We start from the raw sequence: 72,089 nt of genomic DNA, 5'->3' as shown, positions 1-72,089 counted from the left end.
AGAGGAGGGGCAGAGTTTACCTTGACTTTAGACATCGGGGTTGGGGTCCATTTTAATTAGGTCTACTGTAATTCCAACTCAATAACTGGAAAACTAGAATATATTTTAGACTACTTCTCAATAAATAAAGAGTAATATTTATTTCTAAAGTTTTAAAACATTTTTTTATTTTACATCCAAATCACTTCCTGGTTTTTATTCCACAATGTTTTTATCCATGCGCGGTAAATTTTTTAAAAAAGTATTAAAATTGATGATCACTGTTAGCCCAAACAGTTTATCAATAAGGTAGAAAGAACTAAAGCTAGCTATCTGTATCTACATACGAACCTATTTTACATAGTTGCATCTCTGGTGTGATCCGCAACAATCTCCGTAGCCGATCATTCTCCTCCTGGTACTCCACTACCGTTTTCTCAACTGCCCCGAAAATCTCCACAGCAGCCGCCGTTAAACGCTCATTTAAAAACAAACGCAACAACTGTAGTTTAGACATTTTCAGTCGAATGAGATTCGGGTATCTTATTCAGTTCAGTTAGTGGATATTTTGTTCCTCCACGCAATGAATGCAAAATGAAAACAGAGTCGTTTCCAATCCTACTTCCGTGTTCTAGTCAAGGAAATTTCAGAAAATACCTCGGTTCTAACTGTGGCGGACCCGGAAACTGTGGCGAACCCGGAAACGCACCACAGCGCCGCCAGCTGGATGGGAGTATACAACTGTGCAAGGCAGCCTACACGCCAGTAGGAGAGGGAAACAATGACTACATGTAGACAAACAGTGGTTATCATAAGTAAAGGATGATCTGGGATGGACAATTATTAAGCAGGAGTCGACTGTATATCATTACTTTATACAGGATTCATTCAATATCATGAATGAGGAGCATTAGGTCAACATTTGTATTTAACCTTTATATTAACACAGAGTCATACTGAGACGAAACCCTGTAATTACAAAAAATATAGACATTAATACAATATGAAAAGCAAAGCAGAGATACAAAACAGTCACAGAAAACAAACACATACTACAAAATGTCCTCAATCAGCATCTGAAATGCCCTAGAGGTACCAAATCATCACCTTTGAGAGTTTGAGATTATTCCACAAGTAAGTAGCAAAAAAAAACCTCAAAAGCTGATTTACCTAACTGTAGAGAACCAAGGAATTTACAGAGTTAGCCATTCTTGGTAACTTGTACTTCTAAAAAGTTATTAATGATGTTAGATATAGTGGGAGGTTTTGTAAGAAAAGCAATGCATCGATCTACGAGACTGCAGAGGGCCAACCTACTCTCTGATACAGAATGCAGTGATGTGAACCTGTCGCCCGTAATAAAGTGTAGTGCTCTGTGATAAACTGCATCTAATGGTTTCAGTGTATTTGGCAGCTCCATTAATGTAGATATTGTCACCGTAGTCTATGACCGGTAGGACCGGTGATGATACATACTCATGGACAAATGCAAGGCAAGGTTTTCTTGAAACCATATTTGAAATGTATCAATAACTTGGTGTTTTGTTACAGAACAGGGATAATGGAAATGGATAACTACATGTGGGGAAACAGTTACAATAAAAACAAGTCTAAATTTAAGGACACAAAATTGTTGCGTTTCCCTGATTTGTTATCCTGACTCCCCCTGTGGCTAAATATGGAAGTCAGGTTCACAACAAATTCCTCTCTTGCCCAAAAATTCATTCAGAATTCTAAACCAGATGAACCATGTTTATGAGGTGACCCTCTGTATACACTCCAATATGTTTCAATCCTCCTTTTGTTCCACCTCGGTCTGATAAAGTGTTTGTTGAATGAAGTGAGAATGGGCTGGCCACAACTGAAAACCTAGACATAGAGAAGTCATTTGCATATTTTAACCAGTTAAAGAACACATTTGAACTCTCGAATTCCAAATGGTTCTGCTATTTACAAGTCAGACACTATATCAAAGGGAAAACATTTAAAACTTTGAAATCCTCCCTGTGCAACATTCATTTAAATGACCTGTTACAGCACCCTCCCAACTCAACACACCTAGTCTCCCAGTTACTCAACACACCTAGTCTCCCAGTTACTCAACACACCTAGTCTCCCAGTTACTCAACACACCTAGTCTCCCAGTTACTCAACACACCTAGTCTCCCAGTTACTCAACACACCTAGTCTCCCAGTTTGTATCATTTAATGACCTGTTACAGCTCCCTCACAACAGCTCTATTCAATCAGATCCGACATCCGCATTGGTGTTGGAGGTGCAACTGTTTTTAGCTTAATGTGTTCATATACGAGGTTCGGTTTGCTCCGAGCAGAACTCAACTAGGAGAAAGCGAACATCTGTGCCCTTAACACCTTCTTCGGTTGAAAAACAAAAAGTCAAGCGGCATTATTACAATTTGCCCCTCTTGAGATGCCATAGCAACAAATAGCCAATAAACACTTCCTCAAAATAGATAAATCAAGAAATTTGTAATAAATTGACATTTTTGCCAAGGAGATCTTAGTTGCGCATTTTTAACGTCTTACTAAGCTGTTTGGTGCAGTGTTTCTCAAGTGAAAGATTGGCATGAAAACAAGTATTTTCTCGTTGAATGACAAACACTTTGTTCAAGAATCCCTACTGTTGACCAATTACTGACAAAGGGGCATAGACTTCAGCTACCAAACTATCGACTAAACTCAAGAAAAAAATGTTGTTTCCTCAAACAGCCAAACCCTGTTGAACACCAATGTCACAAAAACACAATATATGCGCAAACTGTTTCTAATGGGAAGCATACGGTAAGCTTTAACGGATAGGGTTTCGTGACAATGATCAAGAGAAGATGATCACTGCTTCGACAGCCCCAACACAGTTACACCTTCGACACCGGCAAAACTTCAGCTTTGCAGGTTTTGCCTATCGCTGGTTAAAGCTCGATCTGATTGAATCTAGGCCTTAGCCTTTCAGTTTGTATCCTTTTTCTTTGTCCATACTAGTCTTCTCAGGGAGACCTGGGGTGAAGAGTTGAATACTGCAATCTTGGATGATATCTGGGGAGAAGCCCCGTCTAGAATTCACGTTTGTTCCATCAATGCCACCAGGTATCAATTGATACAATGCAGGGTCATGCACAGGCATGGACACTCTTACTGACAGTTGTGGCTGCTTTGTGTGATGTATTGTTGTCTCTTCTTTCTTGCCCTTTGTGCTGTTGTCTGTGCCCAATAATGTTTGTACCATGTTTTGTGCTGCTACCATGTTGTTGTCATGTTTTGTTGCTACCATGCTGTGTTGTTGTCTTAGGTCTCTCTATATGTAGTGTTGTGTTGTCTCTCTTGTCATGATGTGTGTTTTGTCCTATATTTATGTTATATATATATATATATATTTTATAGACCGTCATTGTAAATAAGAATTTCTTCATAACTGACTTGCCTAGTTAAATAAAGGCTAAATAAAAATTACTCCAAAACAAAACTATATAGAATCTACCTCCATGTTTCCTCAATGTGTGACAGGTGTAAACTATATAGAATCTACCTCCATGTTTCTCCAATGTGTGACAGGTGTAAACTATTTAGAATCTACCTCCATGTTTCCTCAATGTGTGACAGGTGTAAACTATATAGAATCTACCTCCATGTTGACAGGTGTAAATCTTCTTCTTCTTCTATGGTTGATTGGCGGTCCACAAACAAACGTTCCATGTGCATGCCACCACCTAATGTTCTGGCCTGTGCGATCAATCATGGTTTGCCTAGTTCTGTACCACTAAAATAAATAAACAAATAAATCCCTACTAACGCACATTTATCAGAGCAAGACTTCTGAATAGGAAACTGTGTCAGGACTAGTAGGGACACCAGTTCGAACAGTAGATCCACATACGACGGAAGACGCCATGATAACGACATCAGTCTGCCTAGTAGTCACACCATTCTGTGGGCTGGCAGGAAGCCTAGCAGTTAAGAATGTTGGGACAGTAACCCAAAAGGTTGCTGGTTCAAATCCCGAGCTGGCAATGTGTAAAAAATCTTCTGTTCTGCCCTTGTGCAAAAGAAAACTAAGAGTCTGAGTTATTCACCACAACCTGCAGTAGGATGGGCTTTGGTCTGATATTCCACCTGGCCGGAGCCAATGGGGCGTCCAGCAAGGCTTATATCTGCAGAGGGATGGGACATTTCACGCCAGGGGATTTGTAATTATCTGTCTTGATCAATTAAATTATCTGCGGCCCCAGAGTCCACCGCTTCTCGGTGGTCGAAGGCTAAAATGGAGCTGCAGGATGGTGGCTGCTGATTCCACACCGCCGTTGCCCAAGCCAGGGCCTTGCCCGAGAGTTGAAAGATACTGTAGGTGATCATAGCCTGATCGGCGTGGAACGAGGAGGACTGTAGCACGAGCACTGAGTGAGGAACCCGTTGCATCCTCTCGGGTGGCAGTCATACCGCTCGGGGGCTGGAATCTTGGGTTCCCGGTGCAGGTTCCCTGGAGGAACTACGACGACGCCTGTAGCACTAGGTGATGCCTGTAGCACTGGGTGATGAGACTTGGGTATTGGCTCCTCCTGGGTTGAGGTTGGACTGTGGTTGGAGGGAGTCGGTAAGTGCCCGGAGGGTCTCTGATATTTGGGAAAGTTGTTCTTGCTGCCGCCCCAGCAGTGCTCCTTGGTGGGTTACAACCTTCTTGATCTGGGTGAACTCTACTGGGTGCTTGAGGCAGAAGCTTGCTGTGACGTGGTGAGGTTGGACCCAGGTACAGAGAAAATACCAGATGAGGAATCCCGTGTTATATAAGTGATGAAGTGAAGAACGCGTAACTTTCACGTGGAAACACTTGCAACACTTCTCATTTTCATCACTTATATAAACACAGGATAGGATCTTTTCCACACCTTGGACATCTCGGTTTCTCCCTTCTGCAAACACTTGAAAACACCATCAAAAGCTTTTAGAGTGATAACACTGCATTGATCTTGGGATGTAAATATGCCCCGACTCTGTAGTTTACAGTACCTTCGGAAAGTATTCAGACTCGTTGACTTTTTCCACATTTTGTTACGTTACAGCATTTCTTCTAAAATTGATTCAATTGTTTTTCCCCGCCGCATCAATCTACAAATAATGACAAATATATATGTTTTAATTTATTAAAACTACAAAACAAAAATATCACACTTACATAAGTATTCAGACCCTTTATTCAGTACTTTGTTGAAGCACCTTTGGCAGCGATTACAGCCTCGGGTCTTCCTGGGTATGAAGCTACAAGCTTGGCACACCTGTATTTAGGGAATTTCTCCCATTCTTCTCTGCAGATCCTCTCAAGCTCTGTCAGGTTGGATGAGGAGCGTCGCTGCACAGCTATTTTCAGGCCTCTCCAGATATGTTAGATTGGGTTCAAGTCTGGGCCACACAAGGACAACTCCTGCATTGTCTTGACTGTGTGCTTATGATATTGTCCTGTTGGAAGGTGAAACTTCGCCCCGATTCCAGGCTGTGTCGCAGCCGGCCGTGACCGGGACACCCATGAGGCAGTCCAGGCGGCGTCCTGGACGACGTTAGGAGAGGGTTTGGCTGGCCGGGATGTCCTTGTACCATCGCACTCCAGTAACTCCTGTGGCGGGCCGGGCGCATGCACGCTGACACGGTTGCCAGGTGTCTCCGACACATTGGTGCGGCTGGCGGGGTCGTGTTTCGGAGGACACGCGGCTTTCGATCCTTTCCAGGATGCTCAATGGAGACAGGAAGCACCTGAGCTCAATTTTGAGTCTCATAGCAATGTGTGTGCACATAATAAGGCATTTCATTTTTTTGTAAACCTTTTTTTTATAAATAGATTTGCAAAAATGTTTTTTTTTTTAAACTGTTTTCACTTTGTCATTACGGGGTATTGTGATGTCATTACGGGGTATTGTGATGTCATTACAGGGTATTGTGTGTAGATTGTTGAGGAAAGGCTGTATTATTATAAAGTAACAAAGTGTGGAAAAAGTCAAGCGGTCCGAATACTTCCCAAAGGCAATGTATCATATCCTAACTGCACTTGAGCAGGGAGAGACTCCACATCTGCCACGTATACTCCCTCTCCGGCGCTCGAGGTCACCCGTCCGCTTATTATTACACACACCTGTCACCAGCGTTACGCTGTGGTGGAAATTCTACCTTTATTTACTAATAATGAGGAGAGGCAAAGTCTATAATTAAATCAAGGTGTTACTTTTATTAAAAACGTATTACAATAAGGAAGCTGGTTGTAATCACAAACAGAGTGAACGGAGTGAGAGCCCCCGCAAAAAAGAGTTCAAGCATCTGCAAAACACGTGACCTTATGTATGTGGAGAGACACGAAACCAGGTTACAGACTATAATAGAGAGGTTGTCTCAGTCCGTCACAACTGAGTGAGGACAATAGGCACCCAAAGTGACAGGAAGTCACTCCAGACATACTTCCTCTAACAGTAGCTCAACGGTTCCCCAAAGTTGGGCAAGCAAGCGGCTTTGACCATGAACCCAGATGATGTATGGTCCTATTGGTCACACACACAAAAACACACACACACACACACACACACACACACACACACACACACACACACACACACACACACACACACACACACACACACACACACACACACACACACACACACACACACACACACACACACACACACACACACACACACACACACACACACACACACACACACACACGCATACATTTTGCCCGGAAACAGGCTCCAAACAGAACAACAGAACAACAGCTTTATCACTGGTGAGTAAGATATAACCTTTACTCTGTCTCAAGTTAAGCTAAGAGGAACAAGTCAGTTTCCCCAGACATCATGGAGTCATTCTACACACCCACAGAACAGTTAGAACAGAACCTCAACTTAGTACACAAGCATTAGTAAGGTTAAACAGAAAATGCCCTCACAGCCTACGCAATAAATAACGTATAATATTGGTACTGGGAGCAATACTGGCATTTCTCGCACGTCATGTTGTATTCTAACATCTATAAGTGACTTTTGTTGAGCTTCAAAATCAATTTTATATACTTTCAGATGATTTGGACATGATGTGCGAAAAATGCCAATATCGGTCCCATGAATTGAATTGGGATTTGTGCCAAAAATGCTAAAACATTAGCATGTGGAAACGGTCCCAGGGAAAATAAACCAAAGCATGGTTTGTTGTCATACCCTTGTCCATAGACAAGTTACAAGGAAACCAATTTGTTATTTGGGTGAACTATCCCTTTAACCACACTGCTAACCTTATGCCTAACCCTAAATTAAGACCAAAAAACTAATTTTGACTTTGTGGCTGTGGAATCTGACTTTATGCCTAGAGAAGCTAGTAGAAAGAAAAACAAAGGTTGTCACTCATTAGTTACCACCGCCACAAAGTTAACCACACCTGTTTCTACAATTTCTCTTCTTAAATTCCAATTTTTAAACATAACCCTAACCCCACCGTTAATTTATTGCCTAATCCTAATTTTAAATTGAGACCAAAAAAGACATTTTGGTTCTCGTTTATTTTTACGATATAGCCCATTTTGACTTTGTGATTGTTGTAACTAGTGACAACGCAAAACAAAACTGCATTTCCTTCTTCCGCTTGTGTCATGTTAATCTATATTTTTTTAAACACAGTGCCCCTGGTGGACGGAGTTCTACTACAAGCTACATACCAGTGGTAATATTTTTATTTGATTTAACTAGGCAAGGCATTTAAGAACAAATTCTTATGAAAGCCTAGGAACAGTGGGTTAACTGCCTGTTCAGGGGCAGAACGACAGATTTGTACCTTGTCAGCTCGGGGATTTGAACTAGCAACCTTTCGGTTACCGGCCCAGCCGGTATGATAGAAGACAAACTATGAAATGACTCATATGGAATCATGTCGTAACCTAAGAAGTGTTAAATAAATCTAAATATGTTTTATATTTGAGATTCTTCAAAGTAGCCACCCTTTTCCTTTGATGACACTCACTCAGGCATTCGCCTGTCATCACCCTGGGAGACATTCCAAAACAAACGATCAAGAATTCCTCTTATAATGACGTCAAAATATCAACACTGAACAGCAGAGCTGCGATTTTCCTACAGTAGTGTTTGATCATTACCTCATCATTCAAGACATTCCAAATACTGTTCTGGTTCTTAACATACTTTTAAAATAAATTGGATTCTGAAGTATTATTTAGAGTATTGAAATCTAAAACCTCAAGACCTCCGTGTTCTTGGGTATTAGTGAGAATATATTTTCGTAAATAGTGAGGCTTGTTCCTCCAAATAAAATTATACAGAATCTTATCTAAGTCCTTTACAATTTTAGGGCATAATTCAAGTGATAACGAGACATAAACCGATATGGATAATCCTTCAGCTTCGGACAATAAAACTCGACCGTATAACAAAATATCTCTCAGCAACTAGAGGTTCAATTTCTTCTTTGTTTTCTCAATAATGGGGTTAAAGTTTAATTCACTCCTTTGTTTTTAATCCTTGCATATAACAATTCCAAGATAAGTTACCTTATCTTTAACTGGCAAACCATATACTTCCTGTAAAACACAATCTTTCAGTGGAAATAAGACTGACTTATTGATATTCCTTTTCAAACCTGAAATGAAGGAAAAGTCTTCAATACAGGAAACTGCTTTAGAAACCTCATTCCTGTCTCTTAAAAATATGGTGGTATCATCAGCCAGTTGACGTAGTTTAAATGCATTGCCAAGTGCTGAAACACATTGAAAATTCCCTTTCTTGATATGAAGAGACATAATTTGAGTAACCAATAAAAATGGACTAATTGGGCAGCCCTGCCTAATGCCACGGCCAATATTAAATCTTTGGGGTGTCCCGTGAGCTAACCAAACCCTCCAAAAGCGTATTGCTTTGAACATAAAGCTTTCAACACTGTAGAACATGAGTTTATAAAAACCAACAAACATAAGAAAACTATCATCAAGGATGAGGTCAGTATAGTCAATCATATCTAAGATCAACCTGATGTTATTACTAATGTGTTGAACGTGCATAAAACCAGATTGCTCTTCATATGTTGCAAGCCTTGTTTCAACCTCTTAGCAAACACAAGGGCAAATCATTTCCCATCATTATTCAACAGGCTAATGGGTCTCCAGTTGTCTACACAAAAAGTATCCTTATTAGGTTTGGGAATCAAAGTAATTACAACTTGCTTTAAGGAAGCCAGTAAATCCCCTTTTTCTATTGATTCTTGAAACATAGCAAGAAGGAAATTAATCAATTTATCGTTGAATGCTTTAAAACTTTTTCTCTCCCAACCATTTGTCTTGATCTTACAAACACTCCCCGGGCCTTTTCCTCGTAGATACAGTCTAACTGCATTTGCAATGATGACAGCTCCAGTAATTCTTGATTAGTTAGTTCAGTTTTTAAGTTGATCCACTATTCCCTTTATGATGTCATATAATATAATAATATATGCCATTTAGCAGACGCTTTTATCCAAAGCGACTTACAGTCATGTGTGCATACATTCTCTTTCTCTCTTGGCACGAGCAATTTCTTTCCCCATTGAAATAGCCAAAAGCCTTATATCAAATGTCATTAGATCCCAATCCACAGGCACAATTCCAGTATTTATCAATAATTCCTGCTACTTCCTTCTTAAATACTTAATTCTCTAGTAAAGTCTCATTCATTTTCCAGTAACCTTTACTAACTTTTTTTTGTTGACAAACCTTTATTGATATCCCTTTGTGGTCTGTTAAAATCGATGGTTCAATCGAGACTGTATCAACCCTGTCAGCCATATCTTCAGATATCAGTCAGAAATCATTACGGGATTGTATAGATAAGATTATGTTTACATGGAGTACCAAAGATTTATCTGTGTTTTTACGTCTCCAAATATCTAGACCACATATATTCCTTATCTTACAAACAGAATTGCTATCCTTAGGAGGCCATCTATCTAGATGATCATGTAATCATGTAATGCTGTATTTAAATCTCCACCCCATATTACTTTGGCCAATGGAAATTTAGACATAATTTAACTTATTTTCCTCTCAATTTATTTTTACCTTTATTTAACCAGGCAAGTCAGTTAAGAACAAATTCTTATTTTCAATGACGGCCTAGGAACAGTGGGTTAACTGCCTGTTCAGGGGCAGAACGACAGATTTGTACCTTGTCTGTTCAGGGGCAGAACGACAGATTTGTACCTTGTCAGCTCGGGCATTTGAACTTGCAACCTTCCGGTCACTAGTCCAACGCTCTAACCACTCGGCTACCCTGCTGCCCCATTACTTGACTTGTTATTGGAAGCACAAGTATTTACAACAATGAATTGAACGTGGTTGACATCTAACAATAGCGTAATCCATCTCCCTGTATTATCTGCTTCATGACTCAATATATGACCCTTAAAGTTGCCTTTTAAAATAGCAACATATTTTCAACATCCATTATCTCAGCAACAGTTTGGTCATGTTCTGATTCCATCCTACTAGCTATGAAGACGTTAGCAGGCTTGTTCGCTGGAAATAGTCAAAATTATATTTCAATGGTTTGATTAATTACAAAATTATTTAAAACAGCTACATTGTATGGTTATCTATTTTTATTTTTTTGCAAAAAAATATTTAAAACAGCTACATTGTATGTATATGTATTTGTGAGGTTTTTTTTTTTTTTGCACCTGCAGTCTAAAACTATAAACTTTGTGAGAAAACCCTAAAATTGTTCCTCAGCTAGAAATATTAACCTCTCATACCGCCATCTTGAGCCCTTTAAAAAGTTACATTCAAATCATTTCCTGGTTTCTATGACGCAATGTTTTTATCCATGCGCGGTAAATTTAAAAAACAACTTCTTAAAATGGATCAAATTGTGGTCAGTTAAATGTATCAATAAATTATAACTATAGCTAGCTATCAGTAGAGCTACATACGTACCTATTCCACGTAGTTTGGTGTCCTCCGCAGCAGTCTCCGTAGCCGATCATTCTCCTCCTGGTACTCAACTACCGTTTTCTCAACTGCACCGAAAATCTCCGCAGCAGCCGCCGTTAAACGATCATTTAAAAACACACGCAACGACTGTAGTTTAGACATATTTCAGTCGAATGAGAGTTGGGTAGTCTATTTCGTTCAGTCGGTATGTCTTTCTTTACTCCACACAATGAATGCAAACTCTTTTCCAATCCTACTTCCGTGTTCTAGTCAAGGAATATCTTAATTTTTAGTTTATCCGTCGTTCTAGTTGTTGACGAACCCAGAAACACACAACAGCGCCACCAGCTGGATGTGAGTTTACTACTGTGCAAGGGGGGAACCTCCTTTTCAGAGACGGCGAGGGGGAGCTGCAAGGAGAGTCTGGAGAGAAGGAGAGGAGTGTAGAGGTTATACAGCCTTTAGAGTCGCTGAGAAAACTCAACTCCACCGTCTATACAGTAGCAGTTAAAAGTTTGGACACACCAACTCATTCAAGTTTATTTTTTACTATTTTCTACATTGAAGAATAATAGTGAAGACATCAAAACTATGAAATAACTACATGGAATAACTACATGGAATAACTACATGTAGTCACCAAAATAGTGTTAAACAAATCTAAATATATTTTAGATTTTAGATTCTTCAAAGTAGCCACCCTTTGCCTTGATGACAACTTTGCAGTCTTGGCATTCTCTCAACCAGCTTCACGAGGAATGCTTTTCCAACAGTCTTGAAGGAATTCCCACATATGCCGAGCACTTGTTGGCTGCTTTTCCTTCACTCTGCGGTCCAACTTATCCCAAACCATCTCAATTGGATTGAGGTCGGTGATTGTGGAGGCCAGGTCATCTGAAGCAGCACTCCATCACTCTCCTTCTTGGTCAAATATCCCTTACACAGCCTGGAGGTGTGTTGGGTCATTGTCCTATTGAAAAAGACAAGATAATCCCACTAGGTGCAAACCAGATAAGATGGCGTATCGCTGCAGAATGCTGTGGGAGCCATGCTGGTTAAGTGTGCCTTGAGATGCTGGTTAAGTGTGCCTTGAGATGCTGGTTAAGTGTGCCTTGAGATGCTGGTTAAGTGTGCATTGAGATGCTGGTTAAGTGTGCCTTGAGATGCTGGTTAAGTGTGCCTTGAATTTTAAATAAATCACTGACAGTGTCACCACCTACATAGTCACACCTCCTCCTCCATGCTTCACGGTGGAAACCACACATGTGGAGATCATCTGTTCACCTACTCTGCGTCTCACAAAGACACGGTGGTTGGAACCAAATCTCAAATTTGGACTCATCAGACCAAAGGACAGATTCCTACCAGTCTAATGTCCATTGCTCGTGTTTCTTGGCCCAAGCAAGTATCTTCTTCTTATTGGTGTCCTTTAGTAGTGGTTTCTTTGCAGCAATTCGACCATGAAGGCTTGATTCACGCAGTCTCCTCTGAACAGTTGATGTTGAGATATGAACTCTGTGAAGCATTTATAATGAGGCTGGTAAGATATAATCTGCAGCAGAGGTAACTCTGGCTCTTCCTTTCCTGTGGCGGTCCTCATGAGAGCCAGTTTCATCATAGCGCTTGATGGTTTTTACGACTGCACTTGAAGAAACATTCACATTTCTTGACATTTTCTGGATTGCCTGACCTTTGGGGCGGCAGGGTAGCCTAGTGGTTAGAGCGTTGGACTAGGAACCGCAAGGTTCCCAAGTATCACCACGTAAAGGTTGGTTAATAGTTGTTGTACAATATTGTCAATAGATCCTTTGTCAATGGACCCTCTGCCTGACCTCAGGCACAAGCTTTATCTATGGTGCTGGAGATTCAAGACAACTTGGCTCTGTAGATCATAGAGATCTATCATTTACATGTATAATTGAAGTGTTCTATTTAATTATGTGGTATATAGGTAACCTCTGCTCCTCCTCTCCCCTCCAGACTCCCTGCAGCTCTCTGTCTCTGAAAAGGAGGTTCCCCCTGAGCAGCAGCACTGTGAGCAGCAGTGGAGCCCCAGTCTGGGGCAGGAGGACCCATAGCCCACACAGATTAAAGAGGAAGAGGAGGAAGTCAGGACCAGTCAGGAGGAAGAGCAGCTTTCAGGGCTGGAGGCTGATATCAGAGCTTATATTCACTCCTTCCTGTGTGAAAAATGAATGTGATCTGGAGAATCCACTTTAGTCCTTGACTCTTCCCCAAACCCAGACTGTGGAGAACAGAGAGTGACTCTAAACCAGCAGATCTCAAACCTTTTGGCACTGTGACCCACCTAAGAGGTTTTTGAAATTCCCTCTGACTCTCCAGACAATCAAAACAATGCCTACAGCCACAGCTCAGCCGTATAAGTAGTAACACAGTTGGACTTGACAGCTGCCCACCATTGGATTCAAACACACCAATGGGGGAACCCTGCACTTGCACCTCTTGTGACAAACAAAAAGGAAATCTGTCCAGGCACATGAGGATTCACACAGGAGGGAACATATTTAAATGTGGTGAATGTGAGAAAAGCTTCAAACTCAAGGAGCAACTAACCAGACATACTGCATATGCATTCACAGAGGACAGAAAACCTTCAGCTGTAATTTTTGCTTTTAAAAGCTTCAATCAGAACGGGGACGTAAGGAGGTACATACTGACTCACACATGAGAGAAACCATTTAGCTGTGGTGACTGCGCTAAAAACTTCATTTGCAAGGAGCACCTAATTGCACATATAAAGACTGACACAGGATACGTTTCAGACTCAAGCAGAATCTTACCATGCATGAACTGGTAAATAGATCTATGATGGATTTACTGTCATAAAACATTGTATGTAAATAAAGTTTGATTTGAATGATGTGGTAATAATTAAGCAGCATAGAGTATTGTAGGGAATTCACAGTTCTGCTGTACAAAGTCTGTAGAATTTTTCCCTTCATTAGAAACAGGAATATCTGGTTGTTGGATTTGGAATGTATTTAAGGTGATGACATAATGGCCAGGATGCAGTAATTTATACATTATATTAAATACAATTCCAGAAAAGGACTCCTTTCATTTGTCAAAGAGCATTTCTCATCCATTCTGAGCTAATGCTGCTCATTCATGATTATTGATTTGATATTGTATAGAGTAGTAATGATATACTGTCGACTCCTGATTAATAATTTATGATAACCTCTGTTTGTCTACATGTCGTTATTGTTTCCCTTTCCTACTGGTCTGTAGGCTGCCTTGCACAGTAAACTCCCATCCAGCTGGCGGCGCTGTTGTGTGTTTCTGGGCTCGTCACCAACTTGAACAAAGGACTTTATCAAATTCCTTGACTAGAACATGGAAGTTGGATTAGATACGAGTTTGTTTTGATTTAGCATTCCTTGTGTGGAGTTAACAAATGCATACTGACTGAACTAAATAGGCTACCAAACTCTAATTCGACTGAAAATGTCTAAACTACAGTTGTTACGTTTGTTTTTAAATGAGCGTTTAACGGCGGCTGCTGTGGATATTTTCGGTGCAGTTGAGAAAACGGTAGTGGAGTACCAGGAGGAGAATGATCGGCTACGGAGACTGCTGGGGATCACACCAGAGATACAACTATGTGGAATAGGTTCGTATGTAGAGCTACTGATAGCTAACTATAGCTATGTTTTATCAGTTGTGGAAAAAGTAGCCAATTGTCATACTTGAGTAAAAGTAAAGATACCTTAATTCATAGAAAATTACTCAAGTAAAAGTCACCCAGTAAAATACTACTTGAGTTAAAGTCTAAAAGTATTTGGTTTTAAATACACTTGTCTTAAGTATCTTTACGGATAGCCCGGGCCACACTCCCAACATCATTTACAAACAAAGCATGTGTGTTTAGTGAGTCCTCCAGATCAGATGTTGTTGGGATGACCAGGGATTTACTCTGTTTAGTGAGTCCTCCAGATCAGATGTTGTTGGGATGACCAGGGATTTACTCTGTTTAGTGAGTCCTCCAGATCAGATGTTGTTGGGATGACCAGGGATTTACTCTGTTTAGTGAGTCCGCCAGATCAGATGTTGTTGGGATGACCAGGGATTTACTCTGTTTAGTGAGTCCTCCAGATCAGATGTTGTTGGGATGACCAGGGATTTACTCTGTTTAGTGAGTTCCAGATCAGATGTTGTTGGGATGACCAGGATTTACCAGTGAGTCCTCCAGATCAGATGTTGGGATGACCAGGGATTTACTCTGTTTAGTGAGTCCTCCAGATCAGATGTTGTTGGGATGACCAGGGATTTACTCTGTTTAGTGAGTCAGATCAGATGTTGTTGGGATGACCAGATCAGAGTCCTCCAGATCAGATGTTGGGATGACCAGGGATTTACTCTGTTTAGTGAGTCCTCCAGATCAGATGTTGTTGGGATGACCAGGGATTTACTCTGTTTAGTGAGTCCTCCAGATCAGATGTTGGGATGACCAGGGATTTACTCTGTTTAGTGAGTCCTCCAGATCAGATGTTGTTGGGATGACCAGGGATTTACTCTGTTTAGTGAGTCCTCCAGATCAGATGTTGTTGGGATGACCAGGGATTTACTCTGTTTAGTGAGTCCGCCAGATCAGATGTTGTTGGGATGACCAGGGATTTACTCTGTTTAGTGAGTCCTCCAGATCAGATGTTGGGATGACCAGGGATTTTATCTTCATGAGCTTTGGACAATTTTCCTGTTCTGCTAAACATTCCAGATGTAACGAGTCATTTTGGGTGTCGGGGGAAATGTTTGCAGTAGAAATAACATTATTTTCTTTAGGGATGTAAAAAGTAAAAGTTGTCAGAAATATAAATACTTACCCCCAAAAATTACTTAAGTAGTATTTTACAGTATTTTACTAAAGTACTTTACACTAGAGGTCGACCGATTATGATTTTTCAATGCCGATTATTGGAGGACCAGAAAACGCAGATACCGATTAATTGGACGATTATTTATTTTTAAATGTATTTATTTATTTGTAATAATGACAATTAAAACAATACTGAATTAACACTGAATTAACACTTATTATACATCAATATAATCAATATAATACATCAATAAAATCAATTTAGCCTCAAATAAATAATGAAACATGTTCAATTTGGTTTAAATAATGAAAAAACAAAGTGTTGGAGAAGAAAGCAATATGTGCCATGTAAGAAAGCTAACGTTTCAGTTCCTTGCTCAGAACATGAGAACATATGAAAGCTGGTGGTTCCTTTTAGCAGGAGTCTTCAATATTACCAGGTAAGAAGTTTTAGGTTGAGGTTATTATAGGAATTATAGGACTAGTTCTCTCTATAGCATTTGCATTTCATATACATTTGACTATTAGATGTTCTTATAGGCACTTTAGTATTGCCAGTGTAACAGTATAGCTTCCGTCCCTCTCCTCGCCCCTACCCGGGCTCGAACCAGGAACACATCGACAACAGCCACCCTCGAAGCAGCGTTACCCATCACTCCACAAAAGCCGTGACCCTTGCAGTGCAAGGGGAACAACTACTCCAAGTCTCAGAGCGAGTGACGTTTGAAACGCTATTAGCGCGCACCCCGCTAACTAGCTAGCCATTTCACATCGGTTACATCAGCCTAATCTTGGGAGTTGATAGGCTTGAAGTCATAAACAGCGCAATGCTTGAAGCATTGCAAAGAGCTGCTGGCAAACGCACGAAAGCTAAGGTAACTGAGGTCCACAGACCACGCAATCGCAACCACACTGCACACTGCCCTAACCCATCTGGACAAGAGGAATACCTATGTGAGAATACTGTTCATCGACTACAGCTCGGCATTTAACACCATAGTACCCTCCAAACTCGTCATCAAGCTCGAGACCCTGGGCCTTGACCCCGCCCTGTGCAACTGGGTACTGGACTTCCTGACGGGCCGCCCCCAGGAGGTGAGGGTAGGTAACAACATCTCCACCCTGCTGATTCTCAACGCTGGGGCCCCACAACTCAATCATCAAGTTTGCGGACGACACTACAGTGGTAGGCTTGATTACCAACAACGAAGAGACGGCCTACAGGTGAGGGCCCTCGGAGTGTGGTGTCAGGAAAATAACCTCACACTCAACGTCAACAAAACAAAGGAGATGATTGTGGACTTCAGGAAACAGCAGAGGGAGCACCCCCCTATCCATATCGACGGGACAGTAGTGGAGAGGGTAGTAAGTTTTAAGTTCCTCGGCGTACACATCACGGACAAACTGAATTAGTCCACCCACACAGACAGCGCTGTGAAGAAGGCGCAGCAGCGCCTCTTCAACCTCAGGAGGCTGAAGAAATTTGGCTTGTCACCAAAAGCACTCACAAACTTTTACAGATGCACAATCGAGAGCATCCTGTCGGGCTGTATCACCACCTGGTACAGCAACAGCTCCGCCCACAACCATAAGGCTCTCCAGAGGGTAGTGAGGTCTGCATAACGCATCACCGGGGCCAGACTACCTGCCCTCCAGGACACCTACACCACCCGATGTCACAGGAAGGCCATAAAGATCATCAAGGACAACAACCACCCGAGCCACTGCCTATTCACCCCGCTATCATCCAGAAGGCGAGGTCAGTACAGGTGATTCAAAGCAGGGACCGAGAGACTGAAAAACAGCTTCTATCTCAAGGCCATCAGACTGTTACACAGCCACCACTAACATTGAGTGGCTGCTGCCAACATAATGACTCAACTCCAGACACTTTAATAATAGAAATGGATGGAAATTGATGTCAAAATGTATCACTAGCCACTTTAAACAATGCCACTTAATATAATGTTTACATACCCTACATGACTCATCTCATCTCATATGTATATGTATATACTGTACTCTATATCATCGACTGCATCTTGCCATCTTTATGTAATACATGTATCACTAGTCACTTTGTTTATATACCCTACATTACTCATCTCATATGTATATACTGTACTCTATACCATCTACTGCATCTTGCCTATGCCGTTCTGTACCATCACTCATTCATATATCTTTATGTGCATATTCTTTATCCCTTTACACTTGTGTGTATAAGGTAGTAGTTGTGGAATTGTTAGGTTAGATTACTCGTTGGTTATTACTGCATTGTTGGAACTAGAAGCACAAGCATTTCGCTACACTCGCATTAACATCTGCTAACCATGTGTATGTGACAAATACAATTTGATTTGATGTGAATGAATGCTTACAAGCCTGCTGCTGCCTACCATAGCTCAGTTAGACTACTATATCAAATATCAAATCATAGACTTAATTATAACATAATAACACACAGAAATACAAGCCTTTGGTCATTGATATGGTCGAATCTGGAAACTATCATTTCGAGAGAAAAAAAACGTTATTCTTTCAGTGAAATACTGAACCGTTACGTATTTTATCAAATGGGTGGCATCCCTAAGTCTAAATATTGCTGTTACATTGTACAACCTTCAATGTTATGTCATAATTATGTACAATTCTGGGAAATTAATTACGGCCTTTGTTAGGAATAAATGGTCTTCACACAGTTCTCAACGAGCCAGGCGGCCCAAACTGCTGCATATACCCTGACTGCTTGCACGGAACGCAAGAGAAGTGACAATTTCCCTAGTTATAAGAAATTCATGTTAGCAGGCAATATTAACTAAATATGCAGGTTTAAAAAATATATACTTGTGTATTGATTTTAAAGAAATGCATTGATGTTTATGGTTAGGTACATTGGTGCAACAACTGTTTTTTTTCCGCAAATGCGCTTGTTAAAACTTGTTAGGGACTAGCTCCCTCAGAGGGGATCAAATAAGCGGAAATTTGAAGAGTATAGTTTTTGATAAAACTCAAACTTTCATTAAAACACACATTCAAGGTACTGAATTAAAGCTACACTCGTTGTGAATCTATCCACCAAGTCAGATTTGTAAAATGCTTTTCGGCGAAAGCATGAGAAGCTATTATCTGATAGCATGCACCCCCAAATTACTGGAACGTCACCTAAAACGACAGATTTTGCGGTAGCCGGCGCTACCCAAAACGCAGAAATAAAATATAAAACATTCATTACCTTTGACAAGCTTCTTTCTTGGCACTCCTAGATGTCCCATAAACATCACTATTGGGTCTTTTTTTCCGATTAAATCGGTCCATATATAGCCTAGATATCGATCTATGAAGACTGTGTAATCAAGGAAAAAAATGAGTTTTATAACGCGACGTAATTTTTTAAAATTAAAAAAGTCGACGATAAACTTTCACAAAACACTTCGAAATACTTTTGTAATGCAACTTTAGGTATTAGTACACGTTAATAATCTATCAAAATGATCACGGGGCGATGTATATTCAATAGCTCCACGTCATGATATCATGTCCAAATATTTCTCAACCAAAACATCCTGTCGGAGACCGGAAGAAATGGGCTGTCTCTTGTTCGTTTGACCAAGAAACAAAGCCTAGGCAAATGACAAGACTGTTGACATCGTGTGGAAGCTGTAGGTATTGCAACCTCAGCTTCATGTAATTTGGTTTACCATCAGCAATACATGCAACTGGCGCATTGATATATTTTTCAGTGATCAGATTTTCCTGCGCTTTTCGATGAAACGCACGTTCTGTTATAGTCACAGCCGTGATTTAACCAGTTTTGGAAACGTCAGAGTGTTTTCTATCCACACATACTAATCATATGCATATACTATATTCCTGGCATGAGTAGCAGGACACTGAAATGTTGCGTGATTTTTAACAAAAAGCTGCGAAATTGCGCATGATCCATAAATCATCACCCATTTGTCGAAGTAGGCTGTGATTCAATGACAAATTAACAGGCACCGCATCGATTATATGCAACGCAGGACACAATAGATAAACTAGTAATATCATCAACCATGTGTAGTTAACTAGTGATTTATGTTAAGATTGATTGTTTTTTTATACGATAAGTTTAATGCTAGCTAGCAACTTACCCTGGCTTCTTGCTGCCGTCACGTAACAGGTAATTAGCCTGCCATGCAGGCCACTTGTGGAGTGCAATGTAAGGCAGGTGGTTAGAGCGTTGGACTAGTAACCGGAAGGTTGCAAAAACGAATCCCCGAGCTGACAAGGTAAAAATCTGTCGTTCTGCCCCTGAACAAGGCAGTTAACCCACCGTTCCAAGGCCGTCATTGAAAATAAGAATGTTTTTTTTTTAACTGACTTGCCTAGTTAAATAAAGGTGTACTTTTTAAAAATAACAATACTTTTTTAATTCTGCAAATCGGTGTCCAAAAATACCGATTACCGATTGTAATGAAAACTTGAAATCGTCCCTAATTAATCAGAGATTCCGATTAATCGGTCGACCTCTACTTTACACCACTGTATTTTATTGATAAACTGTTAACTAACTGATCATCATTTCATTAATTAAGTTGTTTTTAATATTTAGGAGAAAAACATTGTCATGAAAACCAAGAAGTGATTTTAATTTAATTCAAAAAAGATTATAAAAAAATAAGTATCTTATTCTCTTTAATTTTATTGAGAAATTTAAAAATAGATTCTAGGTTTCAAATATTGATTTAGAATTATAGTTCACGTAGTCCTGATTTAACTGGCTTAAAGGTTCAAATTGACTCTAAAGTTTGTATAGGCAGAGATACTGAGAATGGTGCAATTTGGGGCATTGTTGCACATGGGCATTATCTTTTGGTATATTTAAAATGTTTAAGCTAAGACAGGCGGGGCCGCTCCAGTACAGTAGGTGGCGATGATGCTGGAAAAGATCTGGAAAGATCTGGAAAAGATCCTGCAGCCACTCAGTAATAATTAATGATCTGCTTAACGTGGAAAGATTTTGTGCGGAGTAAACACTCTCGCTTCTCTTCTTCCTCTCTGGTATAGGTAACCTCTGCTCCTTCCCTCCAGACTCCCTGCAGCTCTCTGTCTCTGAAGAGGAGGTTCCCCCTGAGCAGCAGCACTGTGAGGAGGAGTGGAGCCCCAGTCTGGAGCAGGAGGACCCAGAGACCAAACAGATTAAAGAGGAACAGGAGGAAGTCAGGACCAGTCAGAAGGAAGAGCAGCTTCAAGGGGTGGAGCCTGATATCATAGATTTAGATTTCACTCCTCCCTGTGTGAAAAGTGAATGTGATCTGGAGGACCCACTTTGGTCCTTGACTCTTCCTCAAACCAAGAATGAGGAAAACAGAGAGAGTGACTCTAAACCAGTGGATCTCAAACCTTTTGGCACTGTGACCCACATTAAGGGTCTCTACATTCCCTGTGACCCTCCAGATAATCAAAACAATGCCTCCAGTCACAGCTCAGCCGTAATCAGCAACCCAGTAGGACTTGACAGCAGGTCACCATTGGGTCCCAGCCCACCATTGGATCCCAGTCCACCATTGGATCCCAGTCCACCATTGGATCCCAGTCCACCATTGGATCCCAGTCCACCATTGGATCCCAGTCCACCATTGGATCCCAGTCCACCATTGGATCCCAGTCCACCATTGGATCCCAGTCCACCATTGGATCCCAGTCCACCATTGGATCCCAGTCCACCATTGGATCCCAGCCCATTATTTGATCCCAGTCAACCATTGGATCTCAACTCACCATTGGAAGAACACTGTTCCAAACTTAGCACCACGTCTAGAAGAACTCACCACTGCCATGACTGTGGTAAAACATTTGCTCTGAAAGCTGACCTGCAGAGGCATGTGACTCTCACCAAGAAGAGACTCAGTGAATGCCGCTTCTGCAAGAAACGCTACAACTCCACCTGTAAACTGAAGGCCCATGTCCGACTCTGTCATGGTGGTAAACCCTGCACCTGCCCTGTTTGTGGCAAGATCTTCAAATACAAAGGAGTTCTGCCCAAGCACATGAGGATTCACCAAGGAGAGAAATCTTTAAGCCGTGGTGACTGTGAGAAAAGCTTCAGTCACAAGGGCGCCCTAAATCTATATGAACTGACTCACACTGGGGAGAAACCATTTAGCTGTGGTGACTGTGAGAAAAGCTTCAGTCACAAGGGCGCCCTAAATCTATATGAACTGACTCACACTGGGGAGAAACCATTTAGCTGTGGTGACTGTGAGAAAAGCTTCAATCTCAAGAATAATCTAACCAGGCATAAACTGATTCACACAGGAGAGAAACCATTTAGCTGTGGTGACTGTGGGAAAAGCTTCAGTCTCAAGAATAACCTAACCAGGCATAAACTGATTCACACAAGAGAGAAACCATTTAGCTGTGGTGTCTGTGGAAAAAGCTTTAGTCAGAAAGGGGACCTAGGAAGGCACAAACTGACTCACACAGATGATAAACCATTTAGCTGTGGTGACTGCGGGAAAAACTTCAGACAGAAAGGGGACCTAAGGAGACACATACTGACTCACACAGGAGAGAAACCATTTAGCTGTGGTGACTGTGGGAAAAGCTTCAGACAGAAAGGGGACCTAAGGAGACACATACTGACTCACACAGGAGAGAAACAACATGGCTGCTCCGTCTGTGGTAAAAGATTCATTCGTAAGGCTCATCTGCTGAAGCACGTCAATAACGTCCACAAAGAAAGAAAACTGGATGGAAACTAGAACAACGAAAATTAGGATTAAAATCTAGTTAGGACAAAGAGGATATGCGGGTTAGCAGATGGGAATTTAAAAGGCAGGATGTGGCACTTAGAAAAACAAAGCAACTCTGGATTATTGACGCTGTGGTTTTTCAAATAAATGAATGTGTGATGGATTTACCTTTTGTGAAACGTTTTATACGAATAAAGTTTCATTTGAACGATGAGGTTCTAAGAGTAGCATCCCAGTATTATGGGAATCTCACAGATCTGAGGGATGTACTACAAAGCAGGAGTTCACCAGCTAACATGCCTAAATATTCTATCATTTAAAAATATATATATATTTTTAGACAGATCTTGAAATGGGCATGGTCTAATTGATTCAACAAACAAAAAAAACACATTTAGATTTTTTCTAAAATGAACCAGAATTTCTGTGAACCATGAACCAGTTATTTCTGGTTGCTTATCAAAGATCAATAGCTAAATCCTTGATTCTGCTTTGTAGTAGACCCCTCTGCTATTACATGTTAGTCATTTAGCAGACGCTCTTATGCAGAATGACTTACAGGAGCAATTAGGGTTAAGTGCCTTGCTCAAAGGGCATTTCAACAGATTTTTCACCTTGTTGGCTCTGGGATTTGAACCAGCGACCTTTCGGTTACTGGTCCAACCCCCTTAACAGCTAGGCTACCTGCCGATCCTGTCTAAAGTCTGTGGATGTTTTCATTAAAAATATATATATATATTTGATCTGTTTGTTTTGGAATGTCTCTCAGGGTGGAGAGAATTATCTGACTGATGTTATTGATACCAAAAAAAAAATGTATGTCAAAAAATCTTCATCCATTTGTCCTAGTGTATTTATAATAAATGTTGAACTAATGCATCTTATTAATGGTATTGATTTGATCTTGTATTGAATAATGATATAAAGTCGACTCCTGATGAAGAATGTATTATCCCAGATCATCCTGTATTTATGATAACCATTGTTCAGGGTTGGGTAGTAACGGATTACATGTAACGGGGAATAGTTCATCCAAATTACAAAAATAAAGTAACTAATCAACCCGGATTACTTAAATTAATAATATATTTTTGGATTACTTGTCTTCATCTAATATCAATAGGCAGTGGTGACTCAATGTACCTTTTTAAAGGAAATTCTGATGCTTTGTGCCGGAACGCTACCTGTTCCAGAATGTCCCTACCCTACTCATCTGCCATGACCTTCAACAGTCCAATCAAAAGATGGGGCAGGCAAGGTTCTCCCTTACTGCTTTTGTCTCCCATTGTGAAACTCCGCTATAAACACATTCACACTCAGACACACAAAATAACATTGTTTAATTAGGAACGGCTTCATTTCTTATAATTCAAAATATATATATATTTTTTTATAAAGAGAAAATGGGGAAAAAATAACAAATATATTCTTAATTATTATATGTAATTTACCCACATGGTAGTTTCTCCTATGTAAATTTCTGTGTAGGGTTTACATTTATAGCTTAATAATAATAATGAGCGGAGTTAACCTCGGTCTCCCCGGGAACAATCAGCAAGTGGAGTTAACCTCGGTCTCCCCGGGAACAATCAGCAAGTGGAGTTAACCTCGGTCTCCCCGGGAACAATCAGCAAGTGGAGTTAACCTCGGTGTCCCCGGGAACAATCAGCAAGCGGAGTTAACCTCGGTCTCCCCGGGAACAATCAGCAAGCGGAGTTAACCTCGGTCTCCCCGGGAACAATCAGCAAGTGGAGTTAACCTCGGTCTCCCCGGGAACAATCAGCAAGCGGAGTTAACCTCGGTCTCCCCGGGAACAATCAGCAAGCGGAGTTAACCTCGGTCTCCCCGGGAACAATCAGCAAGCGGAGTTAACCTCTGTCTCCCCGGGAACAATCAGCAAGCGGAGTTAACCTCGGTCTCCCCGGGAACAATCAGCAAGCGGAGTTAACCTCGGTCTCCCCGGGAACAATCAGCAAGCGGAGTTAACCTCGGTCTCCCCGGGAACAATCAGCAAGCGGAGTTAACCTCGGTCTCCCTGGGAACAATCAGCAAGCGGAGTTAACCTCAGTCTCCCCGGGAACAATCAGCAAGCGGAGTTAACCTCGGTCTCCCCGGGAACAATCAGCAAGCGGAGTTAACCTCGGTGTCCCCGGGAACAATCAGCAAGTGGAGTTAACCTCGGTGTCCCCGGGAACAATCAGCAAGTGGAGTTAACCTCTGTCTCCCCGGGAACAATCAGCAAGTGGAGTTAACCTCGGTCTCCCCGGGAACAATCAGCAAGTGGAGTTAACCTCGGTCTCCCCGGGAACAATCAGCAAGTGGAGTTAACCTCGGTGTCCCCGGGAACAAGCGGAGTTAACCTCTGTCTCCCCGGGAACAATCAGCAAGTGGAGTTAACCTCGGTGTCCCCGGGAACAAGCGGAGTTAACCTCTGTCTCCCCGGGAACAATCAGCAAGCGGAGTTAACCTCTGTCTCCCCGGGAACAATCAGCAAGCGGAGTTAACCTCTGTCTCCCCGGGAACAATCAGCAAGCGGAGTTAACCTCGGTCTCCCTGGGAACAATCAGCAAGCGGAGTTAACCTCTGTCTCCCCGGGAACAATCAGCAAGTGGAGTTAACCTCTGTCTCCCCGGGAACAATCAGTAAGCGGAGTTAACCTCTGTCTCCCCGGGAACAATCAGCAAGTGGAGTTAACCTCGGTCTCCCCGGGAACAATCAGCAAGCGGAGTTAACCTCTGTCTCCCTGGGAACAATCAGTAAGCGGAGTTAACCTCTGTCTCCCCGGGAACAATCAGCAAGCGGAGTTAACCTCTGTCTCCCCGGGAACAATCAGCAAGTGGAGTTAACCTCGGTCTCCCCGGGAACAATCAGTAAGCGGAGTTAACCTCTGTCTCCCCGGGAACAATCAGCAAGCGGAGTTAACCTCGGTCTCCTTGGGTGTATTGATACACCATCCAAAGTGTAATGAATACCTTTCACCATGCTCAAAGGGACTTTCATTGTCTGTTTTTTATTTTTTTACCCATCTACCAATAGATGCCCTTCTTTGCGAGGCATTGGAAAACCTTCCTGGTCTTTGTGGTCAAATTTGTGTTTGAAATTCACTGCTCGACTGAGGGACGTTACAGATAATTGTATGTGTGAGGTACAGAGATGAGGTAGCCATTCAAACATCATGTTAAAACACTATTATTGCACACAGAGTGAGTCCATGTTACTTATCATGTAACTTTTTCGCGCATTTTTACTCCTGGTCTTACAGTATTTAGTAATATAATAATAATAATAATAAAAACATGTTGTATACTTATTGACTAAAGACATTTCAGTAATAAAAAAAAAATTAAATGTATGTAAATTACATTTCGAAAAACATAATTCCACTTTGACTTTATGGGGTAGTGTGTGTAGGGAAAGCATTGAACCCATTTCAATTCAGGCTGTAACATCAAATCAAACTTATTTATAAAGCCCTTCGTACATCAGCTGACATCTCAAAGTGCTGTACAGAAACCCAGCCTAAAACCCCAAACAGCAAGCAATGCAGGTGTAGAAGCACGGTGGTGCTTATTAACATAACTAAAGTTTTTTTTTTTTTAAGTCAAGGGGTGTGAATACTTTCTGAAGGCACTGTAGATTAAAAAATAATAATAATCATATAACCTGACCTCGCAACAACATTTGGGTGCAACCAAATCATAGGCTTCTGCTACCAACTGAAAACGTTAGGAAGTAGCCTGTGTATGCTATCACACACAGAATATGGAACATGTAAACTGTATGCTTTAACGCTACTCCCTAAATAGGAAATAGTCATGTTACTAAATGAAATAATCAGTGGCTTTTAATGCCTCGGTGTTAGAAGTGAAAGTATTCCTAAAGTAATTGGATTACGTTACTCATTTTGAGGAAGCCAAAGGATTGTTACTGATTACTTTGTTTTTCATACAACTGTAATCAACAACAGATTCAATTGTTAAAGTAATCCGCTCAACCCTGCCACTGTTTTCTCTACACACAGTCATCGTTTCCCTTTACTACTGGTCTGTAGGCTGCCTTATACAATAGAAACCCTCAACCCGCTGTTGTGCGTTTCCAGGTTCATCACCCATTAGAAACAGTTTTGAAAAATTATTTGACCAGAACATGGAAGTAGGATCGGAGAGGATTTTGATAGATTTTTACAGAAGAGTTTTAGGGCCAAGTGAAGAAGAAAAAGAAAAGAACTGCAAGGAGTGGTGGTACTTGGATTATTATTTTTTGCATGCTAGTACTTTAAAAAAAAGGGGCAATATGTCGAGAAAAGTTGCAGTTCAATTTTAAGAAGGGATGTGGTTAAATGCATGTCTGCCCGGCTCCCTATTGCTGGGCACGCCACCGTTGAAATGCCTGAGTACATGACTTGGTGAAACTATACTTTAGAATTTAGTAACAATTTAGGCACTCTTTTAGCACCTAATAACCATAATATTATAAGTATTAGGACCTGGAAAATGTGCCACCGATTATTTTGAGGAGGAACCGTGGTTACATACATAGGTAGAGACGGGCGCTTTGGATTTGTATGCGTGCTTGTGTGTGTGTGTGTGTGTGTGTGTGCGCGTGTGTGTGTGTGTGTGTGTGTGTGTGTGTGTGTGTGCGTGTGTGTGTGTGTGCGTGTGCGTGTGTGTGTGCACTCACATGTATCAATCTAATGATCTGTTCAGTTGTAAATAAAGAGTAAAAACTCACAGACGATTATTAAAACTCAAACCAAGTTTATTCACCCACTGGGTCGCAGAGCTGCATAAGACCAAGACATATTCACACAAGTACTGGTATTTAACCCTTTCTCCTCTGCTGAGTCTCCTCCTTACACATCTGACGCTAGACAGAACTTTAGTGGCATCTGTTCTTCCTCACTTCATCTGACCTGACCTCAGGCCCCAAATTCCTCACCCCTTCCCAACTCACGGCTGTCCTGTTGACTTGTACCAGACTGTGGCCCTTCTCCTTCCCATAGGATCCCTGATGTCTAACAATAACATATTCTGACAGAATGTAACATGAATAAGGATATTTCATATTTTCAAGTTTAGAAGTCAGAACCCATCAGATCTAATAACTTGTAATTTCACACTCTTCTAACGGGCACAGTGCGTTATGAGCAGAAAACAAAACAAAATGTATTGGCACTGTCACTGAACACAAAGAGAACTGGGGTTGAGTCCCATATACCCGTGGTATATGGTCTGATATACCAAGGCTGTCAGCCAATCAGCATTCAGGGCTCGAACCACCATAAATTGACCAAAAAAAAAAAAGTAAACGTTTTACTGTTCTAATTATGTTGGTAACCAGTTTATAATAGCATTACGCACCCCCGGTGTTTGTGGTATATGGACAATATACCATGGCTAAGTGGTGTATCCAGGCACTCCGTGTTACGTCATGCATGAGAACAGCCCTTAGCCGTGGAATATTGACCATATACCACACCTCCTAGGGCCTTATTGCTTTATCAGAACAGTCAGAACAAGTTAAGTCGACATCCATTGATGGAAAATGATCTGACGAGTTTAATAAGGGCGATTTATCCTTTCTCTTGCCACATTCAAATTCCTTTGTTACGTCATGACATAGCTCCCAATAATTATTTTGAGGAAAGCTAGCTATCAGTATCTACATACGAACCTATTCTACATAGTTGTATCACCGGTGTCCTCCGCAGCAGTCTCCGTAGCCGATCATTCTCCTCCTGGTACTCCACTACCGTTTTCTCAACTGCCCCGAAAATCTCCACAGCAGCCGCCGATAAACTCTCATTTAATAAACACACGCAACAATTGTAGGCTTAGCCATTTTTCGTCGAATGAGAGTTGGGTTGCCTACTAGTTAGTCAGTGGGTCTTTATTTACTCCACACAAGCCGTGTTTTGGTCAATGAATTATAGAAAACTTCTTGGTTCAAGTCGGTGGGTGACGAACCCGGAAATACAAAATAGCGCCACCAGCTGGATGGGAGTTTACTACTGTGCAAAGCAGCCAACATGCCAGTAGGAAAGGGAAACAATGACTACATGTTGACCAACATTGTTTATCATAACTATAGGATGATCTGCGATAATCAATTATTTTATGAATTTATGAGAAATACTCTTGGACAAATTGAATGTATTTAATATAATGTATAAATGACTGCATCCTGGCCATTATGTCATCACCTTAAATACATTCCAAAATCCAACAACCAGATATTCCTGTTTCTAATGAAGGGAAAAATTCTACAGACTTTGTACAGCAGAACTGTGAATTTTCTACAGTTTGATGTAGGGATGCACGATATATCGGAACCGGACAATATGAGCTAAAAAGGCCAACATCGGCCCGATGTCTAGTTTATCGCCGATGTGTAAAACCGATGTCAAAGACGATGTGAATACCTAATATAACATAGCGAGCTGATATGACACCACGACAAAATACAGTGCTACACAGAACAAACGCAGAAAAATACTAAGCGCTACACTTCCAACAACGAAACAAGTTCAAGTCCAGCAGTCATTTGAAAGAGTAAGAACATTTCAGCGAGACGACTCAAAAGGTGAAATCCATTAACGCCAAGATAATGGAATTCATTGCCCTTTCAATCAATCGTTCTCTGTCGTGGATGATGTTGGCTTTTCCCCGACTGGTCGAGCCCCGGTACTCTCCACCTTTCAGATGTTGCCCTACCGGAGTTACACAGTTTTGTGAAACGTACATCTATGAGCTACTTGCTATGGGCGTCACTGCTATTAGCTTCACGACTGACACATGGACCAGCGATCTCAGTCCCATGAGCGTGCTGAGTCTGACAGCACAGTGAGTCGATGAGGATTTCGTACTGAGGAAAAGTCGTATTGCTTAAAGAATGTGCTGGTTGTCACACTGCTGCTGCCATCTCAATGGCATTTGAGAAACATGTTTAAAAACATGAACACACTCCTGGCTCCATTCGAAACAACTGACTGGAGAAATAAGCTCATTCAACTGCGTCTGCAGCAGACGTGATGCCCCTCTGTCATGGTATTGAAATGCCGGCTCAACAAAACTGCCGACACAGACCGTGGGGTTGAAATTTGGAAAAGTACTCTACTAGAGGCTGTGAACAAGGGATTCGGTGGCATTCTCTCTGAGCCTCTTTACTGTGTTGCCACCATGCTTGATGTGTAGGTACAAGGACCACTACCTCGGTGCAGACAAGAAACAGGGTTTATGTGAAATGTAACATACACAGCTGGACAAGATGGAAACGGACACACAGACAGACAGACAGACAGACAGCTGGACAAGATGGAAACGGACACAGTGACATTGCGCACCGAGGAAGAGAGGCCACGGACAGACAGACAGCTGGACAAGATGGAAACGGACACAGTGACAGTGCGCATCGAGGAAGAGAGGCCACGGACAGACAGACAGACAGCTGGACAAGATGGAAACGGACACAGTGACAGTGCGCACCGAGGAAGAGAGGCCACGGACAGACAGACAGCTGGACAAGATGGAAACGGACACAGTGACATTGCGCACCGAGGAAGAGAGGCCACGGACAGACAGACAGCTGAAACTACACTTCAGTCGTTTCATTCTCGTAATCATGTTTACATGATAATACATAATACACGTATGATGACATTCTGGTTGGGAATGAAACTACTGAACAAATTAACGAATCAGTACAGCAAGTAAGTGAAAGAAATAGGTTTTGATGATGTTTTACTGGTAATGGGGACATATGTAAATGCCAAATAAATATTTTTTTTGTGGTCAGTGTCACCTTTATTTAACTAGGCAAGTCAGTTAAGAACAAATTGTTATTCACAATGACGGCCCGACCCCGGCCAAACCCGGACGACGCTGGGCCAACTGTGCACCGCTCTATGGGACTCCCAATCACGGCCGGATGTGATACAACCTGGATTCGAACCGGGGACTGTAGTGACGCCTCTTGCACAGAGATGCAGTGCCTTTGACCTCTGAGTCCATGTGTATGTGTGTGTGTGTTAACTCTTTAACTGTACTAGAATGCTTAAAAGTCCGCAAAAAAATGTTAATATTGGTTATCGGTATCGGCCAAAAATGTCATATCGGTGCACCCCTAGTTTGATCATTACCTCATCATTCAAATCAAACTTGATTTACATACAATGTTTTTACGACAGTAAATCCATCAGAGATCTATTTGCCAGTTTCTGCATGGTTAGGTTCTGCTTGACACAGACACTTCTCCTGTGTGAGTCCGTATATGTGCAATTAGATGCTCCTTGCGAATGAAGCCTTTACCACAGTCACCACAGCTAAATGGTTTCTCTCCTGTGTGAGTCAGTATGTGTCTCCTTAGGTCCCCTTTCTGATTGAAGCTTTTACAGCAAAAATGGCAGCTGAATGGTTTCTCTCCTCTGTGAATGCGTATATGTCTGGTTAAGTGCTCCTTGCGATTGAAGCGTTTCCCGCAGTCACCACAGCTAAACGGTTTCTCTCCTGTGTGAATCTTCATGTGCATGGACAGATTTCCTTTTTGTTTGAAGGTCTTGCCACAAAAAGGGCAGATGCAGGGTTCCCCCATTGGTGCGTTGGGATCAAATGGTGGTCTGATGTCAAGCCCTACTAGGTTGCTGCTTACGGCTGAGCTGTGGCTGGAGGCATTGTTACGATTATATGGAAGGTCACAGGGAATGTCGAGACCCTTTAAGTGGGTCACAGTGCCAAAAGGTTTGAGATCCACTGGTTTAGATTGACTCTCTCTGTTCTCCACAGTCTGGGTTTGGGGAAGAGTCAAGGACCAAAGTGGGTCCTCCTGATCACATTCACTTTTCACACAGGAAGGAGTGAATATGAACTCTATATCAGGCTCCAGCCCTTGAAACTGCTCTTCCTCCTGACTGGTCCTGACTTCCTCCTCTTCGTCTATAATCAGTGTGGGCTCTGGGTCCTCCTGCCCCAGACTGGGGCTCCACTCCTGCTCACAGTGCTGCTGCTCAGGGGGAACCTCCTCTTCAGAGACAGAGAGCTGCAGGGAGTCTGGAGGGAAGGAGAGGAGGGTCAGAGGTTATCTGAAGTGGCTTCAGAAAGTATTCACACCACTTCTTTTCCCCCAAATTTTGTTGTGTTACAGCCGGAATTTAAATTTGATTTAATTGAGATCTTGTGTGGCCTACACACAATACCCCATAATGTCAAAGTGGATGTTTTTAAACAAATTAATTAGAATTGAAAAGCTGAAATATCTTGAGTCGATAAGTATTCAACCCCTTTGTTACGGCAAAACTAAATAGGTTCAGGAGTAAAGATGTGCTTCACAAGTCACATAATAAGTTGCATGGACTCCCTTTGTGCAGTAGTAATAGTGTTTAACATGATTTTTAATGACTACCTCGTCTCTGTACCCAACACATACAATTATCTGTAAGGTCCCTCAGTCGAGCAGTGAATTTAAAGCACAGATTCAACCACAAAGATCAGGGAGGTTTTCCAAAGTTTAGCAAAGAAGGGTACCTATTGGTAGATGAGTAAAAAACAGATGTTGGATATCCCTTTCCCTTTTTTAAATTTATTAATTACACTTTGGATGGTGTATCAATACACCCAGTCACTACAAAGAAACAGGCGTCCTTCCTAACTCAGTTGCCAGAGAGGAAGGAAACCACTTAGGGATTTAACCATGAGGCTAACGATGACTTTAAAACAGCTACAGATTTTAATGGCTGTGATAGAAAAAAAAACTGAGGATGGATCAACAGCACTGTAGCTTCTCCACAATACTAACCTAGTTGACAAAGTGAAAAGAAGAATGCCCGTAAAGAATACAAATGTTCAGAAACATGCATCCTGTTTGCAATAAGGCACTAAAGTAAAACTGCAAAAAACGAGGCTTAGAAATGAACTTTATGTCCTGAACACAAAGCGTTACGCAACACATCACACTTCATAGTTTCAAGCACGGTGGTGCATCATGTTATGGGTATGCTTGTCATCAGCAAGGACGAGGGAGTTTTTTTAGGATAAAAATAAATGGAATAGAGTTAAGCACTGGCAAAATCCTAGTGGAAAACCTGGTTCAGTCTGCTTTCCACCAGACACTGGGAGACGAATGCACCTTTCAGCAGGACAATAACCTGAAACACTTGCAAATCTGTGGCAAGACTTGAAAATGGCTGTCTAGCAACTATCAACAATCAAATTTATAGAGTTTGAATACTTACAACAACAAAAAAGAATAATGTGCAAATATTGCACAATCCAGGTGTGCAAAGATTTATCCAGAAAGCCTCTCAGCTGTAATCGCCTCCAAAGGTGGCTTCAGAAAGTGCAAACATGTATTGACTCAGGGGTGTGAATACTTATGTAAATGAGATCTGTTTTCATTTTCTAAAAAAATTACAAACATTTCAATTAACATGTTTTCATTGTGTGTAGATGGTTGAAGGCACTGTATATACCACATAATTAAATAGAACACTTGAATCATACATTTGGACTATACATTTATAAGAGCTACATTCTAGACAGACTGTATTCTATACAACCTAGCAGATAGCTAGGGCCACATTTTTTTTAAATTCTACCTTTATTTAACCAGGCAAGTGAGGGCCAGTTAAGAACATATTCTTATTTTCAATGACGGCCTGGGAACAGTGGGTTAACTGCCTGTTCAAGATTTGTACCTTGTCAGCTCGGGGGTTTTGAACTCACAACCTTCCGGTTATTAGTCCAACGCTCTAACCACTAGGCTACGCTGCCGCCCCCACATTCTAGACAGACTGTGTTCTATACAGCCTAGCAGATAGCTAGGGCCACCTTCTAGACAGACTGTATTCTATACAGCCTAGCAGATAGCTAGGGCCACATTCTAGACAGACTGTATTCTATACAGCCTAGCAGATAGCTAGGGCCATCTTCTAGACTGATACTGTATCTCTTTGAGAAATGCCTGAGTGCAGATAGCTAGGGCCACCTTCTAAACAGACTGTATTCTATACAGCCTAGCAGATAGCAAGGGCCACCTTCTAAACAGACTGTATTCTATACAGCCTAGCAGGTAGCTAGGGCCAGCTTCTAGACTGAGACTGTATCTCTTGAGAAATGCCTGAGTGCAGATAGCTAGGGCCACCTACAGACAGACTGTATCTCGGTCTAGCACTATAACACTAGCCCACTGTGGGACGTATTTACCATCTGTTTGGCGAACCCTTTTCCCCCATCGGAGGGTATATCTGTGGTTGATGGACGTTTCTGATAAGGAAAGTGTAGTTTTATTTGCAGAGTGGTGCCCAGGAAATAATAAATTATTAGATGCTAACACACCCCTCTCCCCCTCCTCCAAACCAAAACCAAACATGGATGTTAATGTTTACACTAGGGTTGCAAAGGGTCGGAATCTTTCCGGAAATTTTCCATGGGGAGTTAAGCCCGGGAATTTTGGGAATTTTGCTTAAATTCATTTTAAAAAGTTAGCTTATAACAGTGAACCTTTTTTTCGTGGAATACACAAGGCAATTTTAGATCTTGTGGCATATTTTGGTTAAACTATTCCCAATTCAATGGAATTGCAACCCTCTGCATGCACATGGCATTCTTCCATCACATGTACAACTGATACTCAAGATCTTGCACACTAATGAGATGCTATTGAGCCCACACTACTACACTGTCTGAGCCAAGGACTGCATGTTTTCTGGTAAGTTGATTACAATACTGGGTGGGGTGAATATATTTTATTTTACATACATTATTTTTTGTTAACTAGTAAATAGTAGCCTACAGCAAAGTGTGTGTAAGTCATTTCTAACTTGTTAACAATGTGGGTTTTAGCTAGTTTGAGCCTGCTAACTGATAAGTGTTAATTCACCTGTTTCCATACATGTTTCATTTTAAAACATGTATCTGTATTTATCTATAAATGGACATTTTTTTACTCCTTTTTTCCTAATCTTTATAGGAAAATGGCACCGGCACTATCTAATATGTGGAGACATTTCACTGCAGCTAATGTAGAAGGAAAAGCTGTGTATAATTGCAAATACTGTGCCAAATCATATGTGAAGAATGCAACAAAGATGCAGAATCATCTGACCAAGTGCATAAAGTTCCCTCAGTGCTCACAACAAGCAACCTCTGACAAAAGACCCTATACTTCTATTCGAGGTGAAAATGATGAATCAGACACCTTATCGATAGCAACAGCTCATGGTCCTCCTGGAATCAGAGTTTTTTTTTACTCAATGGAGGAACGTAGTCAGAGAAATGCTGATGAATGTCTTGCTCGAGCTGTGTATGCAACTGGTTCACCTCTGATGCTCACAGGCAATGTGTATTGAAAGAGATTTCTGAATGTTCTTCACCCAGCATACACCCTTCCAACCAGACATGCTTTATCTACTCATTTGCTGGATGCAAAGTTCAGAGTTCAAGTGAAGGTCAAGCAAATCATAGGGAAAGCAGACTGTATTGCAAGCAATCATCTCTGATGGGTGGTTGAATGTTCGTGGACAAGGAATAATTAACTACATCATCTCCACCCCTCAACCAGTATTCTACAAGAGCACAGACACAAGGGACAACAGACACACCGGTCTCTACATTGCAGATGAGCTGAAGGCAGTCATCAATGACCTTGGACCATTGAAGGTATTTGCACTGGTGACAGACAATGCTGCGAACATGAAGGCTGCTTGGTCTAAAGTGGAGGAGTCCTACCCTCACATCCAATTGTTGGCTGTGCTGCTCAAGCATCGAAGAGAGCCAAGGAAATGGTTTGGTATGTGACGGGTCATGAGGTTATAGCAGCAATCTACCTCACCAAGCAAAGTGAGAAGAATAAGAGCACCACATTCACATTGAAGCTTCCCAGCAACACCCGTTGGGATGGTGTTGTCATCATGTTTGACAGTTTCCTGGAGGGGAAGGAGTCTCTCCAAGAAATGGCCACATCACAGTCTGTCAATATGGACAGCCCCATCAAGAGCATCCTCCTGGATGATGTATTTTGGGAGAGAGTGGTAAGCAGTCTGAAACTCCTGAAACCTACAGCAGTAGCCATTGCACGGATTGAGGGAGACAATGCCATCCTGTCTGATGTTCAGACTCTGCTTGCAGATGTAAGAGAAGAAACTGCCCTGCCCACTGCACTGTTGCTCCAAGCAGAGGAAACTGCAGTTCTGAAATACATCAAAAAGCGTGAAGACTTCTGCCTGAAGCCCAAACACGCTGCAGAGTACATGTTGGACCCCAAGTATGCTGGCAAGAGCATCCTGTCTGGTGCAGAGATCAACAAGGCCTATGGTGTCATCACTACCGTGTCTCGCCACCTCGGCCTGGAAGAGGGCAAGGTTCTTGACAGTCTGGTGAAGTACACTTTCAAGCAAGGGCTTTGGGATGGAGATGCAATATGGCAGTCTTGCCAACATATCAGCCACCTGGTGGAAGGGACTTTGTGGATCTGAGGCTCTTTCCCCTGTTGCCTCCATCATCCTCCAAATGCCACCAACATCAGAGTGCAATTGGTCCTTGTGTGGGGACACACACACACCAAAGCATGCAACAGGCTGACCAATACAAGGGTTGAAATTGGTGGCCATTCATGCAAATTTGACTCTTTTTGAGCCTGACAACGAGCCTTCCTCAACAAGGTTGGAAAGTGACAGTGAAGATGAGGCCTCAGAGTCTGATGTTCAAGAGGTGGACATTGAGGAGGTCCAGGGAGAAGACATGGAAGCCTGAGAGGAAGACAACCAAAGCTTTAGTTTCTACACTATCATTTTACAACAAATGTATGTTGAAAATGTTTTTGGGAGACGTGATGTATCATTGTGGATCATTCAATATTCCCTTTCTTTTGTTGTTCTGTGAAATCGTCCCATGTGAAGAGTCAACTCATTTAATTAAAGTTCAAATTGTTTTCTTTTTTTTTCTACTGGAAGGATTTAATCATTTGTAATTATGTCTATTTATGACAAGATAAAATGTTTATTTTTCTGTCTCCATATGATATGATAAATATAAATCGAAAGCAAAAAACATCTAGTGGTTAGAGTGTTGGACTAGTAACCGGAAGCATTGGACGAGTAACCGGAAGGTTGCAAGTTCAAACCCCCGAGCTGACAAGGTACAAATCTGTTGTTCTGCCCCTGAACAGGCAGTTAACCCACTGTTCCTAGGCTGTCATTGAAAATAAGAATTTGTTCTTAACTGACTTGCCTAGTAAAATAAAGGTAAAAAAATATATATATAATAATTAAAAAAATAATAATATTAATTCCCATATATTCCCGTTAATTCCTGTTAATTCCCATATATTCCTGTTAATTCCCATATATTCCCGTTAATTCCCATATATTCCTCTCAATTCCCATATATTCCCGTTAATTCCCATATATTCCTCTCAATTCCCATATATTCCCGTTAATTCCCATATATTCCTCTCAATTCCCATATATTCCCGTTAATTCCCATATATTCCTCTCAATTCCCATATATTCCCGTTAATTCCCATATATTCCCATTAATTCCCATATATTCCCGTTAATTCCCATATATTCCTCTCAATTCCCATATATTCCTGTTAATTCCCATATATTCCTCTCAATTCCCATATATTCCCGTTAATTCCCATATATTCTCGTTAATTCCCATATATTCCCGTTAATTCCCATATATTCCCGTTAATTCCCATATATTCCTCTCAATTCCCATATATTCCTGTTAATTCCCATATATTCCCGTTAATTCCCATATATTCCCGTTAATTCACATATATTCCCGTTAATTCCTGTTAATTCCCATATATTCCTGTTAATTCCCATATATTCCCGTTAATTCCCATATATTCCTCTCAATTCCCATATATTCCCGTTAATTCCCATATATTCCTCTCAATTCCCATATATTCCTGTTAATTCCCATATATTCCTCTCAATTCCCATATATTCCCGTTAATTCCTGTTAATTCCCATATATTCCCGTTAATTCACATATATTCCCGTTAATTCCCATATATTCCTGTCAATTCCCATATATTCCTCTCAATTCCCATATATTCCTGTTAATTCCCATATATTCCCGTTAATTCCCATATATTCCCGTTAATTCCCATATATTCCTCTCAATTCCCATATATTCCTGTTAATTCCCATATATTCCCGTTAATTCCCATATATTCCCGTTAATTCCCATATATTCCTCTCAATTCCCATATATTCCCGTTAATTCCCATATATTCCTCTCAATTCCCATATATTCCTGTTAATTCCCATATATTCCTCTCAATTCCCATATATTCCCGTTAATTCCCATATATTCCCGTTAATTCCCATATATTCCCGTTAATTCCCATATATTCCTCTCAATTCCCATATATTCCTGTTAATTCCCATATATTCCCGTTAATTCCCATATATTCCCGTTAATTCCCATATATTCCCGTTAATTCCCATATATTCCCGTTAATTCACATATATTCCCGTTAATTCCTGTTAATTCCCATATATTCCCGTTAATTCCCATATATTTGTTAATTCCTGTTAATTCCCATATATTCCTCTCAATTCCCTATATATTCCCATTAATTCCTTCATTTATTCCTCTCAATTCCCATATATACCACCAGTTAATTCCCATATATTCCTCTCAATGCCCATATATTCCCAGATAAATTCCTGTTAATTCCAATATATTCCTCTCAATTCCTAATATTCCAGGTTAAATTCCCATTTTTATATTCCCGTTAATTCCCATATATTCCTCTCAATTCAGAGGGTGATATTCCTGTTAATTCCTTTATATTGCCGTTAATTCCCATATATTCCCGTTAATTCCCATATATTCCTCTCACATTCCCATATATTCCTGTTAATTCACCATATATCCAGCCAGTTTAATTCCCATATATTCCCGTTAATTCCCATAGTTGTTCCTATTTCCTCTCAATTCCCATATATTCCCGTTAATTCCCATATATTCCCGTTAATTCCCATATATTCCTCTCAATTCCCATATATTCCCGTTAATTCCCATATATTCCTCTCAATTCCCAGTATATTCCTGTTAATGGTCCACGGACATATTCTGGCCGTTTAATTCCCTTATATTCCGTTAATTCCCAGTATATTCCCGTTAATTCCCATTATTCCTCTCAAATCCCATATATTCCTGTTAATGCCCATATATTCCGTTAATTCCCATATATTCCCGTTAATTCCTATATATTCCTCTCAATTCCCATATATTCCTGTTAATGCCCAGCTGCATATTCCCGTTAATTCCCAATATTCCTCTGGAAACCTGTCCCATATATTCCCGTTAATTCCCATATATTCCTTTTTAATTCAAAACATATATGCTTTTTTAATTCCCATATATTCCTCTCAATTCCCATATATTACAGTCGTCTAATTAACATATATTCCCATTAATTCCCATATATTCCCGTTAATTCACATATATTCCCGTTAATTCACATATATTCCCCGTTAATTCCAAATATATTCCGTTAATTCCCATATATTCCTCTCAATTCCCATATATTCCTGTTAATTCCCATATATTCCTCTCAATTCCCATATATTCCCGTTAATTCCCATATATTCCCGTTAATCTTCACATATATTCCCATTAATTCCCATATATTCCCAGTGTTTCACATATATTCCTGTTAATTCACATATATTCCCGTTTTAATTCCCATATATTCCCGTTAATTCCCATATATTCCTCTCAATCTTTCTATATTCCTGTTAATTACCATATATTCCTCTCAATTCCCATATATTCCAGGCGTTAATTCCCTAGAATTTTAATTCACATATATTCCCGTTAATTCCCATTTTTATATTCTTCTCAATTCCCATGATATTCCCGTTAATTAAGTATATTCCTCTCAGTGGGTCCCATATATTCCCGTTAATTCCCATATATTCCCGTTAATTCCCATATATTCCCCTCAATTCCCATATATTCCCGTTAATTCCAATATATTCCTGTTAATTCCCATATATTCCTGTTAATTCCCATATATTGCTGTTAATTCCCATATATTCCTGTTAATTCCCATAAATTTCCGTTAATTCACATGGAAAGTTTTCTGTATATTCCCCAAAATGTGCAATCCTAGTTTGCGCCCACTCTCTTCGTTCTACTTCCTGTCTGAAGCAAATACAATGTCTGTCGAGAAGCTGGACTAAGTTATGCCCCTGCCTATATCCCATTTCAATCAGCTTTTTGTGACAAAGACAACTATTTAATCATACCCAGTTAAAGTGGTAGTAGTGGCTATTTTTTTTTTTTACCTTGAGGAATATTTTTTAGCATCATTGTCCAAAAGTTTATTCAATTCTTCAAATGTTTCATGACTTTGTCAATCAACTTGTTCTTAATTAATCTTAATCATTGTGTAATGTTTCTGTATCAATATGGACTTTGTAAAAAAAGGTCCGTTGGGGTCATTTTGACCCCAGGCAAAACATCTAATTCCACCTATAGTAATTTGATAAATAGGACCTTCATTTGACTCCAGGTTTCTCTGGAGACATCATTATCAGGTCACTTAATTGCAGTTGCAAATGTTTCCACTAGCTAGCTATGTTTTTAAGAGAGAGCTTTTCGATTGGCATCGCTCCCTGTTTTCAGTAACAGGTGGGGACTGGATTAGGTGTGAGCAGTGCAGGAGATGGGCTCATGAGTTGCTCCAATTGGACTGGGAACAGCTTTATTTGTGACCATGTAAATGTGATATTTCAGTCTCTTATTTTTTTTGTAGAGCACCACTGATTTGAGCAGGGGGAGGGGGGGTAACTAAAACGTTGTAAACTGTAACTGTAGACATGTATTTCCCTTAATAGTTTATTCACCTTTTTTTAAACCTTTATTTAACCAGGCAAGTCAGTTAAGAACAAATTCTTATTTTCAATGACGGCCTAGGAACAGTGGGTTAACTGCCTGTTCAGGGACAGAACGACAGCTCTGGGATTTGAACTTTTCGGTTATTAGTCCAACGCTCTAACCACCAGGCTACCCTGCACCTAAGCGTGAGCTTCCTCCACAATACTATCCCCCCCCAAACATTGCTTTTTTGTGTGTCAGCAATTAGACATTGTTCTTATGGGGTCTAGTTACACCTTAGTACCCTACCATTCTGCCTCGTTGACAACATGTCAGAATGGTGCAGATTACTGTTCGAATTTAAGGTCACTCTTCCCTCCCCGCTTTCGCACGATGACGAGACAGGCCATAGCCCGGTGTACCCCGGGCCAGATTAATCAAACCCCCTCTATATTAGCCCACACAGCTACATGGGTCCACTTTCATGCCAGGTTTAACAGCTCATATTGAAACTCAGAACCCAACCGATGTAATATTACAATCTTCCAATTATCAACTTCGGTTTAGAGACAAGCTTCATGAAACCTCTAAACAAGGGCGGCTCAATTTACCCCACTCTGCCCGGGGTGGTAATATCTCTCTAGAAGCTGACCCGTCGTCCGTATTGTGAAACAATTGGAATATTAAAGTAAGATATGAATAGAGAAAGCTAATCTGAGAGCAGGGCTGTCTTTCTTTCGATCCTATATGTAGTCCCATCGACACCCACTCCAACGACGCACTAGTGAATGTTCTCTCTGCTTGGTGTTTTTGGAAACGTTTGTTATAGGAAGGTTGTCACAAGTTACCACATCCACAAAGTCCTAAACCCCGCCCATTTCTTCAATTTATCTTCTTAAAAACGTTATTTTAAACCTAACATTAACCACAGTGCTAACCTTATGCCTAACCTTAAATGAAGACCAAAAATCAAATGTTGGTTTTCATGAATTTTTACGATATAGACCATTTTTACTTTGTGGCTGTGGTAACTAGTAGAAACCTTATTGGAACGATGCGTTTTAAAAACACTTGGAAGCTTAAATTCCATCGCTTTTGCAAAACCGGGCCTTCAACTAAAACTAGCTATCAGTTGATCTGCATACTAACCTATTCTACATAGTTTTATCTCCGGTGTGATTCGATTCCGCAGCAGTCTCCGTAGCCGATCATTCTCCTCCTGGTACTCCACCACCGTTTTCTCAACTGCCCCGAAAATCTCCACAGCAGCCGCCGTTAAACGCTCATTTAAAAACACACGCAACAATTGTAGTTTAGACATTTTCAGTCGAATGAGAGTTGGGTGGCCTATTTAGTTCAGTCAGTATGTCTTATTTTTACTCCACTAAATTATTGCCAAAACAAACTCGTTTCTAATCCTACTTCCGTGTTCTAGTCAAGGAATCTTATAAAATCGTTTGTTCTAATGGCTGGCGAGACCAGAAAAACACAACAGCGCCGCCAGCTAGGTGGGAGTTGAATCCAGTGCAAAGCATTTTACAGACCAGTTGAAAAGGAAAACGATAACTACACAGTGGCGGTGGGTGGGTAAAATCACATGGGAAGCCAATCCAGGGGGGAAAAAAAGCCATATTTACAACCGTGTGTGGTGATAATGAAGTTGTTTGCTCTATAACCGTATAGTTCCATATGCCTTGCGACAGTGATATATAGGTCTAAAGTCCCAGACAATAAGAAGATACAGTAGCAGAATAAATTCAACCACACCTATGTTTCATAAAAAAATGTAGAGCAACCTCTGTCTGGTAAAGTCCTCAAAGAATATTGAATGTTACAAACAGTTAGCTGACCTTCAGCATGGTCAAGCAAGTTAATGTTTCCGACATTTTTGGACCACTAAACAACGATTGATTTAGAACTACACAGCATTACTGCAAGTTGCAAAGAACACACTGCACTATTCTAGCACCGTTTCAACGACACATACAGCGTGTTATGTTCTGTTAATTACTGATGTCCCCTTTAAGGCGGGAGCACCCTTGGTCATGCGCAGTGTTGTTCTATGTTATTCTGGAACTAACTCGTTTGAGTAAATGTGAATCCAAATCCCTACCTCCATCAATGGCAAATTTAGGAAAGGGACAAATTTAGCTAGCCAATAGAGGACAACAACACAAGGAGATGCAACAATTCAAGTTTTTTTTCTGTCAATAATGACGTTTCGCTTGTGATGTGATTGGTCTGAAGCCAAATCCAAACTGGCTTCCCTTTACACTTTTTATTTGGTGCGCCAGGACCAATCAGAGCTGAGCTCACTCAGTTTAGATCATCGCTGATGAGCTATTATTTTTTAAGAAGGGAGGTCAAATGCTCGCTGGCTTCCCTTGCATTCATTGCTACGGGCAGCAACAATGTCATACTCTTTCTGACCAAACAGCATCAGATAGATACGCTTCACATACTGAGACAGAGGGGCGCTGTTTTGTTCGCTCGGATGCTTTCTCCGGTGAGTCACATTAAGCCACTTGCAAATCAAAGGAAATGTATTATTTATTTATTTTTTATTTCACCTTTATTTAACCAGGTGGGCTAGTTGAGAACACCTTTATTTAACCAGGTAGGCTAGTTGAGAACACCTTTATTTAACCAGGTAGGCTAGTTGAGAACACCTTTATTTAACCAGGTAGGCTAGTTGAGAACACCTTTATTTAACCAGGTAGGCTAGTTGAGAACACCTTTATTTAACCAGGTAGGTAAAAAAATATTTTGTATGTATTTTTCTCTTGGTCAATTTTTTGGGGGAAGCCTGGCTACCCTTGGCATCCACGAATACACATCACTGTAACTACATGTACACACACAGTGGTTATCATAAGCATAGAATGATCTGAGATAATCAATTTCTTCATCGGGGGTCAACTCTACAGCATTACTCTATACAAGATCAAAGGTAAGATGTCATGAATGAGCAGAATTTGGTCAGAATTGATGGCAAACACTCTTGGACAAACACTTGTTGTGTTATTGACTGTATGTTTGGTTATCCCATGTCTAACTCTGTGTTGTTGTTTTTGTCGCACTGCTTTGCTTTATCTCTGCCAGGTCGCAGTTGTAAATGAGAACTTGTTTTCTACTGACCTACCTGTACAAATAAAAGGTGAAATAAAAATCCATTTTTAAAAAATGCAAGGAGACATTTTCTCAAAATTACATTTGACATTTTAACAATTTAGCAGACACTCATATCCAGAGCGACTTACAATTAGTGCATTCATCTTAAGATAGCTAGGTGGGTCAACCACATATCTGTCTTAGTACATTTTGAAGTGCGAATGTTAGTTCAACAAAAGTTAAACACATTTTAGGGGGGCGAGGTGCTGTGGGACAATTTAAGATACTCTTTGAAGAGGTTTCAGACGTTTTCGGAAGATGGGCAGGGACTCTGCTGTCCTAGCTTCAGGCCAGGGGGAAGCTGGTTCCACTATTGGGGTGCCAGGACAGAGAAGAGCTTGGAGTTGTGCTGAGCGGTAGCTGCCCTCCCATTGAGGTGGGAGGGCCAAAAGAAGAACTTGGGTTGGATTTTTTAAGAATGTTTAAATAACATCAGTCCGACCATTCTCTCATCGCCCTGAGAGACATTCCGAATCAAACGACTAGATATTTCTGTTTCTAATTACATTCTTTACAGTAGAAATGTGAGCTTCCTAAAATACTCTGTACTGTTTGATCAGAACCTAATTGAAATCAAACTTTATTTACATGTAAAACATTCTAAAATTTAAATCCATAATATATTATGTATCATTTCTATTCATATCTATTTATCGGAAACACACAGTATGCATTTCAGATAAAGGGCTCCCGAGTGGCGCAGCGGTCTAAGGCACTGCTTTTCAGTACTAGAGGTGTCACTACAGACCCTGGTTTGATCCTGGGCTGTATCACAACTGGCCATGATCGGGAGACACATGGGGCAGCGCACAATTGGTTAAGGGAAGGTTTGGCTGGGGTAGGCTATCATTGCAAAATAAGAATTTGTTCTTTATTAACTAGGCAAGTCAGTTAAAGTTAAACAAAAACATTAAAAAATGTGTGTTTTTCCTTTCATAAGAGTGTTGTCCACACCACACAGGACTATTTTTGTCCTCTCATACACGAGTAATAAAGCCCTAGTTGACACAGGAGTAATATAATTGTGATTTTTTAAAAATGTATATATATTTTTTAAGAACCCTCAGCACCCCTACATCGCGAGGATACGTCTGTGCCATTATTCAGAATTGAAATTGTGTGCCCTCAATTTGCTCGAATGAAATTTGGACAGCCAAGCTATAGGCTTCTGTAGTTTCAAGTTTTAATGTCACGTGCACATGGTCTCTTTCGCATAGAGTTAATCAGGCTGATGATTGTGTCGGGAACTGGAACATTCTGTTCTACACGTCAACCCAGAGCATCCCAAACATGCTCAATGGGAGACATGTCTGGTGAGTATGCAGGCCATGGAAGAACTGGGACATTTTCAGCTTCCAGGAATTGTTTACAGATCCTTGCGACATGGATTATCATGCTGAAACATGAGGTGATGGTGGGGGGTGAATGGTAATGGCTCTAAGGATCTCATCACAGTATATCTGTGCATTCAAATTGCCATAGATAAAATGCAATTATGTTCATTGTCAATAGCTTATGCCTGCCCATACCATAAACCCACTGCCACCATGGGGCAGTCTGTTCACAACATTGACATCAGCAAACCACTCTCCCACACGACTCTATACAGGTGGTCTGCGGTTGTGAGGCCGGTTGGACGTACTGCCAAATTCTCTAAAATGAAAAAGGTGGTTTGTGGTAGAGATTAAAGAGAAATTAACATTAAATTCTCTGGAAAGAGCTCTGGTGGACATTCTTGCAGTCAGCATGCCAATGGCACACTCCCTCAAAACTTGAGACATCTGTTGCATTGTGTTGTGTGACAGAACTACACATTTTAGAGTGTCTTTTTATTGTCCCCAGCATAAGGTGTAATGATCATACTGTTTAATTAAATCAGCTTCTTGATATGCCATATCTGTCATAGGGACGGATTATCTTGGCAAAGTAGAAATGCTCACTAACCGGGTTGGAAACAAATACAATTTGCGCACAACATTTTTTAAATAAGCTTTTTGTGCTTATGGAAACATTTTGGGATCTTTTATTTCAGCTCGTGAAACATGGGACCAACGCTTGAGTTGTTGCGTTCATATTGTTGTTCAGTATATGTCATACATTGCCATAACTGTGCCTGCACATTGCTGTTGTAAATTACGCTTGGTCTCCAAAGCAAATAAACTGTCTTGAATACAAGTCATGTCTACTTATTTGCTATTTTGACAGACTAATCTACCGTTTTATTAAAACACGATTACTTGCCAACAAATTAAAGTTGATACGATAAACCAACTCCATGCATCATTTGTTTTAGCAGTAACACTGAAGCTAGCTAATCCAAACATTTCATGAATATCACAATGAATTTATCAAGGAGTTTAAGTCAACACTGTTGGTGTCTGATGCAACTGGAATCATTTAATCACTTGTCAGAACACTTGTAAAAAATATGACATAAGACACCATTATATACCTAAACTCAGAAAAAAAAGAAACGTCCCTTTTTCAGGGCCCTGTCTTTCAAAGATAATTTGTAAAAATCCAAATAACTTCACAGATCTTCATTGTAAAGGGTTTAAACACTGTTTCCCAGGGTTGTTCAATGACCCATAAACAATTAATGAACATGCGTCTGTGGAACGGTTGTTAGTGTCTTAACAGCTTACAGACGCTAGGCAATTAAGGTCACAGTTATGAAAACTTAGGACACTAAAGAGGCTTTTCTACTGACTCTGAAAAACACCAAAAGAAAGATGCCCAGGGTCCATGCTCATCTGCGTGAATGTGCCTTAGGCATGCTGCAAGGAGGCATTAGGACTGCAGATGTGGCCAGGGCAATAAATTGCAATGTCCATACTGTGAGATGCCTAAAACAGCACTACAGGGAGACAGGACGGACAGCTGATCGTCCTCGCAGTGGTAGACCACGTGTAAGACCTGCACAGGATCGGTACATTCGAACATCACACCTGCGGGACAGGTACAGGATGGCAACAACAACTGCCCGAGATACACCAGGAATGTACAATCTCTCCATCAGTGCTGAGACTGTCCGCAATAGGTTGAGAGGCTGGACTGAGGGCTTGTAGGCCTGTTGTAAGGCAGGTCCTCACCAGACTTCACTGGCAACAATGTCGCCTATGGGCCACCATCGCTGGACAGACAGGACTGTCAAAAAGTGCTCTTCACTGACGAGTCATGGTTTTGTCTCACCAGGAGTGATGGTTGGATTCACGTTTATCGTCAAAGGAATGAGCGTTACACTGAGGCCTGTACTCTAGAGCCGGATCGATTTGGAGCCGGAGGGTCCATCATGGTCTGGGGCGGTGTGTCACAGCATCATTGGACTGAGCTTGTTGTCATTGCAGGCAATCTCAATGCTGTGCATTACAGGGAAGACATCCTCCTCCCTCATGTGGTACCCTTCCTGCAGGCTCATCCTGATATGACCCTCCAGCATGACAAGGCCACCAGCCATACTGCTCGTTCTGTGAGTGATTTCCTGCAAGACAGGAATGTCAGTGTTCTGCCATGGCCAGCGAAGAGCCCGGATCTCAATCCCACTGAGCACATCTTGGACCTGTTGGATCGGAGGGTGAGGGCTAGGGCCACTCCCCCTAGAAATGTCAGGGAACTTGCCGGCGCCTTGGTGGAAGAGGGTAACATCTCACAGCAAGAACTGGCAAATCTGGTGCAGTCCACGACGAGGAGATGCACTGCAGTACTTAATGCAGCTGGTGGCCACACCAGATACTGACTGTTACTTTTGATTTTGACCCCCCTTTGTTCAGGGACACATTATTCCATTTCTGTTAGTCACATAAACGTGGAACATCTTCAGTTTATGTCTCAGTTGTTGAATCTTGTTATGTTCATACAAATATTTACACGTTAAGTTTTGCTGAAAATAATCGCAGTTGACAGTGAGAGGACATTTCCTTTTTTTGCAGAATTTATATCAAAAAGCTAGAAATATTTAGACCACAATGCAGTTGTAAGTATCCTAGGCAATCTATATTATACCACAACATCAGTCTAACTCAGTGGTTCACAAACGTTTTATAGTCCCGTACCCCTTCAAACGTTCAACCTCCAGCTGTATCCCCTCTAGCACCAGGGTCAGCGCACTCTGAAATGTGTTTTTTTGCCACCTTTGTAAGCCTGCCACACACACACTATACGATACATTTATTAAACATAAGAATGAGTGTGTTTTTGTCACAACCTGGCTCTTGGGAAGTGACAAAGAGTTATTATATGACCAGGGCACAAATAATAATATAATAATAATCAATAATTTTGCTCTTTATTTAGCCATCTTACATATAAAACCTTATTTGTTCATCAAAAATTGTGAGGAGTAGCCCATACAGGTGTGGAGGAGTAGCCCGTACAGGTGTGGAGGAGTAGCCCGTACAGGTGTGGAGAAGTAGCCCGTACAGGTGTGGAGGAGTAGCCCGTACAGGTGTGGAGGAGTAGCCCGTACAGGTGTGGAGGAGTAGCCCGTACAGGTGTGGAGGAGTAGCCCGTACAGGTGTGGAGAAGTAGCCCGTACAGGAGTGGAGGACATGGGACTGACTGATGCAGCTGTGGTCTGGATGCTGGTAGAGGGGGCGAGAGTAGAACGAAAAGGTGCCAACAAGAGGCAGGGCTGTCTCCACCACCGGAACTGTCAGGTCCTGAAATTCCACAAGCTCGACAAAGCCCTCATCATCCTCCTCTTGGACATCAGGATCACCTGTCTCCAGTTCCTCAATGGCAGCCTTATAATCCTGCAGCACCAAGCCAGTCTGACCGAAGAGGTACTCCAAACCTATCAGCTCCCCTAAAGGAAAAGAAACAACATAAATATATGAGAATACACAGGACTGAGAACAGAATAATACAATAATAACATTTCACACAGAAACGTGTTGCTGTTTGTATTAAATATAAATGCTGCATTAGTTTATAAATTAAATGATATTGCCATTAACAGTGTAAGTAACCATACGTTCCAACTGATGACCTTCCTACTGCACAGAAAGTGGTCAATGCAGCTTAACCTGCCAGAGCTTCCTGGGCATCCAGAGCAGCAGAGGATCGGCAAAGTCCCTCTCCATCTCTACTGAGCTGCAGATGGAGGGTCGGTCCCACCACATTTTGTCAACTCTGGCAAAGTCCATCTCTTGAATCCCATTCCCCGACCACCTGAACAATGCCTTGGACACCACTTATGATCCACATCAGGCAAAATACATTGCTATCCCTTTGGGAAGGAATATGTAATCTCACTGAAATCCAAAGACAACAACATCCCCACACGAGAAATAATGTATTGTTGATAAATTCCCCAAAGGACAGGTCGTCATATCACATGAGACATACTGTGTAGGCCTAGTACAGCATTTAAAATGCAAGTCATCACTATAAATAGGCTGGAAGGGCTGAAAAGTAGAACTATTAATTTAATTAGATCAATAGATTAAAGGAACCATATGTTCCTTTAAGACAATATTTAGTTTTACTTATCTATTATCGCCATGAACTAAACATCATAATTATTGAAAATAATAACTCCAGATTAGTATGAAAATCGTGGGGTTAACAGACTATTTTGATGGTCAGTCATCTGACGTTAAACTAGCTAACTTCAATAAACCTGTGTCAAAACACCAGTCACTAACATGTTTTTATTTATTTATTTTACCTTTATTTAACCAGGTAGGCAAGTTGAGAACAAGTTCTCATTTACAATTGCAACCTGGCCAAGATAAAGCAAAGCAGTTCGACACATACAACAACACAGAGTTACACATGGAGTAAAACAAACATACAGTCAATAATACAGTATAAACAAGTCTATATACAATGTGAGCAAATGAGGTGAGATAAGGGAGGTAAAGGCAAAAAAAAGGCCATGGAGGCAAAGTAAATACAATATAGCAAGTAAAACACTGGAATGGTAGATTTGCAATGGAAGAATGTGCAAAGTAGAAATAAAAATAATGGGGTGCAAAGGAGCAAAATAAATTAATTAATTAAATACAGTAGGGAAAGAGGTAGTTGTTTGGGCTAAATTATAGGTGGGCTATGTACAGGTGCAGTAATCTGTGAGCTGCTCTGACAGTTGGTGTTTATAGCTAGTGAGCTATGTTAGATGGCGTTACTGTAGCTACACTGTCAATCTAGTCAATCCGAACCGTGCTAACATATTACTGTAGCCTAATACACAGATCTTACTTGCTAGATATTCCGATCGATGATGATGATCCATGAAAACGGCAGGCAACAATAAAATTGTAGTAGCTAACGTTACTTCAGAAAATAAAGATAATTCGAGAACGAAATGACCTGAGGAAATATATTTGTCCATGGTCCTCTTCTAGCGTTTAAAGGTCCCGCCACAGGTCATAGCTAACGTTAGTTCAGAAAGGAAAGAAAACTCGGGAACAACATGACCTAAAAGGAAATACATTTTTCCACACCCCCATCTGCACGTCTATCACTCCAGTGTTAATGTTATATTGCAATTATTTCGCCTCTATGGCCTTACCTCACTACTATTTTACATTTGCACACACTGTACATATATTTTTATATTGTGTTATTGACTGTACGTTTGTTTATGTGTAACTCTGTGTACTTTTTGTCGCATTGCTTTACTTTATCTTGGCCAGGTCTCAGTTGTAAATGAGAACTTGTTCTCAACTGGCCTACTTGGTTAAATAAAAAAGTTTTAACTTCCACACTTCTTCTTCGTCTGTATTAGCGAGGGTTATTCGCATAAACCCAACGCAGTGCCCCCTAGTGGTTGAGTTCTACTAGACGCTACAGACCAGTGATAACGGAAACCAATTAAATCAAACCTTTACTATAAGTAATAGTGATCTAGGATGATAATTTCTTGCGTGAACTGAAAGACAACACATTTTATTTTATATATTACCAGGCAGGTCAGTTAAAAAAACACATTCACACAGGCGACTACTGACAACTGCAACAGCTTGGGACTCATGTGACAGTGTGCAGTAAACTAGAGCATGCAGTTACAAAGAATGCGATTGAATTAGGAAACACTGTAGTGCACGTAAAACATAGTCTGTACTTACAGAAGTGCACTTATCAGGAGTGGCCTGTGTATCAGCTAACCTTAAAAGATTGAATCAATATTATGACTGAGCAGCATTAGGTCAACATGGATGAGACATACTCTTGGACAAATGGAGTGTTATATTTTCTGGAAAATATTTTAACTTATCAATAAGATCTGTATCACCTTGAGAAACATTCCAAAACAAACAATCAGGAATTCCTGTTTAATGACGTGAAAATATCAACAGACAGAACAGCAGACCTCTGATTCCTATAATACTATTTACATCAAAATATTTACATAGTTGTTTATCTCACATCCAATTCTCTGAAACAAATAGCATAAATTATCGTGTTGCTTTGGTTTCCCAAGAGTGATGTTCACATCCTGCCTTTAAATTACCATCTGTTGACAGAACATCTTAGTTCTAATTTTCTTTCAGTTTCCTTCCTATGTGGATGGTTTTTTTTTTTTTACATGTGCCAGCAGATTAGTCTTCTGAGTGAAGCTCTTCCCACATTCACCACAGCTAAATGGTTTCTCTCCTGTGTGAGTACGTATATGATTGGTTAGGTTGTTCTTGAGATTGAAGCCTTTCCCGCAGTCACCACAGCTAAAAGGTTTCTCTCCTGTGTGAGTCAATATATGCCTGGTTAGGTGCTCCTTGCGATTGAATCTTTTTCTTCAGTCACCACAGCTAAATGATTTCTCTCCTGTGTGAATCCTCATGTGATTGGACAGACCTCCTTTGTGTTTGAAGGTCTTGCCACAAACAGGGCAGGTGCAGGGTTTCCCACTGTGACAGAGTTGGACATGGGCCTTCAGTTTACAGATGGAGTTGTAGTGTTTATTGCCGAAGCTGCATTCACTGAGTCTCTTCTTGGTTAAGGTCAGAGTGCCAAAAGGTTTGAGATCCACTGGGTTAGAGTCACTCTCTCTGTTATCCACAGTCTGGGTTTGGGGAAGAGTCAAGGACCAAAGTGGGTTCTAAAGATCACATTCACTTTTCAAACAAGGAGGAGTGAAAATGAACTCTATGACATCAGGTTCCAGACCTTGAAGCCAGTCTTCCTCCTGACTGGTCCGGAGTTCCTCCTTTTCCTCTTTGATCTGGGTGGGTTCCGTGTCCACCTGCCCCAGACTGGGGCTCCAGTCCGGCTCACAGTGCTGCTGCTCAGGGGGAACATCCTCTTCAGAGATAGTCAGAGAGAGCTGCAGGGAGTCTGGAGGGAAATCCAGACCAAAGTGCAGACATTTTATTTGAACGTGCTCAGAGTAGTGTGACACCTGCCATTGTCAACGCACACCTGTCCTTTACCACTCTGTTTCTCCATCTGAGATGTGTTTATTTCAGAAACAGTACTGACACATTCCAGGACCTTGAGAAAGGTGGGAGCGTTCTCCCTCCACTCAGTCAGAACCTTCTCCGTTCTCCCTCCACAGTCAGAACCTTCTCCCACCTTCTCCCCCACTAGTCAGACTTGAGAAAGGTGGGAGGTTCTCCCTCCATAGTCAGAACCTTCTCCCACTTGAGAAAGGTGGGAGCGTTCTCCCTCCACTCAGCCAGAACCTTCTCCCACTAGAGAAACGCTCTCCCTCCACTCAGTCAGAACCTTCTCCCACTTGAGAAAGGTGGGAGCGTTCTCCCTCCACTCAGTCAGAACCTTCTCCCACTTGAGAAAGGTGGGAGCGTTCTCCCTCCACTCAGCCAGAACCTTCTCCCACTTGAGAAAGGTGGGAGCGTTCTCCCTCCACTCAGCCAGAACCTTCTCCCACTTGAGAAAGGTGGGAGCGTTCTCCCTCCACTCAGCCAGAACCTTCTCCCACTTGAGAAAGGTGGGAGCACTCTCCCTCCACTCAGCCAGAACCTTCTCCCACTTGAGAAAGGTGGGTGGTTCTCCAACCACTCAGCCAGAACCTTCTCACACTTGAGAAAGGTCTCTCCCTCCACTCAGTCAGAACCTTCTCCCACTTGAGAAAGGTGGGAGCGTTCTCCCTCCACTCAGCCAGAACCTTCTCCCACTTGAGAAAGGTGGGATTGTTCTCCCTCCACTCAGTCAGAACCTTCTCCCACTTGAGAAAGGTGGAAGCGTTCTCCCTCCACTCAGCCAGAACCTTCTCCCACTTGAGAAAGGTGGGAGCACTCTCCCTCCACTCAGCCAGAACCTTCTCCCACTTGAAGCTCTTTATGTCATCCGGGTTGATGCGTTGAAGGAGGGAATTGAGTCTCACGCTGGTTAGATTTCTACATTCCTTTTCCACAACGCTGAGCACCTCGTCGACCGTTACGTCACGTAAGCCAGGTATGGACATGACACACCTTGTGTGGTATCGTCCCTGGGTTAGGTTAGTTCCAATTTTCTCAAACGGGCCTTTAAGGATCCTACGGCAGGTAGCCTAGTGGTTACCAAGGTAGCCAAGGGACTGCACATCGTTGACACTCTCGACTTGCATGTTCTGTTAATATGAATTACCATATTCTAAAATGTGATTTCTGTCCACTGCTCCCAATAGAGTGAAAAGATGGTTGAAAGAAAAAGGGCTCTGTTATCAACATAACATGGGTAATATGTCCCAAATGGCATCCTATTTCTAACATAGTCCTTTTCATTTTGACCACTGCCCAAAGGACACTATGTAGGGACTAGGGGGCCATTTGGGACACAGCTTTGAACTTGGTATTTTATTAGGATCCCTATTAGCTGTTGCAAAAGCAGCAGCTACTCTTCCTGGGATTCACAAAAAACATGAAACATAATGACATAATACAGAACCATTAATAGACAAGAACAGCTCAAGGACAAGACTACATACATAAAAATCAAATAAAGATTGGGAGATGGGTTGGGATAAGGTTATATAATCTCAATGTCATAGCTATGATCATGACAACATGATTTGGTACAAATTAACTATTTGGTGCATGATTGGAAATGAAATACATACACTACAGCCAAATTCGTTCCACGGATGGCCGAGGGTCTGCGGGTTTTCACTCCTCCCTTGTACTCGATTGATGAATTAAAGGTCACTAAATCGGTAAGGAACTCCCCTCACCTGGTGTTCTATGGCTAAGGATCTGACCCGTGTTTTCTATTTTCGGCAAAAAAAATGACATACCCAAATCTAATTGCCTGTAGCTCAGGACCTGAAGAAAGGATATGCTGATTCTTGATACCATTTGATATGCTGATTCTTGATACTATTTGATATGCTGATTCTTGATACTATTTGATATGCTGAGTCTTGATACTATTTGATATGCTGATTCTTGATACCATTTGATATGCTGAGTCTTGATACCATTTGATATGCTGATTCTTGATACCATTTGATATGCTGATTCTTGATACTATTTGATATGCTGATTCTTCATGCCATTTGATATGCTGATTCTTCATACCATTTGATATGCTGATTCTTGATACCATTTGATATGCTGATTCTTGATACCATTTGATATGCTGAGTCTTGATACTATTTGATATGCTGATTCTTGATACTATTTGATATGCTGAGTCTTGATACTATTTGATATGCTGAGTCTTGATACTATTTGATATGCTGATTCTTCATACTATTTGATATGCTGATTCTTGATACTATTTGATATGCTGATTCTTGATACTATTTGATATGCTGATTCTTGATACTATTTGATATGCTGATTCTTGATACCATTTGATATGCTGATTCTTGATACTATTTGATATGCTGATGCTGATTCTTGATCATTTGATATACTATTTGATATGCTGATTCTTGATACCTGATATGCTGATTCTTGATATTTGATATGCTAGTCTTGATACCATTTGATATCTTCATACCATTTGATATGCTGATTCTTCATACCATTTGATATGCTGAGTCTTGATACTATTTGATATGCTGATTCTTGATCTTGATATGATTCTTCATATTTGATATGCTGATTCTTGATACCATTTGATATGCTGATTCTTGATACTATTTGATATGCTGATTCTTCATACCATTTGATATGAGTCTTGATACCATTTGATATGCTATTTGATATGCTGAGTCTTGATACCATTTGATATGCTGATTCTTCATACCATTTGATATGCTGATTCTTGATTCTTCATACCTGAGTCTTGATACTGATTTTGATATGCTGATTCTTATTTGATATGCTGATTCTTGATACTATTTGATATGCTGATTCTTGATACTATTTGATATGCTGATTCTTGATACCATTTGATATGCTGATTCTTGATACCATTTGATATGCTGATTCTTGATACTATTTGATATGCTGATTCTTGATACTATTTGATATGCTGATTCTTGATACCATTTGATATGCTGATTCTTCATACTATTTGATATGCTGATTCTTGATACCATTTGATATGCTGATTCTTCATACTATTTGATATGCTGATTCTTGATACCATTTGATATACTGATTCTTGATACCATTTGATATGCTGATTCTTCATACTATTTGATATGCTGATTCTTGATACCATTTGAAAGGAAACACAGCAGGGGCTCAAACTTTAGATCCCAGTTCCTACATTTGAATATAAAATTGATTTTAGTACATTATTTACCTTCAGAGGTGAATGTATCAAACCAGTGATAAGTTATGTGTCGTTGTGCACTCTCCTCAAACAATAGCATGTTATTTTAACAAGAATTTAAACGTTCAGCCCATATAAGACATGTCTATGTCCTGGAAAGTTTGCTGTTACTTACAACGTCATGCTAATCACATTAGCGCATGTTAGCTCAACTGTCCCGGTATAGGGACACCGATCCCGCAGAGGTTCATAAAAAGGAAAAACCCGCAGACACTCGGCCCTCCATGGAATGAGTTTGACACCCCTGTACTACAGGTTATACAGACAGTATTATGAAATGGACACAGTCAAGGAAATCGAGGCACGTAGCTACAGCAGGGTTGGGGTCAATCCCATTTCAACGCCAGTCAATTCAGGAAGTACACAGGAATTAAAATTCTCTTCAACAAAGAACACTTTGAGTTGGAATTTGGTTTCCTTTCTGAAATGACTGGATTTGAAATGGAATCGACCCCAACCCTGCTGTACATATACACAGTGCCGTTGAAGACAATAACAAGCTAGATAATTACACAAACACCAACATTTAATTACAGCACAACTGTCAGCTTGATCCATATCCACAAAGATCCTCAGAGTTAGAATGCTGATCTAGGATCAGGTCCCAACCCGTCCATATAATCTAATTCATTATGAGCTAAAAGGCCAAACTGATCCTAGATCAGCGCTCTTACTGACAGGCTCTGGTTAGTTCTTTGGAAAAGGGCTCTACGCTGCACAATACATTTTATTGACAGGTAGAACATTGATACTAACCTTTATGGTTTCCACATTACAGGAGTTGGTGTGGTCGGTGCAGTCACAGTGGTTGATGATGTTGATGATGGGACGGATACAGAACGAATCAGATTTCTTCATGCAGAGCCAATCTGTCTTGCAGCGGACAGAAGTGACAGAGTGTGGCTTTTTTTCCCTCTCCGTCCATTTCTCAGTAGACGTGGTGCACCTTTTAAATCCGACTGCATTCTCCCTGGTCATGTTTTTCACCAGACCAGTGATTCTCTGAGCATCAAATCAAATCCAATTTTATTTGTCACACATACACATGGTTAGCAGATGTTAATGCGAGTGTAGCGAAATGCTTGTGCTTCTAGTTCCGACAATGCCGTAATAACCAACAAGTAATCTAGCTAACAATTCCAAAACTACTACCTTATAGACACAAGTGTAAGGGGATAAAGAATATGTACATAAAGATATGAGTGAGTGATGGTACAGAGCGGCATAGGCAAGATACAGTAGATGGTATTGAGTGCAGTATATACATATGAGATGAGTATGTAAACAAAGTGGCATAGTTAAAGTGGCTAGTGATACATGTATTACATAAAGATACAGTAGATGATATAAGTACAGTATATACATATACATATGAGATGAATAATGTAGGGTATGTAAACATTATATTAGGTAGCATTGTTTAAAGTGGCTGGTGATATATTTTACATCATTTCCCATCAATTCCCATTATTAAAGTGGCTGGAGTTGAGTCAGTGTGTTGGCAGCAGCCACTCAATGTTAGTGGTGGCTGTTTAACAGTCTGATGGCCTTGAGATAGAAGCTGTTTTTCAGTCTCTCGGTCCCAGCTTTGATGCACCTGTACTGACCTCGCCTTCTGGATGATAGCATCTGCGTTACAGCTGTGATACTGGGAGAGCAGACCTTTGCAGTTGCTACAGACAGACGTCAGGTTATCTACAACGGTTACGGGTCCCATCAGCTCCTCCAAGGCAGAGGTGTTGTCATTCTTCTTCGTTATTGCATCAAATGTACATCAACACATTCAACACCATTCTTCTTCCAGCCCTTTGGATACCGGGGTTGTTGGCAAATCCGTTTTTTCCCCCAGAAGACAGTGGCTGCTCCATGTTTGTCCTCCTGTCCTTAATCTCAGACGCACAGAAATAAAATATACCGTCAGATTGCTTGATTATGTTCTGGGGAGACGCCTCCAACCCTATAAACAGAAATTCTCAGTCAAATCCTGATCAGCGACGAAAAACCTGCATATAGCAGAACAATAATCGTCACATCCCAGTCAGTCAATAGATGCTACCATTTATGTTACATGCATCTGCCACAAGAGTTTATCCTGCCCCAGACTGGGGCTCCACTCCTGCTCACAGTGCTGCTGCTCAGGGGGAACCTCCTCTTCAGAGACAGAGAGCTGCAGGGAGTCTGGAGGGAAGGAGAGGAGGTTATCTATACAGCCTTTAGACATGCCGGAGTGCACAATCCCATTTTTTTTTTAAAACTGTGACACAGACAACCATTTAATTATATAGTAGCGACCTTAACCCAATACCTAGCGACCTTGTCAAGAGGTTCGGACCTCTTGGTGTAAGGGTTAAGGCGTTAGCTTGACAGTCACTGGACCTTGGTTCAAGACCAGGCTGGGGCTATGCTCTGAATTCACCACATTTCCTTGGAAGTGTGATGAGGCCATCAGAGATGCATGTACACAAGAGGGGTGTGTTATAGATGGAAGGGGATAATGTAGGGACCTTAACCTAACGACCTAGTCAATAGGTTCAGACCAGGGATGTGACAAATACATTTTTTTTTAAATACAGTTTAAACTGCAATTTTTTTCTCCTCTGATTTCTGCATTTTACATCTTTAACATTCAACAATGACAATATTTTGGGACTACCAAGAAATGTTTTGGTGAATTGTATGAATCATGCATTGAACTGCATCCATCGATTCTGCCAATCTACATCATGGAATGTTGAGTCAAATATAACCTATTTTTAAAACCTTCTATGAAGTTGGTTTTAGAGCATACACTGGGAATTTGATATTGACTGATATGATTGTCTGTTTCTTGTACTTAAAACGCTGTCAGTTCGACTTTAACCATAGTCAGACAATATGCTGCGGCAGCTGTAGAAAGTCGATAACTATGACAACGGCGCGACCGAGTGAAGGGGGTGCAACTCATGAATAGGCCTGCAAGACGGGATTTTTGGGGGATAAATAGTTGATTATATGATCCCTATTTGCCTAAACAGTTTATGATTTGGTTAGAACTGTAGCTAATCGCTAGATATTATTAGATATACCTAGCTACATACGAACCTATTCGGCATAGTTTTATCTCCAGTGTAACCCCGAGCTGTTTCAGTAGCCGAACATTCATCTCGACCTTGTAAATTACTCAGCTACCATTTTCTCAACTTCTCCTAAATTATCCACAGCAGCCACCTTTAAGTGATCATTTAAAATATCACTCAATGACTGTAGTTTAGACATGTTTCAGTCGAATTAACGTTGTATATTCTTTTAGCACTGCCTTCGTCCCCTTAGACAGAATGCTGGTCACAAACAAAAGCAACCCGCAAGCAGTTTCACTTATTAAGCATTTATTCTTCTTCTTCGGTGGGTTTTAAAGGCGTTTGGCATCGAATATGTTGAAATACCGCCCCCAAGTGGAATACAGTATAAATCCATTATACTTTGTGACGGAAAGGGGGAGAAAAAAATGAATCACACATCTATTTATCTGAAACCCAGAACATGAATGATCCAAAGTTGCTTTGCTTTCCTACGAGTATTGTCCAAATCCTGCCCCCCTCCCATCTGCTGTCAGAAGACGTCTTTGACGTGGATGTCGATTAAGGAAGCCCCCCACACCTCTCTGATTCAGAGTTGGAGTTGATTCAGGTTTGGTTAAATGCGGAAGACACATTTCAGTTGAATTGCATTCAGTTGTAAAACTGTCTAGGTATCCCCTTTCCATTTTTAAATGATGGGTTCACAGCGAATCTATTGTTATGCTTAGATATGTTTTTTTCTTGACATGGTCAATTAACTCAAGCTCAGATTGTTAATTTTTTTCTAATTTGGCACATGGAAAATATCGGCCATGAGTAACTTGGTCAAAAAGAATGCCAGCAATTGGCCTATAGGTGGCGCTGTTATGAAGAGTCTCACTTAAACCCTCAAATCCGCATATAATTATATATTATCACCTGTGAATGATGCCCAACATAAGAAACAATGACTTTTTTTATGCGACTTGTTCAATCATAGTCGCACACCTCATTTAGCCTAGACCAATATGTTTTAATAAGGCACGTATAACAGGTGCTCCCGAGTGGCGCGAGCGGTCTGAGGTACTGCATCTCAGTGCAGGAGACACTACCTGGTTCGAATCCAGGCTGAGTTACATCCGGCCGTGATTGGCCCAGCGTCGTCTGGATAAGGCCTTCATTGTAAATAAGAATTTGTTCTTAACTGACTTGACTCGTTAAATAAATACAAATTCAATCACAACATAAAGACCACATAATTCGGCGTTACAACGGGTGTTGAGACTAACTGGCATATATAAGCAGTGTGTGAGTTTCAAGTTTGGGGAAAATAAATGTCACCATAAACATGCACCTTTATAATAAGAGCATTACTTGCATTTGTGGACCCTTTTGATAATGTTGTTTTCCGCTAATAGAACATTCGCGCTTATAGCCCACTACCATGTGCGCATTGCTGCGCTTATAATGTGAATAAATATCCTAATAGTTTCTTAAACATTTTAAGCTAAACGTTCTGATCTGTTGTGTCAGCCACATTGCATTAAAAAACATATTTGATGCTAGTCGTTGTATTAATTTGAGATATATTGTATCCCACAACTGTCCCAGACTATGTTTGGAATATTTATTTCTCGCACAGAATGGAATATGTCGACTATTGTACTCTGGGGGATAGGAGATTGACATAGACTAGTGCTTTTGCTGTTGGTTAGGCCTACTCATCTTGTTGGTTGACAAAACAAAGAAAATGTGCACAGTTTTTCCAATATCTTCAATATGCACCTGCTCGCAGTTGCGTGCCGGATGTGTCTGTCTTCACATGTAGCCTATGAGAAAGACCCGATCACATGACAGAGAGCAGTGCCTCGATCGCACAGCACAGTGAGGAAGGAGGGCACAACACAGCACTCAGGGCTACGAAAGGCATGTTTTTTTTTAGGGTGCATTACGGCTGTGAAATTTGAAGTGCTTGTCAAATTGTGAATGAGAGACTATTGGAGTGGGTACAGCCTGCGCAAAGAACCAAGCAAAGCTCATGCCTTTTAAAGCAACTTTTTTCAAATCATCATTATAGTCACATCATGTAGCCTTAAAATATATTAAACAAGACATATAGCCCAACGTTTGTAGAACAACTCTAAATTAAGCATATAGGAATACCTATTTCTTTGTTAACCGCTCAACATATAATAGCTAGCTGCATGTGCGCACTCAAATCGTTTGGAGAAAATGTTTATATTTATTCAGCTTTGTTTTGTATGAAGTATTCTTCCTACTATAAAATAATGCCACGGAATGATTAGCAAATCTTGTCTGCTAAATGAACTAGTTGTATTCCACAGCCATTTGGCACAGCCAGATCAGGACCTAACATAAGGACAACAAAGAGTATGCTATTCTGTTATTCTGAAATAGACTACATTTTCTTCATATCATGTTTCTTTAAACCTGTCTAAAATAAATCATGGATTTATTGTGAAGGTGTAGGCTATATTGAATGGATTTCTTAGACTTTTTTAAATGGTTTGTAGGCTTTGATATGTACTTTTATGCTAATTAACGGTCAATTACCGGCTGACGAAATTTCGTGACCGTCACAGCCCTAGTGGTGGCAGCATCATGTTGTGGGGATGTTTTTTTAGCGGAAGAGACTGAGACTAGTCAGCATCGAGGCAAAAATTAACAGCGCAAAGTACAGAGAGATCCTGCTCCAGAGCGCTGAGGACCTCAGACTGGGGGCGAAGGTTCACCTACCAACAGGACAACGACCCTAAGCACACAGCCAAGACAACACAGGACTGGCTTCAGGACAAGACTCAATGTCCTTGAGTGGCCATCCAGAGCCCAGACTTGAACCCGATCGAACATCTTGTCATTATGGGGTATTGTGTGTAGATTGATGATGGGGGAAAAAAACAATTTTAGAATAAGGCTGTAACGTAACAAAATGTGGAAAAAGTCAAGGGGTCTGAATCATTTCCAAAGGCACTGTACATGTTGAATGCCCTTCCTTATGAGCCTGCTGAGAATCTGTTGATCATTTGTTTACTGTGAAACAGCATTGTATCCGGTCAAACTTTCCCCAACAGTTTACTAAGGGTTGGTAACAAGCTGATTGCTGATTGGTTGGCTGTTTGAGTCCGGTAAAGGGTACGTGCTATTCTTGGGTAGCGGAATAACGTTTTCTTCCCTCCAGGCCTGAGGGAACACACTTTCCTGTAAGCTTAGATAGAAGAGATGGCCAATAGGAGTGGCAATATAGTTCACTATCATCCATCTAAGTTGTCAAATCCAGGTGGCTTGTCATTGTTGATAGACAACAATCTTTTTTTCCCACCTGTTCCACACTCACTTTACAAAATTCTAAATTGCAATGCTTGTCTTTCATAATTTGGTCAGTTATGCATGGATGTATAGGTTCAGAATTTGTTGCTGGCATGTCATGCCTACATTTGCTAATCTTGCCAATGAAAACATTAAAGTAATTGGCAATATCAGTGGGTTTTGGGATGAATGAGCCATCTGATTCAATGAAGGATGGCGCCGAGTTTGCCTTTTTGCCCAAAATTTAATTTAAGATTACCCCAAAGCTTTTTACTCTCATTCTTTATATCATTTATCTTTGTTTCAGAGTAAAGTTTCTTCTTCTTTTTGTTCAGTTTAGTCACATGATTTCTCAACTTTTACAGTATGTTTGCCAATCGGCTGTGAAGCCAGACTTATTTGCCAATTCTTTTACCTCATCCCCCTCAACCATAAAAATGTTCAATTCATCATCGAAAACACAGGGATTTCATAGTTTTAACAGTCATTTTCTTAATTTTCTAACAGCTTATTAGTAACTGAAATAAAACATGTAATAAATGTGTCAAGTGCAGGTTGCTCCTCATTACACACCACAGACCAGCAGCATCTGGTTGCTCCTCATTACACACCACAGACCAGCAGCATCTGGTTGCTCCTCATTACACACCACAGACCAGCAGCATCTGGTTGCTCCTCATTACACACCACAGACAAGCAGCATCTGGTTGCTCCTCATTACACACCACAGACCAGCAGCATCTGGTTGCTCCTCATTACACACCACAGACCAGCAGCATCTGGTTGCTCCTCATTACACACCACAGACCAGCAGCATCTGGTTGCTCATTACACACCACAGACCAGCAGCATCTGGTTGCTCCTACACACCACAGACCAGCAGCATCTAGTTGCTCATTACACACCACAGACCAGCAGCATCTGGTTGCTCCTCATTACACACCACAGACCAGCAGCATCTGGTTGCTCCTCATTACACACCACAGACCAGCAGCATCTGGTTGCTCCTCATTACACACCACAGACCAGCAGCATCTGGTTGCTCCTCATTACGCACCACAGACCAGCAGCATCTGGTTGCTCCTCATTACACACCACAGACCAGCAAATATTCTTTACACACCACAGACCAGCAGCATTTCCTCATTATGCACCACAGACCAGCAGCATCTGGTTGCTCCTCATTACACACCACAGACCAGCAGCATCTAGTTGCTCATTACACACTACAGACCAGCAGCATCTGGTTGCTCCTCTTATACACACCACAGACCAGCAGCATCTGACCTCATTACACCACAGACCAGCAGCATCTGGTTGCTGACCTCATTACACACCACAGACCAGCAGCATCTGTTGCTCTTACACACCACAGACCAGCAGCATCTGACCTCCTCATACACACCACAGACCAGCAGCATCTGGTTGCTCCTCTGACCTCTTATACTGGTTGCTCCTCATTACACACCACAGACCAGCAGCATCTGACCTCATTACACACTACAGACCAGCAGCATCTGGTTGCTCCTCATTACACACCACAGACCCAGCCTGACCTCTTATACACTACACAGACCAGCAGCCTGACCTCTTATACACTACACAGACCCGGCCTGACCTCTTATACACCACAGACCAGCAGCATCTGGCCTGACCTCTTATACACTCTTTAGACCAGCAGCATCTGACCTCTTATACAATACATTAGGCCCAGCCTGACCTCTTATACACTCATTAGACCCGGCCTGACCTCTTACACAATACACAGGCCCAGCCTGACCTCTTATACACTACATTAGGCATCCGGCCTGACCTCTTATACAATACATTAGCAGCATCTGGGCTCTGACCTCTTATACACTACATTAGGCCCAGCCTGACCTCTTATACACTACATTAGGCCCAGCCTGACCTCTTATACACTACATTAGGCCCAGCCTGACCTCTTATACACTACATTAGGCCCAGCCTGACCTCTTATACACTACATTAGGCCCAGCCTGACCTCTTATACACTCATTAGGCCCAGCCTGACCTCTTATACAATACATTAGGCCCAGCCTGACCTCTTATACACTCATTAGGCCCGGCCTGACCTCTTATACAATACATTAGGCCCAGCCTGACCTCTTATACACTACATTAGGCCCTGCCTGACCTCTTATACAATACATTAGGCCCGGCCTGACCTCTTATACACTACATTAGGCCCGGCCTGACCTCTTATACACTACATTAGGCCCAGCCTGACCTCTTATACACTACATTAGGCCCAGCCTGACCTCTTATACACTACATTAGGCCCAGCCTGACCTCTTATACACTACATTAGGCCCAGCCTTTTGAACTTTGGTTTTCCTAGATATGGCAACTATATTGTGTGATCACTACATCCTATGGATTTGGATGCTGCTTTAGAGCAGATTTCTGCAGCATTAGTAAAGATGTGATCCATACATGTTGATGATTTCATTCCTGTGCTGTTTGTAACTACACTGGTAGGATGACTGATAACTTGAATCAGGTTGTAGGCACACTAGTTACAGTTTGAAGCTTTGTCTTGAGTGGGCAGCTTGATGAAAGCCAGTCCATAATTAGGTCACCCAGAAAATATACCTCTCTGTTGATATCACGTACATTATCAAGCATGTCACACATATTATCCATATACTGACTGTTAGCACTTGGTGGTCTATAGCAGCTTCCCACAAAAATGGGCTTTAGGTGGGGCAGGTGAAACTGTAGCCATATTACTTCAACAGCTAAGCTTTACAGGAATATGACTGAACATAAACAGCAACACCTCCACCATTGGCATTCCTGTCAATTCTGAAGATGTTGAAACCATGTATTGCTACCACTGTATCATCAAAGGTATTAATTATCTAAGTGAGTTTCAGAGATAGTCAGTACATAACTGTCATCTGTTACTAGCAAGTTATCAATTTCATGAACCTTGTTTCTTAGTCTACATATGTTCATGTGGGCGATGGTTAGCACTTTTCTGTGAGGCTTGATTGTTTTTATTGCTCTACTGGGAGGCTTATCAGAGGTAGACATGACAATGTTATTAATGTTTGAGCTGATAGTGCAGGTGAGCCCCACACAGTGGACTTCCTATTAGGGCAAACCACATCAGTTCTACCAGTATTAACTCAGGTTCATGATTACTGCATACAATAGCTATAGGAATAGCATAGGCATTTAGGGGAGATGGAGGGACATAAATTAGGATTCTTACGTTATGACTGCCAATGCCCCTGGGACAATGTAGATTTGCAGCAGCACTACGACAGCTCAGTAACACAATGGTAGGGATTATCTGAGCAGGACTTGGGTCACTGATGAGTCATTGTCTCGACGCAGCCTTGAAATGCGCGTACAGAGTCCAGGAGCCAAGGTTTGGATCATTCCCGTAGAGCATCTTCGGTTTCCAAAAGGTATCAAAATTGTCTATACAAGTTATGCCAACAGAGCTACAGTAGTCTTCTAGCCAGGTGCGTAATGCCAGTAGCCTACAGAATATTTCAGAGCGATGGTACCGGACCTAAAATAATTGGCCTCTTTTTGGAATCTTTCAGAGCTAGAATCAGTTCTTTAAAATCCATTAACAGCAGTTCTGAGCCAGCTGTCGTAGAATGGTAGGCAATAGAAGAAGAAAAAATATATAAACAGTTATTGAGACGGTAGGATTCAAAAATATGTTGTTTCATTTAACATGTCCAAACAGGAATGGAAGGTAACGATATTTTGATGTGTCACATAAACCAGTGTTAGGAATTAATGTTGGGTGCAATTAGGCTATTGTCAAAATAGGGCTCCAGAATTGCATATTTATTTTGTTCAATAGAATGACTTTGCTTACATATTTTTGTGTACAAATATTACACAGGATCAACCACTTGAGGCTAATCACCAAGTGGAAACTCAAAACCCATGAGCCAGATTGCTTTGTACTGCTAGTTAGCAGTGTCATGAATTAATCTAACAGTACATGTAATGTCTTTAAAAACTTTGCAGCATACTACCCAATGATGTTGCATCTATATACCCAATGATGTTGCTTCTATATACCCAATGATGTTGCCTCTATATACCCAATGATGTTGCCTCTATATACCCAATGATGTTGCCTCATTATACCCAATGATGTTGCCTCTATATACCCAATGATGTTGCCTCTATATACCCAATGATGTTGCCTCTATATACCCAATGATGTTGCCTCTATATACCCAATGATGTTGCCTCATTATACCCAATGATGTTGCCTCTATATACCCAATGATGTTGCCTCTATATACCCAATGATGTTGCCTCTATATACCCAATGATGTTGCCTCTATATACCCAATGATGTTGCCTCTATATACCCAATGACGTTGCCTCTATATAGCCAATGATGTTTCCTCTATATACCCAATGACGTTGCATCTATATACCCAATGATGTTGCCTCTATATACCCAATGATGTTGCCTCTATATACCCAATGATGTTTCCTCTATATACCCAATGACGTTGCATCTATATACCCAATGATGTTGCCTCTATATAGCCAATGACGTTGCCTCTATATAGCCAATGATGTTTCCTCTATATACCCAATGACGTTGCCTCTATATAGCCAATGACGTTGCCTCTATATACCCAATGATGTTGCCTCTATATAGTGGTTAGTGGTTAGCGTGTTGGACTAGTAACTGAAAGGTTGCCAGATCAAATCATTGAGCTGACAAGGTACAAATCTGTCGTTCTGCCCCTGAACAAGGCAGTTAACCCACTGTTCATACGCTGTCATTGAAAATAAGAATTTGTTCTTAACTGACTTGCCAAGTTAAATAAATAAATTGTCAATTTGGAAGACCCATTTGCAACCAAGCTTTAACTTCGTGATGTTTTGAGATGATGCTTCAATATATCCACATAATGTTCCTGATCACGATGCCATCTATTTTGTGAAGTGCACCAGTCCCTCCTGCAGCAAAGCACCCCCAAAACATGATGCTGCCACCCCTGTGCTTCACGGTTGGGATGGTGTTCTTCGGCTTGCAAGCCTCCCCCTTTTTCCTCCAAACATAACGATAGTCATTATGGCCAAACAGTTCTATTTTTGTTTCATCAGACCAGAGGACATTTCTCCAAAAGTACGATCTTTGTCCCCATGTGCAGTTGCAAACCGTAGTCTGGCTTTTTTTAATGGCAGTTTTGGAGCAGTGGCTTCTTCCTTGCTGAGCGGCCTTTCAGGTTATGTCGATATAGGACTCGTTTTGCTGTGGACATAGATACTTTTGTACCTGTTTACTCCAGCATCTTTACAAGGTCCTTTTCTGTTGTTCTGGGATTGATTTGCACTTTTCGCACCAAAGTACGTTCAACTCTAGGAGACAGAATAAGTCTCCTTCCTGAGCGGTATGACGGCTGCGTGGTCCCATGGTGTTTATACTTGCGTACTATTATTTGTACAGATGAACGTGGTACTTTTAGGCATTTGGAAATTGCTCCCAAGGATGAACCAGACTTGTGGAGGTCTACAATTATTTTCTGAGGTCTTGGCTGATTTCTTCTGATTTTCCCATGATGTCAACCAAAGAGGCACTGAGTTTGAAGATAGGCCTTGAAATATATCCATAGGTACACCTCCAATTGACTAAAATTATGTCAATTAGCCTATCAGAAGCTGCTAAAGCCATGACATAATTCTCTGAAATGTTCCAAGCCGTTTAAAGGCACAGTCAACTTAGTGTATGTAAACTTCTGACCCACTGGAATTGTGATACAGTGAATTATAAGTGAAATAATCTGTCTGTAAACAATTGTTGGCAAAATTACTTGTGTCATGCACAAAGTAGATGTCCTAACCGACTTGCCAAAACTGTAGTTTGTTAACAAGACATTTGTGGAGTGGTTGAAAAACTAGTTTTAATGACTCCAACCTAAGTGTATGTAAACTTCCGACTTCAACTGTACATGCTTACTTTAGAGATATTTATGTAACTTTAGTTGTTCTACAAACATTGGGCTATATGTTTAATGCATTTTAAGGCTACATGATGCGACTAATGATTATTTGAAAAATGTTGCTTGAAAAGGCATGAGCTCTGCTTTGTTTTTGTTTTTGCGTAGACTGCAAACACTACATCCGTCTCTCATTCACAATTGGACAAGCGTTTGATAATGCCTCGAATTCCACAGCGGCATCCCCTTTTTGTGGCCGTAACGCACCCTAAAAAAGCCATGCCTTTTGTGGCTAGTGGCCGTTGTGCCCTTCTCCCGGAGTGCTACTCGCTCTGAATCACAGCGCACATGGCAACTGCGCGAGTCCTTTTGCAATTCCAAGGTGCATATTGAAGATATTGGAAGAACTGTCCACATTTACTTCAAGTCAGCCAATAAGATGAGTAGACCTAACAAACAGCAAAACCACTAGTCTATGTCAATCTATTATCCCCCATAGTACAAAAGTCGACCTATTTTATTCTGTGCGAGACATAAATATTCCAAACATAGTCTGGAACAGTTGTCGGATGATAGATCCCAAATTAATACAACGACTAGTATCAAAAATATTTTTTTTAATGCAATGTGGCTGACACAACAGATCAGAACATTTAGCTTAAACTGTTTAATAAACTATCAGGCTATTTCTTCCCATTATAAGTGCTGCAATGCACACATGGTATCAGGCTATTTCTTCCCATTATAAGTGCTGCAATGCACACATGGTATTAGGCTATAAGCGCGAATGTTCCATTAGTGGAAAACACCATTATCAAAAGTGACCGCAAATGCAATTATGCAATAATACTTTTATTATAAAAGGTGCATTTTTAATGGTGGAAATGATCTTCCGCAAACTTGAAACTCACGCGCTGCTTATGTATGCCAGTAAGGCTTTACTTCCCTAGATTGTGATTAATTTTAATTCGTTATTTGGCCACTTTAGTTGTGATACAAACCTTATTAAAACATATAGGCCTATGGGCTAGGCTACATGAGGTTGTGTGACTATTATTGAACAAGTCGCAAAAGAAAGGCATTGTTTCTTATGCTGGGCGTCATTCACAAGTGTTAGGCTAATTTTGTCACCCATCAGACTATTCTTGATTTGATCTTGTCTTCGCATATACTAAGTAATATGTGTGACATTTGTTTTGATTTAGAATGGACCATTAACATGCACCTGTATCGAAACAGGGGCAGATGGAAAAATGACATGTCATCTATGCCCTTAAATAGCGAGGGGTTTATGTTCATATGCCCTTAAATAGCGAGGGGTTTATGTTCATATGCCCTTAAATAGCGAGGGGTTTATGTTCATGGCAGCCAGGTAGGCTATACTCCCGTTATAAATATAAGCAATGTGGTTAATATTAGGAAAGTTTAAAAAATAAATATAGTAGGCCTATCCTATGGAAAGCTGATGGGATCCTCCTCTTTTTAGTAGAGGCAATCACACCGTTTTCTCCCGCAATTGCTTAGCTTATTGACATATTGCGCAACATGGGCTCTCGTGAAGTGTTTGATTCGATTTTCGATTACATTTGCATTGATGTCATGGTGATTAGAGGGACAATAGAGTGCTTGAGTACCTGGCAGTTAGCAAGTTTGGTAGGCTACTAATAACTATCAGCAGCATCAGAGCTTGGAGAAGCCTAATTACCGTGACTAAGCGGTCAGGTGGAATTTGACTGCCTTCGTGACTCGTGACTGCTGGTGTGGCGGTAATATGGTCACCATAACAACCCTACTACACATAACCAGATATTCCTGTTTCTAATGACGTGAAAACATCAAGACTTTGAACAGCAGATCTGTGAGATTCCCATAATACAGGCACTACTGTTTGTTCATTATCAAATGTTTTAATTGACATCAAACTTTATTTACACAAAACATTTTACTAAAGTAAATCCATCATGTATCTATTTATCGGAAACCCACTGCAGGAATGATCCAGAGTAGCTTTGCTTTTCTAAGAGTGTTGTTCACATCCTGCCTTTTAATCCCCATCTTCTGATAGGAGATCTTTGTCCTAATTTTCTTTCTCCTTTGCGTTTTCATTCTGTTTTTCACATGCGTCAGCAGGTTTACCTTCTGAATTATTTTTTTTTTTTTACCACAGACCATGTAAGTAGCCATGTGATTACTCTCCTGTGTGAGTCCGTATATGTGCAGTTAGGTGCTCTTTGCGAATGAAGCCTTTACCACAGTAACCACAGCTAAATGGTTTCTTTCCTGTGTGCGTCAGGATATGTCTCCTTAGGTCCCCCTTCTGAATAAAGCTCTTCCCACAGTAACCACAGGTAAATGGTTTCTCTCCTGTGTGGATTCTCATGTGAGTGGACAGATGTCCTTTTTGTTTGAAGGTCTTGCCACAAAAGGGGCATGTGCAGTGTTTCCCACCATGACAGAGTCGGACATGGGCCTTCAGTTTACAGGTGGAGTTGTAGCGTTTTTTGCAGAAGCTGCATTCGCTGACTCTCTTCTTGGGGAGAGTCACATGCCTCTGCAGGTCAGCTTTCAGAGCAAACATTTCACCACAGTCACGGCAGTGGTGAGTTATTCTAGATGTGGTGCTGAGTTTGGAAGAGTTTTCCCCGAATGGTGGGTTGAGATCAAATGGTAGACTACTGTCACGTCCTACTGGGTCGCTGCTTATGGCTGAACTGTGGCTGTAGGCATTGTTCTGATTATCTGGAGGGTAACAGGGAATGTCCAGACCCCTTAGGTGGGTCACAGTGCCAAAAGGTTTAGGATCCACTGGTTCAGATTCACGCTCTCTGTTATCCACAGTCTGGTTTTGGGAAAGAGTCAAGGATGGAAGTGGGTCCTTCTGATCACATTCATTTTTCAAACAGGAAGTAGTGAATATGGAGTAATTCATATCAAAGAGCCCTTGAAGCTGCTCTTCCTCCTCACTGGTCCTGAGTTCCTCCTGTTCCTCTTTAATCAGTGTGATCTCTGGGTCCTTCTGTCCCAGACTGGGGCTCCACTCCTGCTCACAATGCTGCTGCTCAGGGGGAACGTCCTCTTCAGAGACAGAGACAGACAGCTGCAGTGAGTCTGGAGGGAAGGAGAGAAGGAGCAGAGGTCATCTGTACAGTAGCAACGGTAGTTAAAATTGATAAAAGGTCAAAAATTACACGTAAACAATTGTATAATAAGAAAATCCATGGAATCCAGACATTTTGGTGGGACTTCCTGCATTTAATTGAATGTCAAATATAAAAATGCTTCTTCTTTGAAATGATACATTCCAAGATTTTTAAACCACATAATGGTGGTCTTAACTATATTTATTATACATTTATTAACGTTTGAACTACGGATTAAAGCACACAAAGAAAAATCACACAGTTACACAGGTCAAACACAGGTACAAGGTAGGCATTAAAGAATGGACATTTTTACAGTTTGGACTGATACAGTAAGTGACGACGTAATCGGAGGTAGACTCCGCCGGCACTCAACACAACTGATGTATATATGGTGGAGTCGAGTTCTCTCAGCTAGCCATTTCAAATTGCATGACACAGACCACAATTTAATCATACATATAAATTGTTTATTGGTTCATTTTATCTTAACGGCTAGACAGCTTAAAGCCGAATTGCCGTATATATTATTTATAAAGATAAATAAACGGAGAGAGCAATTAGTTGTTTAGCTAGCTAGGTAGATAAATGAACGTTAGAAAATAAAAAAAAACAATGTATTACATTTTTTTTGTTAAATGGTGATCTCTATTTGCCTAACCAGTTTACTAATTGAGCAGAATTATATACCTACCAGTAGATTTACATACTTTATTGGATTTTACCTTTATTTAACTAGGCAAGTCAGTTAAGAACAAATTATTATTTTACAAGGACTGCCTACCCCGGCCAAACCCGGCCAATGCTGGGCCAATTGTGCGCCGCCCTATGGGATTCTCAATCACGGCCGGGTTGTGATACAGCCTAGAATCGAACCAGCTAGTTTAGCCTACTCAAACACCTGGCTCAAACAGAGGGATTCTATGTTCGCTAGCTGGCTATCCAACACTGGAACTCTTCCAAGTCCAGGTAAGCTTTTGGTTTTACGAATGTATTGCCACCGGGGCCCGCCGGAGTAACTGCTAAAAATGCTTAATGACTGTACACTGTATTGCATGATGGTAGCAGGTTTACTAACGTGTTAGTTCTATTAGTAATGTTGACAATGACGTTATAATAAGGTGACAACGGACGAAGGCTGTGTGTAGAGGCTATGATATGATGGTTTGGCTTGGAAAGGTTTTTTCACCTGGTCATAGACAGCTGGTGTTGTGCATTGAAGTCCACAAGCGAAGGGAAAAGGTGAGAGGAGGAGAGCCACGAGCTAGGTTGTAGCAACCTCATGATGGGTATAGGTGACATTTGAGTATTATGTAGTAGCTTACACATATCGATCTTACATTGAGCTGGGTGAATGGAATATGAATGAGTCATCCACTATGCTGTATCAGAAATAAGCCAATGCGCAGAAATCAAATGATCGTCCTACCTCATCTTAA

At 41.1% G+C, this 72,089-nt stretch overlaps 4 protein-coding genes and 1 long non-coding RNA gene across 40 annotated transcripts in view; 1 reads left to right on the top strand and 4 right to left on the bottom strand.

The window, feature by feature from the left end:
- Positions 1 to 606, bottom strand: part of LOC118369004 (zinc finger protein 347-like) — a 2,264-nt gene extending 1,658 nt beyond the window's left edge. Inside the window, exon 1 of the mRNA XM_035753517.2 lies at positions 331 to 606. Coding sequence (XP_035609410.2) covers positions 331 to 496 — 166 coding nt within the window. The 5' untranslated portion in view covers positions 497 to 606. The remainder of the gene's footprint in view (positions 1 to 330) is intronic.
- A 13,642-nt stretch (positions 607 to 14,248) lies between these two features.
- LOC118369209 (gastrula zinc finger protein XlCGF57.1-like) lies at positions 14,249 to 23,400 on the top strand. Of its 2 annotated transcripts, none has more exons than XM_052497753.1 (2): positions 14,249 to 14,573; positions 20,853 to 23,400. In XM_052497753.1, exons 1-2 carry the CDS (start codon positions 14,408 to 14,410, stop codon positions 22,523 to 22,525), a joined length of 1,839 nt encoding a protein of 612 aa, XP_052353713.1. In that variant the 5' UTR covers positions 14,249 to 14,407; the 3' UTR covers positions 22,526 to 23,400. The 2 variants fall into 2 exon arrangements, with proteins under 2 accessions (XP_052353713.1, XP_052353712.1); XM_052497752.1 differs by having other exon boundaries at positions 14,255 to 14,573; positions 20,829 to 23,400.
- On the bottom strand, positions 23,044 to 25,784 carry LOC127916243 (uncharacterized). Of its 34 annotated transcripts, none has more exons than XR_008094101.1 (4): positions 25,402 to 25,784; positions 25,098 to 25,325; positions 24,276 to 25,059; positions 23,044 to 24,237 (listed from the first exon to the last, which is right to left on the bottom strand). It is a non-coding gene; the product is annotated as an uncharacterized LOC127916243 (long non-coding RNA). The 34 variants fall into 34 exon arrangements; XR_008094108.1 differs by having other exon boundaries at positions 23,044 to 24,313; positions 24,390 to 25,059; XR_008094096.1 differs by having other exon boundaries at positions 23,044 to 24,389; positions 24,428 to 25,059.
- Positions 25,785 to 27,259: 1,475 nt separating this feature from the next.
- Positions 27,260 to 58,556, bottom strand: LOC118369005 (zinc finger protein 250-like). Of its 2 annotated transcripts, none has more exons than XM_052497765.1 (2): positions 58,273 to 58,556; positions 27,260 to 31,560 (listed from the first exon to the last, which is right to left on the bottom strand). In XM_052497765.1, the coding sequence occupies exons 1-2, from the start codon at positions 58,331 to 58,333 to the stop codon at positions 30,740 to 30,742; spliced, it is 882 nt and encodes a 293-aa protein (XP_052353725.1). In that variant the 5' UTR covers positions 58,334 to 58,556; the 3' UTR covers positions 27,260 to 30,739. The 2 variants fall into 2 exon arrangements, with proteins under 2 accessions (XP_052353725.1, XP_035609411.1); XM_035753518.2 differs by lacking the exon at positions 58,273 to 58,556 and adding an exon at positions 41,503 to 41,787.
- Positions 58,557 to 69,087: 10,531 nt separating this feature from the next.
- Positions 69,088 to 72,089, bottom strand: part of LOC118369009 (zinc finger protein 84-like) — a 3,312-nt gene continuing 310 nt past the window's right edge. The window contains exon 2 of the mRNA XM_035753520.2: positions 69,088 to 70,618. Coding sequence (XP_035609413.1) covers positions 69,699 to 70,618 — 920 coding nt within the window. The 3' untranslated portion in view covers positions 69,088 to 69,698. The remainder of the gene's footprint in view (positions 70,619 to 72,089) is intronic.

The sequence above is a fragment of the Oncorhynchus keta genome, chromosome 35 (genome assembly GCF_023373465.1).
Source record: "Oncorhynchus keta strain PuntledgeMale-10-30-2019 chromosome 35, Oket_V2, whole genome shotgun sequence".
Classification (NCBI taxonomy): Eukaryota; Metazoa; Chordata; class Actinopteri; order Salmoniformes; family Salmonidae; genus Oncorhynchus; species Oncorhynchus keta.
Note: the sequence above shows the minus strand (reverse complement) of the source record. Positions and strands in the feature narration are given on the sequence as shown.

Excerpts from the sequence above, each read along its gene's own strand:
- LOC118369209 (XM_052497752.1), top strand. The coding sequence starts at position 14,408 with ATGTCTAAACTACAGTTGTTACGTTTGTTTTTAAATGAGCGTTTAACG. Across the intron at positions 14,574-20,828 it reads GATACAACTATGTGGAATAG|GTAACCTCTGCTCCTTCCCT; the intron begins GTTCGTATGTAG and ends TCTCTGGTATAG.
- LOC118369005 (XM_035753518.2), bottom strand. The coding sequence starts at position 41,674 with ATGTCTAAACTACAATTGTTGCGTGTGTTTTTAAATGAGCGTTTAACG. Across the intron at positions 31,561-41,502 it reads GATAAAACTATGTAGAATAG|ACTCCCTGCAGCTCTCTGTC; the intron begins GTTAGTATGCAG and ends CCTTCCCTCCAG.